We start from the raw sequence: 60,948 nt of genomic DNA, 5'->3' as shown, positions 1-60,948 counted from the left end.
AGGAGGAAACATGGAAACGTGAAGTAGAATCGATCAGGTGTGAACATTATAGACAGCAGAGGGCAGTCATTTACTGCGCAGATACTGTGGAGATCAAATCCACCATCGTTTACAACAAAAAAACAGTCAAAATACATGAGGTTAAGCGTCATATTTTCCATGGAGCATCCCAGTGAGGCTGGCACGCTGCTGTTTTTCTCCATGACAAATGTTGTTTAATTGCTCATGTGAGTCCCAGACTGGAAAGGTTTAAGAAGCCCAACATATTGTGTTGTGTGTGCTCGTGGCTCACAACTAATCTCTCACAGCAAAACAATCATCCAGCTGATGAAAAAGGCTAATGAGAATAACACGCTCAGCTGAGGGTGAGGCATGAATAATGTGATTCATCTGCATTAACAAGACCAGTACAGCCAAAGAACATTAAGAGCACTGAAGGAAATAAATGGATGCTTTCACAGTAACATCCCCTGATATTGTTCAGCTTACTGGAGTAGTTCATCATCATTAACAACACTAACGAGTGTTATGAACATTGCTCTGGAGAAATTGTGTGTTAAACTTCATCTGTTCGCAAACAAATGACAATGACAAGTAATATATTCCAGCGGTGTGTCGCTGAAGCTGATCTTTGGAAAGATGAATGTTGGGCTATCCTGGCCTGCAACCCTGATTCTCGAACAGCTGGGACGCAGTGTAAAACATAAATACAACAGAATGTGATCATTTGCAAATCCTTTTTGACATATGTTCAATTACAAAGAATATATTTGATGTTTGACCACATCAACTTCATTGATTTTTGTAAATATATACTTATTCTGAATTTGGTGACATGATTATATAAAAGATAAAGGAAGACTTAGAAAAGCTGTTGTCATTAAACAGTTCATTTGCACATGATTACGTTCTGTTTTTATTCCTGTTTTACACAGCATCCCAACTTTTTGGGAATCAGACTTGCAACTATCCAAAGCCACATTATCCAAATATAATAAACATCTGGACAATTATTGGATGGATTATGAAGAAATGTTGTAGAAAATATTCACGTCTGCCTCAAAATGAGCTCTATTCGCTTTGACGATCCCTTGAAGAGTTACGTAACACCAGACTGATAATCAGTGATTTTCTGCCCAAGTCTGTTCCACCTCTCACCTCACCTAACATCACTGATGGGTGAGTCAGAATTGTGCTCTGTTGCATCTGTAATCTCACCCAACAGTGACGTCAAGGTGTCCCTGGAGTCCACTTGTGGGCCAACATAACCCCTGGGAGGCTGGGGTGTTGAGTCACTCTGGACTTTTCCTTTAGTAGCATAGTTAAGTCAAACCTACCTGCCTTATTGAAAGTGTAGAGTTGATCATTTGGCCTGCAAAATCAGTTTTGGATAACATGACCAAACCCAAATACATACACATTCTTTAAAAAAAATCTTCGAATGTAGATTTTTCTTTTCATGCAGGCATTTAGTGTTTGGGTTATAATGATTTTTTCTTTTTAATTCAATACGACACAGATATTATTAGACCTGTTCTTATCCTAAACTGCCTTCAGAGGCGCTAATTGAGCATAGATGAAATATTGGAATACCTCTGATTTGAGTCCACGCGGATAATATGATAGCAATCTACTGCGTCACTGTTGCTCTCCTATTGTTGCTCTTCCTCTTCCAACATCAAAGACTGTGGTGATGCAATGACTGTAAAGCGATACTGAGAGGAGAGCAGAGGGCCCAGAGGCAGATCACAAATAACACTGTCCAAATAAATTCCAGCAGCGTGGGAGTCCCGTTTGGGTGGTGTGTGTTTGTGTGTGTAGAAGGTTGTGTTGAACAGAGAAATATATAGAAGGGGAGAAAGACACGCTGGGATGGTGGAATTCAGATCTCACGCTGTCCTGCATCAAATTATAGCTTCACAGAAATCCCCTCAAGGCAAACTGAACATTTTGTTGCTGCTGTAACTCTAATTTTAGTGATACTTGTACTTGTACTTGCAATAAAAGTTCACAGGGGGCCTTTCCATGTACCCTGATTATGTAACATATTACAAATGTGCTCTGGGATGGAGCAGGGCCGCTCTTTAAACACCCCATTTACGGAAAAACTCATTAATGGATGATTTTGCTTGCATAATCAGTGTATTTAATGCAACAATTATGCATTTCTGATATTTTGCACACTGAACTGACTTGTGATAGGGACTAATCATGCCTCTGTTTCAGTGATTTTATACATTTATATGGTTTCTGCTCTTTTTTCAAAACAGTATGCTAACACAGTTCATGACTTACCTCCAGAGAAAAAGAAGAAACCAGTCAAACCAGTAGACTAACTCCAAACTAGTCAAATCTGTCCCTGATGAAGTTGGAGCTTTCCTCATGTCCTAATCCAAACATCCTTGGTCAGCGTCTGACCAAGTGATGCTGGATCTTCTCCAAGTAAGGATGCTTCAGCTTTCAGTGATCCGGGCAGCCTCGCATCATCTCTGAACATCCACTTACATCAGTTGTTGGAGCGGTTCAGCGTTTCAGGGAGAATTGTGTTTCTCTTGTCAGTGTGTCAGTTGTGTGTCTCCTTTCAGATTCTCAAGTCATGCCAGTTGGCTGTAGTAATCAACACACTTCTTCAGATCTGTGCATCAAGAGGCTCCCCTGTCACTTCTGTCACTTTGTCAGCCTGTTTGCTGTTACTCAGTGTATTGTTCTCTTTCTAGATTTCTCAAACATCCTCAGATCTTTCTGCTTCCTTCGGCTGTTGTACGTCTCACTCCTTTCAATTCAATCCTTCTTATTCTCTCCTTCTTTTACTCTCCCTGTTAGCATCATTTTTCCTCTCTCTCTCTCTCTCTCTCTCTCTCTCTCTCTCTCTCTCTCTCTCTCTGCAATGACTCTTTCTTTCTACTTCCCTCCCTCTCACTCTAAATCTTCCCTCAGTTTGGTTTTCAGACAGGAAGTCTTCGTATCTGTTTACATTCTACTGGGACACACACATGCATGCCCATGGCCAGTACTGTATGCACACACACATACACACCAGTGTTAGAACACACGCACAAATGTGTGTACACACCAGACATCCTCAGGCAAGTAGCATCACAAGCATAATTCATACATTAAATATGTGACATACTATGTAGGTCCATTAAGTCCAAACCATTAAATATTATCATGTATTAGACCGAGCCTAAAAGGATTACTGTAAAACACAAATGATAGATGTGCTGCATGTTCCCTCACATAAAATAAAGACAAGAAGAAATAAGTCTGATTTATAGTGTAGCAATTTTTCATTGATATTCTACAAAAACACAACTCCCCCCAAAAACTTGAATGGAAAAAAACAAGTTTAAGTCCAAGAAGTCTTAAGTTTGATTTTACTCTCTCACAGGGCAAGAGGGCACATTCAGATGTGTGCTCCCTGACAGAACAGAGCGCACAGACCTATCAGAGTCTGGTAAAGGCTTCAGCTCCCGCTCATGGAGCTGGAGTTATATTATCTAATCACTGTGAAATACTGAATGTGCTGTACGTTTCATTCCAAGAGACATGAGAGGGAAAATGATCTGAAACATTGGGAAGCGAGCGGAAAGACAGACGCTTTGGGTCAAGTCAAACAAAGAAGCTAGTTAATCTTAATTTAACGTTAATGTGAAAACAGAAACAGAAATTGAATTACAGCCATTTAAAAGGAAAACCCATCATCATCAGTGTATTGCTTATGCATAGTATTTTAATTTTAAAGGCCTTCGGCCCTTAAAACGATGACATTTGCGTCAAATGAAAACACTTTTATTGCAAAAAACATTTTAAAAAGGTATCTTTGAGTAAGAACTCTAAAAGTGGGTGAAGAAAATATGGATCTTTTAATCATTTGGAAAAATCGACTGCGTGTGTCGTTGCCGCTCCCATAAATCTCCTTTTTTTTATTTAGAATAACACACGAGTAAATTAGGTGTCTTCTATCAGAGAGGAGGGATTGGGTCAACTGCAGTCTTATGATAAATGTGAATATGAATGAGGAGTGATATATGGGATGGAACAGGAAGACAAAGACAGACAGCCCTCCGATTCGTGCTAGATTGAAAAAAAACAAAACATTAGCCACAAAAAGATGCGTAAATGCGTCCTGGAACACCTCGTGTTTCTACAAACACGATCGTAAACCTGTAATAAAGTGATAAAATGATTGTGATGCAACACTGGTGCTTTGCTATGACTACTTTCACAATGATATATTAAAAATAAACTCAAAACACAAAATCTTGAACCTGAACAGGCCTTTTCATCTCACTCTGCTGAGCTCCAACAGCTAAACAAATCATAATTAACAAGCGATTTGATGTTCTTTTCATCCTGACACAAAGAGCGACGGAAAGAAAACTGAAGCAGACAACATCATCTTAATGGAGGTAATCACTTCTCTAAAGACAATTAAACTTCTTTCATCCAATTGTATTAAGCATCCACTGGCTGCACTGCACTTCATACTTACACAGGAAGAATGTAAGATCAGGATATTGGGAAATAAAATAAAAATTCTGTTACAATCGGGCTCATTTGCACTGTGGATGTAATCTTAGGAAGGAACAGACGGTTTGACAGGAAACATCAAGATATTCCATCTTAACTTGACAAACCAAACATGAGGGTGAAAATCATTAAATGCTATTTAGGACATACAGGCTATAATTGTTTTGTGTATCACCTAAATATCTGAATCTAAATACACACGCCTGACTAAAAGTTAGATTTCAATGTGAGGCCCAGTCTGTGTCTTTATGGCATGTCTCTGGACCTACGCTCCATCCATCTTGCAGAATGAGACAGGTTTGTGTCTCCTGGTTTCCTGTCTGGGGGATCATCATCGCTCACAGCTTGTCAGCGTTCTTTGGAAAGATCCGGAATAACGGATGTCAGGAGGAGAGCCATGGATCAACCTGTTACTGGCGACGAGCGCAAAGAGACGGCGCAGGATGGGGATGGAGAGGAAAGAAGAGAGGCGGGGGGGGGGAGGTGTGACAAAATTAGATAAAGCAAAGAGAGGAAGACGTAGGAGTACAGTATGTTTGTCTGGATGTACGCATGTAGAAGTGACAGATTATGTGACACGTGTTTGTGTGTGCATATGAAAAGGTGCATAAATGCGTGACTCAGTCCAGCCGAGGGAGCTGGATATCTTTGTTTATGTCAGAAACTGTCCGAATATTGATGATATTCTGCTGTCCTCTCATGGTTTATTTGTCAGGAATTAGGGAAGGGATGATGGAGGATTACCGCTGTCCTGCAGCAAAAGCTCTCTTTTTGATGCTGGTGGTGGTTTTCTTCAATTACCCACCACTTCAAAGTATAGATATCCAAAAAAAAAAGAGACTTTAATGACCCCTGGAGAAATGCGATTTTTACACTGTGATGCTGAGAATGCGGTCTCCAGCTTTTTTTGTCACTTCCTCAATCCTTGACAGTAAACTGTGTTTGTTTCAAGCGGCTCCCTACGTGAGTGCTAACATGCTTCAAGATGGGTCCCGGACAAATCCCGTTTTTGGAATGAATTGATCTCAATTCTTGGAATTAAAAAAACAAAGAAAACACTGATGGGTAAAATAAGGTAGTGCGTTTTTGCTGTGAGCTGATTCTCTATATTGCATCATGTATCCTGCAAAGCCCCGTGTCCTGTCACATCTACACTCTAATCCCCACTGATGATTGTTTAATCAAATGTCACAGTCGAAAGAGCACGAACACACATGCCTACAGAAACTTTGAGATTTTCCTCAGACTTGCTGTTTAATTCACTGTCAGCCTGACAAAATGCAGGTTCACAGTCCTGTCCACACATTTCTGGATGACAAATCCACACACACACAGACTCACACACAACTGCCAAGCTTTTCTGCCCTGGGCTAAGATGCCCAGTAGCAAAGTGGTAAAATGATGTTCATCACTGTCTTAACTTTCAGATTAGGGCCTGTAGGTAGCCTAATCATGATGCATATCACTGACTAAAGATCGCTTTCAGTAATTTAACTTGTGGCGTGTTAAAGGTCTGTGCCTGAAAGTAACAAAAGAGAATTAAAACTGACTGTATGGACACAGAGGCATCGTTAATGTCAAAGCTAATGTGATCTCAGACCACGACATTCTGTAGAAGAAGCATATGAGTAATATTTCTGAACTGTGTTTCACCGTGTGTTGCAGGATGAGAGTAATTTCGTTGTTTTGACTGGAGCACAAGAGTCACTCCATCACTAGAAAAGGAGCAGTGAGAAGATCTGGCAGAGCGTCGATCCGGTTTAGAGGCAAACGCAGCCGAGACACAACATCAGCGCAGGTTTGTAGAGCTGAATCGTGGCCTGGAGGCACCAAAGTATGGATCCCTTCAGAGCCTCCAGCAACAAGTTCTTTCATTTGAACAGCAGTTAGTTAAAAATTAGTGTACATACAGCAGTACACTGGATCACTGTTGAGGGCTGAAAGGAGTGTTTTCAAAGCAGCGAGGAAGAAACTGCAGTGATTGCATCTTGTACTTGAAAATGACTCTGCAGTGAGGTACAGATCTGATTCACTGGATGGTGAAGAGTGCAAAACCACAACACTGTGCATGAAAAGCAGGCCCATTTTGACCGCTGTGTTTCTGTCGTCTCATTAAGGTTTTTCACAATCGGACAAGGCCATTGCAGCATCTTGAGATGTGCATTCTGTTTGATACGGTGGCAGCTGCTCTAGTGAGAAGCTCGTTGTCTTATTTTTACAGGCCTTTGTGAAAGCAGTCAAGAATGAAAATTCAGAAAGGAAATGGAGTAAATAACGACATACCTGAATGGATTACTTTTAAACACATAACAGGAGAATAAGACTAAGTAATCACAGTAACTAACAGTTCCTCTACATCTTTTTAATGTGGTGTACAAGTACTGCTGTTTTCAATCTCATGTATGGGTCTTGATAGCTACATTGATAAAAAATGACAAAATCAAATATTTCAGAATGGATTTTGTCTTCAATTACAAATCACTTCCATACAACAATCATGGCCACAAACCTTCCCTTGTCAGCTGCTGTATAACTAATTTATGGAAGCTATGAAAATGTTTCTCTTTCTCTCTGAGGCTTGTGTCTGTTTCAGGTTGGTGTGGTCATCCGCTTTGAATTTTCCATTACTTTATGACTTTTCTAATCAGAAATGTCCTGTTTATTCACATGAAAGTAATCAAATGTCTGAGTAACATCCACACAGAAAAGCACACCCTTAAGAACAATAACTCTTCGAATGTTTATTTTCAGAAACACAGTGTATTTCTTACGTCATTACTTGGCAGCAGTCCAATGAAATAGAAAAGAAAAACACACGAATTCAGAGATTTTGCACACAATCTATTAACAAAAAGAGAGTGTTTGGATACGTGTTGTATTATTGTAACAAACAGACATACAATAATGCCGCCAAAGTAAGACATGACACAAAAAATACATATTGTACTTCAATAAAATCCTACCTACCAGCATACATTCATTTTTGCTAGTGTTTCATCTCACAGTAAAACCGGACAGATTCAGGCCTTTCTGCTCCAAACAAAGGCAAAGAGGAAACACGGTGGATCATAACTCTCTCATAACTTATAAAGGCACTTTAGTAAGGTGTCAACTTGACAATTGATAAAAATCAGCCACAGTCATTATACTGTCCGTGCAAACAGCTGAGGAAGAACAAAACCTCTGAGGTAAAACAAAGGAAGAGTTCTTGCAGTACCACATACAGTAATTCATCCATTCACCACACACTTCAGCCCAAACTGGCTGTCAGAGGCTTACAAAGACAATGAAAGAAAAATCTCCTGAGTGAGAGGCTGCATGACAATTTCACCTGATACGTAAGTGAAACTTTCCTCCTTAAAGGTGGGGTGAGTCATTCTGGACACCCCTCCCTTCAGTGTTCCTCCAGCAGCTACGCCCTCAAACTCATGGACACCGTAACATGCAGAGAGGGCGGTGCACAAACACTGGAGATGCATGTGTGCTTGACAGTGAGTGTATTAAATTAGAATGGCTGACCCCACCTTTAAACGCATAATATGTCACATTTCCACATTAAAATATCAAAAAACAACCTATGTTTTATGATTTGTTGAGTACTTAAAATTATAACAAATGTTTCCAACGATGTTCAAACCCAGAGAAAACTGTCAACGGTGAGATGGGAAACACGAGATGATACTTAAGAAGGTCAGGGAGGAAGTGACTTAATAAAACATGACTGAAACAACTACAGCTGCATCACGATATCATTAAAGTACATCTTTTGTTTCCATTGTTTTGATTGAGAGAACCCTAGCAGCAGCAATTACATACTGTACATTTACGTTAAAGCAGTACTTCAAAAAAAAAAAAAAAAAAAAATTCAACATTTTTCTCCAGAAATGTTTTTGTTTTTTTCCCAGCAGGAAGATACAATGACCAAGTTGTCTAATGTAAACAAGCTATAATCAGGATGTGATCAGTTCATCCTGACGTGAAGAACGATATCTGGACGTTAGTGATACTTATGTGTATGTTTGTGTACAAGAGGGATAGAAAGAGGGAGATTTAGATGATGGTATGCATATATACTGTGTGTGTGTGTGTGTGTGTGTGTGTGTGTGTGTGTGTGTCAGACATCCTCCTGTCTGTGGTGAAGGACATAATAGTCATGGACGTACATCAGGACGGCGAATGGCTGACCAATGATGAGTGAGATCCACACTGCAGCGTTGCCGTAGTTACCGCGCAGGAAGTGACCAACAAACCAAGCTAATGGAAGCTGGTAAGATGAAAAAAAATGTTTTTAGTTAACATAGTGGATGATTGTTTTTAATGACACTTCCTGTATGTGCATTGTTTTCTGCTCTCTGTTGATGGTGTTGACTCAGCACACGATAATGAATGACAAACTAACAAAGTCAACAAACACCTTATACAACCTGCTGTCCTGCTATAATCTCTGTGATACATCAAACATGCCCTGTCATGCTGATGAGGTTATTAATTAAGTTAATGATCCTGGAGCCAAGGCCAAACACTCAGAGCACCTTTTAAAATGTCCCATAGGAGTCAAAAGGCACAATGTCCACTTAATCTTTATTTTGACTTTCAGTATAATGTAAATATACTATTTCCTAAATGCCGTGCTACCTCTGCCCTACATACACCCATTTTCTATAACCTTTTCACACATTAAGAGGGAATGATTTACAGAAATCATGCACCCAGATCACACTGCATATGATACAGTCTGAACTGAAAACAGACACATATTTAAATTTCAGTGCAGTACAGGTTGTTGCAGAGCACAGCTGTAAGTTTACCATCAGCTATATGTGTTGGGTCTTACCTGCGCCATCATGCCCATGAAGGCCCAGAGCCTGAACATCCTGAGGGGAACGCTCACTAAGTACTGAAACAGGGGAACAAAAATCAAGTCAATCAGTTGGTGATCTGCACAAGAGGATGAGGAGTTTTGAGGACATACTTCTATACACAAAACCAGCGGAGCCAGATACACTGTACAGTGCTGGTGGTTGGACAACTGAGTGGCTCACTGCCAAGCCAGCTGAGCCAGTCACTGTGGTTGAACCTAAGCAGATACAATCTCGATATAAGTCCGGTCATGCTGCCAACTATCTGCTCTTTGCTTAGGTGGAGATAGGCTTCAAGGGTCACTGAAAGGTACTTTAGGTCAGGGAAAACTTTCCTGATAAAGAGAACACTTTATATTAAGGTACACATATTCACCATTAAAGTGTTGCTGCATGAATATTAGTAGCATCTTGGCTCTTTATTAGTCATTATGCACGTTGTTATTCATTTTGCATGACCAGATTCTACACATACCAGGCCATTAACTCAGAGTTTCCCCTAAATAACGTCCTAATTACTGCTTATTGACAGTAAGTAAGGATCATGCATTACGATCTTAATATCCTAACCCTTACCCTTAATGACCCTAACCACCAATAAGGGCTTCATAATTACTAAGAAAGTCCAAATGCTATTAATACACACGCTGATAAGCAACTAGTGAACCTTACTATACAGAGTCACCCTCGTAACTATTTGTAAGACTAGTGAAACAAGATAAGCAGGGATGACAGCAGGACGAATGAGCAGGCTTTCAGATTAATCTGCCAGGGCCAGCCACAAGAGTTTCACCTAAGCATAAAGAATGAAGACACAAGGCCAGGTCAAGATGACGAGTATCTGCTCTTTGCTCGGGTGAGTGTAGGATTTAAAAGGCGGCTTGAAAGTAAGTCATATTGTGGCTACTGCAGAATGGTGTCGCCTGTCATTGGGCCCATCAGATTTATGGCTGCACAGCCTGATAGCGACTGCAGGGTCTGATGATAGGTCAAAACATCATTTTGGCATAAATACCATTCAACTTTTAGCACATTTTACTGTGCACTGAGAATCATCCACAGTGTCGACATAAGCAGAGACAGTAGTCTCGATCTCAACTCTTACCTCATGAAAGAAAGCTGACAAGAAAAAGACGGCTGATTGGCTGACAATTTTACTAAATCCTCTCCGAAGCAGCGGCTTGTAAAAGTGGCTGCAAGACAGACAGAACAGATGTAGAACTGGGTGGATGAGAATATACTGTAAATGAGGAAGTCAAACGCACTGATAGAGATTGTAGAAATGGCTTGAGGACAAACATTTTACTTATTTGTTTGGTCAGTCACTTAGTATCAGTTTCCCATTGTGTAATTCTGTATATTGAAATGTCTTAATTCTCTTATGTGCTGTAATTCTCCCTTCCTGACAGGAACTAAATAGACTTTGCACAGCATTTAATTTACTTTGTCTTGTTTAATATAACCTCGCTACATTTGCTCCTGCTCCTATGTTAGTGTATGTGGAACTGGCTGCAGGCGCTGTATTTATTACTACCACTTACTCTCTCACCACCAGATGAATCACTTTGCCAAATACATCGGTGTGCCTTGTTAAGCCTTGTGCCTTGTTCAGTTCTATAAATTTCACTGCCCCTTCTCAGTGTGTTAGTGTGCAAATAACTCACCGCAGACACCACTTGTGTACGGGGATGTTCCAGTTCTGCCAGAAATATGTCACCGACTCGGAGTTCCTGAAAGAGGAGTCAGAAAAATAGAGTACTGAATAATTGCAGGGTCTAAAAAATGGATCTAAGGCAGGCTGATCAATACTGATGAACATGTCACAAAGTCTAAAATCTTTATTGTTATGCTGGAAAAGAGGAAATGATAGTAAGTGTTGGATGACTGTACACTGAATGATGAAACCAATTTACTAAATTCAGCAAAGGTACAATACATACAGTGATGAAACATTTACTCCTTTGAGTCTACAAAAAGCCCACATGGTAAACACAATATAACCAGAGTCTCCAAACTCATGTTGAACTAAAGATCCAGTCAGTCCTTCAGCACCGTCCACCACGCCTCACAGAATCAACAAACACACAGAAACTTACCACCAGTCCTTGTAGAACTGTCTGTCTCCGAAGCGCAGCAGCTCAGCGGTGAAGTTCATAGACGAGTGGAAGAACCAGTAGAAAAACATCAGCCACAGCAAGTGATTAGGAACCTGCAGGAGAGTTAAGAGAAATGTGTTATTTCAAGTGCTGGACACAAACAGCAAGCATGAAGACAGACAACATGAGCAAATACATGCTGTGTTTAAAAATGCTGTGTTTGTAACTCACAGCTAATCTTAGAAGTCTCTCAGTCATCCTGGACAGATCCATGTCCTACAGAGGAGAGAGCCATAGATTAACAAACATGACGCCATGTTGTTTTGTGAAGTAGCAGTAAGCAGTAGTAGTAAGCTTCACAGCAGTCTTCCTCACCTCTAGTGGTTTCATGGAACTTTGAATGATGGGGATCATCCACTGACAGAAAGAAAGTAAAAAGCAGCGTTAAACCTTTTTCACACACGCACTGTAAACTGTGAATTTTCCACATCATCTTAATATAATAAACATTTTTGCATCACTTGTGGATAACACTATTAGACCGTACCTGTTGAGTGAGAGCAACTAACAGCTGGGTGAAGAACAGCTGGGGATAAAGACACAATCAACAGAGTGACTGCCATGGTTTCACAGAAATAATTTACACAGACAGTTCTATAGTATCACTGGAAACATTCTTCTAGACTGTGTAGAACAGAGATGGTTTACATGTCTTGATGGTCTGTCTGCTCATCTTCCTTGCCTTGTTGGATTTTTTTGTACCATGGCCCTTGATCCTAGCATTTAACTTCATGTGTAAAATATTATCATAACTGCTAATAGCAATGACCAAAATACAAGACCCAAAATAAGCAAACATAAAGCTCTTAACAGCTGTGCAGGTGCACATGCACTTAAGTACTTTCTTTGGGAGACACTTGTAAAAATGTGAGAGCATGCACAAAAAAAAATAAATAAAAAACCATACAGTTATGAGATATTTCCTCACCATCTCAAACAGTCTCCTTAGCAAGAAACTCGTGCGAATCTTGGGTGAGCGAGGGAAGTTGAGTTCGTAGCACAGAGTTGGAGCAAAGACGAAGTAGTACATGTCTACAGAGAGGGACGAGAGCTCAGTGTGTGTCAGTCAAATATGTGACACAAGAAAATACAGAAAATGAGGCACCAGTGCATTATCAGTTAAGTTTCATACAAACACTAGTAAGATGGATTTTAGTACCTCTGATGGTGAGGTTGCCAGGGTAACACACCTTATAGTCGCTTCCCCTGAGGTGCTGCTCTGAGGGACCTGTGGGCAAAAATAATGCACAAACACACAAGGTGTGTGTGAGGTAACATTGTATTCTGTGGGTCCTTACATACAAATACAGAGACAAATAATAATACTCAAGTGCAGATGTTGATTTGCAACACCTTCTGTTACATAATAGATATTTCCTCAGTACTGTGACAGTTCCTGTGTGCTAAATTGCCAAATTTCAATTTTACCCAAGAGATGCAGTATCCAGTATCTGCCATTAGATGTCACTGTAACAGCATGAGCAAGGGCTACAAAGCAATTTCAAACATATAGAGAAACTGACCTTAAAATTAGCAAAGAATCCAATCTCAACGAGATATAGCTTGAATATAGCATTCAAACCCTCTTTTGTTTATGTATGTGCGAGTGTGTTTGTGACTTACAAGACAGCGACCTGGCCAGTTTCTTGGCCTTGACGGTGCTCAGCTCTCTGCACCACATGTTGACGTCCTTATAGGAGTACAGCTTTAGGAAGAGGATGGTGTAAGTGCCAAGAGTGAATGCACCACCGACTAACAGAGAGAGAGAGAGAGAGAGAGAGAGAGAGAGAGAGAGAGAGAGAGAGAGAGAGAGAGAGAGAGAGAGAGAGAGAATCATGATAGTTAACACTGTGATGCAGATAAAGCTGCAGTCTGAGAACATGTAACCAACTAATATCCTGCCTTGAAATATGGGAAGATGAGGAGCAGAGAAGAAGAACTGAACAGGGTAGAGAAGAGAGCGGGAGAAAGAAAGAGGGGAAAATGGAGGAGAATGTGAGCAAAAAGTGTGAGCATTTCGAGTGTGAAAAAGGAATGAAAAGAGAGAAAGAGAGGTCATGAATCGATCTTGAACAAACAACCAAACAAGGCCAGTAAAATAGATCATCTCAACACAAAGTATGAGAGCAGTTTAACTCTGCCAAGGACATGATCATACAGTAGAGTCACCACGTTTACCAGTGTGTGTGTGTGTGTGTGTGTGTGTGTGTGTGTGTGATTGTGTGAACTTATAAATCTGCGTCTGCATTCCTCTTTGTTAGCCAACCTAACAACACACACACAGTCTTGTTTCCATCATTGTTGGCGACATTACATGGACTTACACTCATTTCCTGGAGACTTATGGGGACCAATGTGACTGTGCAAACAGATTTATGTCCCCACAACGTGAGGAATACATGGCCACACAAACACACAGATGCACACACACAGGCCTACTGAGCATTTTGCCTACCAGGGCTTTATCAATACATACCATATGCTTGATCATGCTGAATAGACAGGAAGAGCCACCAACAAGCATTTAAGCCACACACTCATGCATAGTGCACAAACACACACAGATACACAACAAATTTGCCTGGCTGTTGTGCCAACAGGGTGAGGTGTAGGTCAGCACACCTGGTATCAAACCACAGCAGATCTTATGCATTAACCATATGGCTCTATGTGGCTTCTCGACAGCGAGATTGGCTCTGAGACAGTTACTGTAGATATCATTATAAAAACACACAGAGTGGAAAAACATACCAGAGGAGCCAATCATCACCCACTCATGATTTCCCACCAAAAATCAGGAATTTGTCTGTGAACTTCCAAACATACTAAATACTCAAAAAACACCTCAGCTGGTTTGATTTTTCAGTTTCACTTGTTTTTTTTCTCTCAGCAGGCCCTAGGATGTCAAAGACTGCAATGAGTCACAGATTAACACGTTTTTTTCCAGTAAGGAGTGTCTCTCCTCTTTGGGAGTACTCTGATCGGGGGAAAAAGGTCAAACTCGTTCCACCACTAGAAACGCCAGACTCAGCTCAATCAGACCACATGATAACCTAATGTATGTAAGCCAACGTGACACACCTTGCTTTCAAGGCTAATTATCTCAGTTTGGATCTGAGACGTGAGCTGTGAGGACATTGTGTTTCACCAGAGGGTTTTATTGGAGCTATTTGAGTATGTTTATTAGCCTTACTATGTATGTCTTAGTTTATTACTGTAAACATATAATTGGTGCACCACAGGTCCTTAGTTGGTTATCTAATGAGATGTGTCAGGAAACAAATCCACATACACACAACTCGTCTATTTTTCATTCTGAACCCAGAAATTCGTGCAGCAGACTGGGACACATTAAAGGACATCAAAAGCAGTGGAAATAATGAAATAATGACAGCAGACAGGAGAAAGCAGTCTCCCCTCATCGCTACAGTATTCCTTAAAAGCAGTTTGAAATTAAGCTTGATATCAGATCCTCGTGTTCTGCTTCATGCACACTGGCTGAATACTGGTGGAGTAAGTCGTGTCCAGTAAATGCAATAGCTCCATTCACACACTCACACACACACAGACACACACACATATCTGTACATACGCGCACACACACACGCGCACACACACCTGCCCTCTGTCAGTGCCCTTCCTGTGTGAACAGCAGCGCAGAGAGGAGAACAGACAGACAGATGGACTGACTCCTTTACTCCTTCACCTCCCAGTGAGAGAACAGATGAGAGAAGAGGAGGAGAGGAGAGGAGAGGAGAGGAGAGGAGAGGAGAGGAGAGGAGAGGAGAGGAGAGGAGCATTAATCAAAATGGGAGAGGAGCAAAGAATTAAAAGACTGATTTTCTAGGACCAAATTATTATTGAAATGTGCACCAAATTACACCACAAGCTCACTCTCTGTCCGCCTCACAAGCAAGATAAAGTAAAGGTAAAGGTATCGCTGACATGGCAGTCAAATGTCCTGTTGAATGCAACCGAGTGACTATAATCAGACATTTACTTATTAAACAAACAGCAACATTTTAGTAGATGCCATCCTCTATGACTTTTAAATATAACCAATGCACATCTGACAACTTGACTGGATGTATAATGTCTTGAATATGAATGAGTGAATACAGTGTGCTGGTGTTTCGTGTCTTTATAGGACTGTGAATGTATCAGCATTTGTGGAGGGCGGCCATGGTTTCTGTCAGGCAGCCTGATGAAGACAGAAGAAGGTGACCCTTGGATGACCCTGTTCTGCAAGCCATGCCTACTTTGGCATCTCCCCTTCTCTCCTGTTTTTTCCTTCCCTCTGCTCTCCTCACCTCCCCCTGTCCTCTCTTCTCCTCACCTCCTCCTGTCTTCTCAGAGCCAGCTGGAAATAATCCAGTCATGACCAACTGGTCCATTACCACTAACCGACTCCAATTATGACTCTGTATAAGAGACGTCATTTACTGCACTATCACACTGGTCGACCGTTTGTCTGAAGGGTAAGGATATGAATGTCCTCTTAATCTTTATTACAATTACACTCTGTTTTATACACATGCCGACACTGTAAACTACCAAAGAATGAATAATGGTTTGGCTGCGTAATGGATGCTACTGTTTTAGTCAACTGTTTGTCTCTGTGATGTACAGTACGAATTAGCAAGGCTGCACAGATGGTATTTTCATAACAGTAAAAAAAAAAGCATTTTACCTGGGGTCACGGAGGGGACCAACAGGACCACTGCAGCAGGGAATGTTAGCATGATTGCCATGTTAATGCAATGGACCAGAAATCCCACAAGTTCACTGAATGAACCCTGGGCAGAAAGAGAGAGAGGAGAGGGACAGCAGGAGTTTTTACATTAAATCTTAAAAACGGCAAGATGCCCTATTTTAAAACACCGTCACCCGATTAACTTGCATTTATTTGGAGATTTCTAACTTGGTGAGAATTTCAAGCGATTATTAGCTCAGCTTTTGAACGGAGCCACATTTTGAGTTATGGTGCCGTATTGAAGTTTTTTAGAAACTCATGATGTTCCATATTCATGCCGAACAGACAGAGCATAACTGAATATGCCCGAAATGCAGATGGTGAAACTAATTTCCCATTTTACCATTTAATATTTGCAGAAGCAATTGGGGAGGGTCGGCCGGTCGGTCGGTTTCAGAGAGCAGTTTTAGAAAAATAATCCCCCCTGGGAGTTGTGAAAGTGCTCCGAATTCAACAGTTCAGTTAAAACTCCACAGTGCTCGGATGTCTAAGTGCAAGCAGGGTTTCTCCACTCACCTTCGACAGCTGCCTCTCTGTGTAGAGAGCCACCACAACGAACACGTTGGACACTGTCAAAACACAATGACACATTCATGTCAGTTCCTCTAAAACACCTCATAGTACATTTTTCATCCTGTAGGCAGCCTGAATATGAATCTCACAAAAAGAAAACATGTCCTCATAAGCCTTCATAAGTCTACGTGTAGCTGATAATATTGCACATAAGTGTAAGATGGTCACTCCCTAATCAATTAGGAATTAAAGGAAAACACAAATAGGTTAAACTGCTGGTATGAAATGTGAGAGCTGACATCGGGCAAGTATTGAGACAAATCATTTCAAGAGCCTATTAACAAGGTCCTGAGGCGACTGTATTTATAATATGTTGTACATTGTTGCTACTTGGTGAAGACCTTATTTCTCTAAACTGCCAATGTTTTCTCTTCATTTCAAGCAGATTATTTTGTCAATATCCATTTAGTTCTGGAAGGCTTCATTAGCCTAAGACTTAAAGCAAACCGATAAAGGAACGCATCATCATCAAAGTGGAGTGAAAACACACAAAGTGGATGAACAAGCTTTCCACACAAATATAGAGTCAGGCTGAATTTCTGCTGAGCGAATCAGGAAAAAAGAAATCTTGCATATATCATAAGCCTGGGACTCAACAGGATTCTAATTTTTAGTAATGAAGTCATGAACTTAAATAAGAAAGAGCCTTTCAGCTGCCTTTTTAGTAAGAGCCTGCTCTGTCACTTATAAAACAAGCTGTCAGGCACACACACACAGTCATCGCCTCTCACATGATTACACAGCAACACCTGATGAAAGAAATGAGGCAGCACTAACAGAGCATATGTGTTTCACAGCACACACCAACTGCTAGAAAGCTGAATGACAAGGCAAGTGGGTGGGTGGGTGTGCATGCTCGTGCACACACGCACATGCACACATGCACGCACACATTTTCTATCTATGCTCATGGAGATACTTCCATTTACATGCACAAACATTGTTTTTTGTATCAAACTGCTACAATATCCACATTTTAGCCAAAACTAGTTTTAGTGCCATTTTTTTCTTGCACTCTTTATTATGCATCAATTGTTGCCACTAAGCCTGATTTTGTGTGGGGCAAATTAGGCTAAAATACATGTAGATTTTTCCTTCTTATCTTGTACTAGAGTCAGTTTAAACTGCAGGGTAACTCACTGCTGAATGAACTTAAGGAAACCACTGGTATGCAGATTGCTCATTACCCTGACTAGACTAGGCTAAGACACACTGATGGCACATAATTGCCGCAATTGTTCCATTTTAAGACCCTAATCAGTGCATTAGCATGTCAATCCATCTAATCTAGAGCGAACAGATGTGTCAGCTGTCAGACATTTTGATTACTGGGTCTTATCATCCTGTCATCAATGCAACTATGCATCAGCATTGCCATTCCAAATCAGTTTGTTTAAAGGCTCAGTCACATGGTTGCATGTGACTTCGCGGTAACCTTCCTACTATGAGGAGACAAGAGGGTTCTAAGAAGGAACAAATGCCTTACATGCAAAACTCTCTAAGCAGATCCATCCATAAGGCAAGCTAATCATGAACAAGTGCAAACTATTTTATTCAGCCTGTCATAGTTTGCAGTTAATTAGATAAAGTGTGTATAGTACTTCACCAGGTTTCTGCAAAGATGCTCATTATACTTACATGAGATTCTGTATTTACGCGAATGTCACCTTTTATCTTAGCCCTTAAAGCACCGCTACAAAGTAAACAAAAATCACATACAGTCAGGAGACCGACCATCTGTAATTTCCACTCAGCAATTCTTTTAACCAGGTGACTTTTAACATTTTCAGAGAATATGCTAATTACAGTATCAGAAGACATTCTGATTTGCTAAAAATTCATTCATTCCAACATCATTTACTCCACTGAAAAAAGGTCCAAATGTTGAGAGAAAACACTCCTTTTCTTCAACAGGCTTGTATACAACATTTTATCAAAATAAGATTCTGATAGTATGTTTAATTAATCTCTGTTCTTCATCACACGTCGAGACTCTATCCTATTCTGGGAGCAGAGACCTCAGGAAACGCATAACATGCTAGTTTATCTCTTTGGGAGACAGGCCTGTTGAGTATCTTTGACATCCAGCAGCTATTGAGCCCATATGTGCATCAAACTGGAACAAACAGCACCATTTAGCACCTGTTAGACACACGTAAACCTTCCATCAAGTATCTACAGAGCAGCTTTTGGATATTTTAGAAGTCACAAACGCTGGTGTAGAATTCATTTTATTTTGGTCACTCGGGGGCCACTTACCTAAATGTAAAACTTTCAATGCCGGTTTTCCAAACTTTGCACATTTTGCTGGTGGGCTGCTATAAATTGGAGACTTCTCATTTACTCTGTGTTGGGGTATTTGTGTGTGGGAGCGTGTGTGTGAGTTGCTGCAGTGATTCTAGAAGTATTGAATGCCCTCTGGGAATGAGCTGCTTTACTGTCCATGCTACTGTAAACAGACTCCCATTCTCACCTGTCTCTTAACCATCAGTGCAGTCATTTACCTCACCTCATCCATCTCTTCCTCCTCCCTCCCTCTTCCCTGGCTCTGAGTCAATGCAGCACTTTACATCATCTTCCTTCCTCACTCCTTTATTATTGTATTTTACTCTCCCTCTTTTCCAAGTTGCCTCTTTTTTCCATTCCTGCGTTCTTTCCCTCCTCAAAACCCCCTCTCTCTATATATGCCATCATTTCCTTTACTCTGGCATTTAATTCTTCCCTCCCCACTCATCTCTCTCTCTCTTCTATCTTACTGCCAATTTCACTAACTCTGGTCCTCTTTCTGCAGCACAGCACCACTGCACAGTATATAGGGCAGGTGATTGTCCCTCTAGAGACACCGTGAGCTGCACCACTGCAGACTTTCACTGCGATATACCATAAAAATAAATATTTGGAAAACTTTAAATATAGCATGAGCCCATGTGTCTTCAAAGAAGGCATGGGTTGAAATAAAGCAGATCACACCAGCTATTTAAGGAAAAAAAAACTTCTAACATGTTATACAATTATCAAAATGTTAGAATTTTTTTTCAGAAAAAAAATCAATTTCATTCTCACTCAAATGTCAAATGTTTCTTCATGTTTTTCGAGTGTGACTGTCTGTACACCCCTTGAACTGGCTCAGTGCTATAATTTAGGGGCATGCACATGAAGCTGAATCTGACCCTCAGGCATCCCATATCATTTTTTAGGCACTGGTGGTTCGAAGCGATTCTGGTTTGGCTCAACATCTATCCATGTTCTTCATCCCCTTTTTCAAAAAAATTGGGTCTTTTCAAGCTCATTTTAACAAAAGTGTCATTTTAATTTGATTTTCTACCCTTGCTAAAATTCTAAATTAAGCCGTTTATCAGAATCAAAGGAATTATGCTGTTTAATTATGTGACTGTCTGTGATTGTGTTGTTGCTTTTCTACTGTGGCTTAGGAGGCAGAGCGGTCTTCCACTTATCAGAAGGTCAGTGGCTTGATCCCTGGCCCCGGTCTACATGTCGAGGTATCCTTGGGGAAGATACTGAACCCCCTAATTGCTTCTGATGCTGTGCCATCAGTGTGTGAATGGTTAAAGCTTGTAGTGAGTAGGTGGCCTCGCCACCACTGTATGAATGTGAGTGGGTGAATGCTACAGAAATACAGTCCATTTACCATTTACCAGGTGACTTATTGCACAGATGAAAAGTGTACCTACCAATCACAAGGCATGCTGCTGGCCAGCTGTAGGGGTCATTCAGAAACAAGGAAATCACCTGAATAGGGTCCACAAGAACACCGTACCTGACAAATAAAAAAACAAAACAAAAAAAGGGAGGAAATCACAAATTAAAAAAAGAGAACTCAGAATATTTGAAGCCATTTAATTGAGTCAAGTTTCTTCAAAATTGAAATAGAGAACTGCACATATTTACTATAAAAAAAAAAGCTATGGATGATTTCCATTGAACCCCCTGCACTGTCTGATTTTTAAGTTTTATATATAGACTTCACAGCAGACACGTTGGTGTTAATAACATTAATTATTGTTGTGTTCATTATACCTGTGCTTTTCCTATGAGAAAATGTGCGCACTGAAAAAGATCTATTTGAAGAATAGAAGGAAGGAAGTTTGTGAAATGTTTTGAGAACCGGGTACTTCTGTTTGGTATCTTTCATCATTAACACCAATGCTACCTCTGTTTAAGAATTACATACATTGAAATAACAATGCTTTATTGCAGCTGTGAAAAATACAGGAATAATAAAACAGCCAAAAATGACTTACCTTAACAGGTTTTCTAAGAAGAGGCGAGCGTTACTCAGCACCTGTAACACAAGGCAAAAAGTGAAGCTCCGACTGTCTCATGTATGTATTTCCGTTTTTTTTCTTCATGTCTCTGTATGTTTCTTTCCTTTGTTCATATCTTCATGTCTCCTTCTGTTGCTCCCCTCTTCCCTTCCTCTCATCTCTCTCCTCTCTTCAAACTATTTCTCCTCATCTTCATCCCCCTCCTCCCCACATTCTTATTTTTTATCTCTCCTCCTCGCTCTTCCTCGTTCTAAATGGATTGTAATATCTCATTACCCAGCACAAAGGTTTTGCGCCTGGAGATGGGACAGAAGTTCAGTGCGAATGAAGGAAAACCTCCTGCGATGAACACAACGATCTGTGTTCAAAGCATGGATCAACAGAAGGCTTTGCAAGCCTCGTTTTCTCTCCTATTCTCTCATTTTCTGTCGCTGCTCCCCAGCACAGAGGAGGAAGAGCCGCAGAAAGCGTTGAGCTCGGCAAAAACTTGATAATTATATTGAATTATTTTGCTGCACTTGCACATAATTTTAATAATTTGAGAAAATTCCCATTCAAAAGGGGTTTTGATGTCATTCCTCAAAATAAGCAAAGTTGGATAACTCAAGATCTTTTTGTCTTTATAGAACAATTTGGACATTATTTTTTAAAATTTCATGTAATTTTGATTTGCTTGATTGTATCAATCCATGCCAGTGGATTATGACACAAAACAGCACCAGGACACAGAAGAAGCTGGCAGTATTTGCTGGACATTTCAGGGCAGTATCTGAATTTGGATAAAACAGATGGATTTGAAAATGATCATAACTTGTCAAACAATCTACGCCTACTCGAGCCTTTTTATTCAAATCATTTTGAAATTAGCTAAACACTCAAGAGCTATAATTAATCATGGAGAGAAACACAAAAATCTGTTTTTCTCTTCAATTAGTTGGTCAGCAAGGGGTGCGTTTATCATCTGATAAAGGAGGCACTCTCAACAAGTGGCCTGATACTTAACTTTGCTTAAACAAGATAAATCTTTGTTCTGCCACTGTCTCTCTCTGTGATCACTTGTGTTTAAATGCTCCCAGTTTAACAAGGCTATCTGCAATGTGTGCACTGCTGCATGAGTGAAATCGCTCTTCCATATTCCTGCGGTTGTTTGACAACACATACAAATATGCCGGTGACAAAACGTGTACTGTACTGTACTGTGCGCGTCATCCAAGTTTCTAGAAGATTCGTCACCATCCAACATACAAAACATCTGCATTTTTTAAAATTCGACCAATTCATGCTTTCAAAAAGCAGTGGTCACAAATGTTTGTTAAGAGCCTGCTTTTAAAAAGATGTGTTTTCAGATGTATTGCCTTGGCGTTGTGTGTGTATATGTATGCACGTTAAGTTTCTTTGTGTGTGCGTGTGTGTGAACTTTTTTCTTACCAGCATGACCACACACCAGTTGAGGACTCCTCTGTAGTTACTGTAACCACTGGCTGAACTCAGCAGGGACTGCTGGCTCTTATGACAGCTAAAGAAATAAATGACATGAATAAATGGGTCGAACAGTCAAGATGATCATGATCATGAGCATTATATCGACTGCACAACAAATAATGAATGCAGGGAAAAACAATCTTGTATTAACATACACACTGCTTTTCTGGAAGTTTTAGTGACAAAAAAAGAAAAAGAGAGGGTGACACTAGCAAAAACAACAGACTGCATTCAGAAATGTGGCTGCAGCTCAGAAAACTTGGTGAAATTGGTGACATGTCCCAAAGGTGTGGTTATTCATTGATTTTGCTTCACAACAGCAAAATATAGTCGACTACTTTATAACACACTGGTGTAAATACCAAATAGCGCTTAATCAGTTTATATTTTGGTATTATATAAGTGGCCTACGGAGGTTAAGGTAGCCCACAAGCCACTCGTGTTAACGGGGCCCCTGATCGATACGCCCCTGATCGATGACACGGCCCACATGGTGGATTTTAGCTGTTAAACACACACTCTCTCGGGTCTGGTCATGCAGGGTAAGTGTTTGTTACTCTGCCAGACAACACTGAAAAAGTGTGAATCAGGGTATGAATGAATGGACGACGACAGACACAAAACCAGTAGGACCAGTTCAGGACTGACCGGCCGTTAACCCTCTGTGTCTGCTACACAGTCAAGCTAGCTAACGATACTAACTAGCTCTAACTAGCTAAATAATGGAAGTAACTGTATCTTACGGAAAATGTAAGTTTAGCCGCCGGCCTTTTTGAAGCCTAACGCCACAGATTTAACCCCAAAACAAACTCGAGAACTTTCCCCTATAGAAACGGCAGCTTGGTCGCCTCCGTGCGGTAACTCACCTGAGTCTGTCACTAATGTCAGTCCTGCCTTTCTGCTTGACGCTCTTCGTTTTGGACCGGGCTGTCTCCAGAGAGCGGTCACGCTTTCCGTGGCCATTCTCTCTGCTCCCGTCAGCGGTCACTGAGCCCTGACACCCCGCTGCAGACCTCCCGTTCACCGGCAGCAGCGTCGCAGGTCTCCCCGCCGCGAAAGTCGCCCTTCTCCTGCGACTTAAGGTCCCGGCCACGTCCGAGTCACCCATAATGACAGAGAAAAACACTACAAACCCACCCGAAGTTCACTTCTACAGTTCAGTTCCGGTTGTAGCATGTCTGGTGCTCCTAGCGTAGTAGCCCTCGGGAGGGAAGTGCATGGGTGGCTCAACAATCCGCCCAAAGCTCAGATTTCCGTACAGCTGACATGGTGGCTGGAGAATATGTGACGCAACATGCAGGCAACTGTAGCATGTTTGACTACTACAGAGTCTACTGTAACCGACAGGTGAGACACACCCTGAAAGTTTATTCAAATATGAAGGACTATTATTGAGTCTTCAGGCAAGCCCGGGCCCCTCCCAGAGGTGTCGTGTTGGCCCCTGCCGGTCTCATCAGGTGCTGTGCATCTTGTAGAATAAAATAGTTGACAGAACAATATCACCTCAAGGTCCTTTTACTAGCTGCTCTGGAGCTTTGCTCAGCTGTCAGACATGTCTTCAAAGAGAAAAAAGCTGAAGAAAAATCCACAAGTCAAACCATTTCCTTCAGATGCAAGAGATGTTTAGTAATGATGTTAAACGTGGTCAGCCATCTGTAGGCCTGCCTCTGGGACACCTGCAAGCGAAGGGAAGTGGGTCTAATGGACACAGAGGAAGATGACCAGGTAGAAGTCTCCAGGGTTTTACCAAGGATGGCTGTGATAGCTACTGGTTCAGCATCATTCAGCACACCTGCTTTTGGCTTAATCATTAACAGTTTTTACATGATGTAGACACTGTGATGTGTGTCGGACGAGTACTGCAATAACCTTGTAAAGACCTTTTTAATTAGCGAGTACAGTCTTTAATGACGCGCTTTTAGTCTGTCAGGGCCATTGGTCTTTTAAGTAAGTGGTAAGTAAGTGGGTATCACAACTCTGGGTCCCATAAAAACCTCTCAAAAGCACCATAAGTACAGCTGGGGCTGACGAAGAGCAACTGAAGCCGATGGATGTTGAGCTAATTACATCTGAGACTTAGTCTGATGATGAAGAGCTGAGCCTGACAAGCTTGGTTTGGTGTCACTCAGTGGCCACAGTGATAAGTAAATCCCGTTCTCATTCACCTTTCTTCTTCTCCATCCTCTGAACCCGCCAAACTTTACATGATTCATTCCATTCGTGACACAGATCTAACCTTAACGGTTCCATTTTTTGATTTATCTTCCCAGAGACTGTGACAATAGTGGTCATTACATCACATCCTGTGCGTTACTCCTTGTGCGTAGCAGCCAAAAGACTGTTTGAAAGCTTTCATTTAATGAGAATGCCCTTTCTGTCTATTCTAGCTCTGTGTGCTTATCCATACCGTGGTGTGAACTGATCAGTGGCATTGATCCAGCTTTATCAGTCCTTACTGTCTATAAGGTTGTCTTTTAGAGTAATGAGCCTGTCTGCAGTTGTTGGGATAAAAGACCTTGGGGAGGGATCAATAGGAAACTTATCACTAATTGTTTTAACGCTTAAACTCCTTGCTGAACTACATTTCCTTATGTTTCCCCCAAACCATTAAAATATATTAAGCTCAATCTCAAGTTGCCCTTTTGGTTGCCATCTTGCTTTTTTTGTCTTTTGTTCGGGGTCAATGCAAAATGATTAAAAGCGGCTCCGTTGTTTGATTATGAGGGACTAAATCTGGATAGTTCTTCCAGATTCAGACTTCCAGCATTTGGCTGGCATCTTTTCTAACAACACGTAATAATCTTCCACAGGGAGGCTGAGCAGCATGAATCAAGTGAAGAGACGCCCCATCCACCATGATGCAACAAAGCCTACAGCCTCCTCTCCAAGAGCCAGTAGAGGGAGTCCAAGACTTGAGTCCTGTTGCTGCCTTTTGGTGAGTCAAGTCATTGTGTTGTGTCTCATTTGAGTCATTTTTTTTTGTGAAAACATCACAAAAGCACCATGGTGATAAGTCAGTACATTTATGCTTATTAGAAAATGTATTCATAAATAATTATGAGTTCATAACTTTCATATTTTGATGAGCAGTTAAGATGGTTTTGCTGAACTTCTGCAAATTCAGAAAGTTTGAAACATGAAACTAAGCTGAACTTGGGCCCAATTTTAACATTTTCCTATAGTATACTCTCGAAGCCACTCTGTTGCGTGCCAGTCTGCTAATGCTCCACAGATCAAGTTATTTTTGATAACAGCTAGCCATTTAAAATTTAGAGAATAAGAGGTTTTACCTATGCATTATTCATGCTTTCTGTAGGGCCTCAAAAAACTGAAGCTTTCTACAAGCTCTCTGAGCTGCAAGAGGCAGGTAGGAACACGACAAATTTCTCTTTTCATATGTCTCTCTGTCTCTGTCTTTCTTCCGTTCTCCCGCTATAGAAACATGACCTTTAAATTACCTTTTCCCTATTCAGTTCCCTTTTTTTAAACTGCATTTATCTATCTATCTGTCTGTTTACACTATGTGGCTGAAGGTATGTCATCACCTGAATATTACACTTCCATGTGACATTTTGAACGTCTTATATGAAAACCACAGGCATTAATCTGCCGCTATAACAGCCTCCACTCTTCAGGGCTCTTCAGGCCACTCAAGTTCTTATTCAACATGAAAGTCATTTCTTTATGGACCTCCTTTTGTGCATAAGGACACTGTCATGATGAAACGGGGAAAGATGTTCACTCTGGCATGCTCTTTTATTATGATATGTTGTTGCATTAAGATTTCCTTTAACTGGATCTAAGTGGCTTTACCCAAATCCTTAAAAGATACTCCAAACACACAGTATCAGGACTGATCTGTCCACAGACTTTTGGCCATATTTGTCCTTGTATCTACCCACTCTGTTGCATTCACATTGTTGCTTCTGTCAGTGGGTTAAAATGTTGAAATCAGGCTGCTTAACCACGCTGGCGCTTGCTCAAGGCTTGGTGGGAGAGGAAGAGTGAAAGCCTGTGTGACTGAAAACACAGATGTAAGGCAATAGATATAGAGACAGATGATAAATATAGAGACGAGGGAGCAAGAGAGAAAGAGCAAGATGGGAGGGATACAAAGAGAAAGAGAGGATGGAGGGAGATCTCACTTTCTATCTACTGTATATCTCCATCTCGCTCTCCCTCCATCTGGAGAGGCAGAGCGAGCGAGAGATAGTGTTTGCCCTTGCAGGTTGTAATGAAGCTGTGGAAGGATGGATGACTCACTTTAACACAGGCAGAAGAGAAATACACACTCCAACATCGCTCAGCTGACCTGAGTGTGTTTGTGCGTGTGGGTGCATTTGTGTGACAGCCTTTGTGTATATGTATGTTTGTGATGGAGATCGTAGGAGTGTGTGTGACAATTGAGACTGATGCTGATAATATAGGAGACTGGATGGAGTGATAAAGGTGCCACTAGATAGACAGACAGTGATAAAGAGGTATTCTGTTGGTAACACCCATGTGTGTTTGTGTATGCACAAGTGCCTGTTCATTTACATTAATGTGCCAGCGCGTACATCTGTGTGCAGGCATAATGCATGCCAGTGTGCACTTTTCTGAGTGTGTGTTCAGCCTCACATTATTAAGTGAGCGTGCATGTTTTTTTTTTTAGCAAGCACCTATCTCTGCATGCACCTGTGAGTGTGTATATGCGTGTGAGAGAGAGAGAGAGAGGGAGCGAGAGAGCATCATGGAGAGACAGATAGAGGCGTCATTACGCTGTTAGAGGGCTTGGCGCCACGTCAGCACTTCCTGCAGTTCAGCCAAGGACTCCTGCACACACTGTCCATCCATCTCCACGAGTCTGAGGGAGGGAAAGGGTGAGAGGGAGAGAGAGAAATGGACTTCCTGCTAGATGACTGGAATCAGGAAGAGTGAGAAAATGTTGGTTGGAGGGATAAATGATTCCAAACTCGTGGAATAGATCTGCTGAATGTAGCTGCTTGTATCAAACTGAAAACTCAACCAAGCTGCCAGCAGAGCTATACCCTCATACATCCAGATGCAGCCTGCTGTGTTACCGAACTCTTAGCTCACTCTTCCCTACAGGGAAATTGCCTCCACTCATCCACGGGGCCTTTACCTATCTTGGTTTTCTAATAGTGGAATAACCTTGCAAGGAAAGTGCAGAGTGACTTCCTGTTTTCTGATATATCTGAAAGCCCATTCTTTAAAGAAAACGACAGGTTCCCTTTCATGCTGAATCGCAGCACCCTGCAAATTCCTCTGTCATGTCCAAAACACTGACCTTTTCTCCTTAGCTTATGTTCCCGTGCACAGACATATGTATTTTTAAGTCACAATCATTGTAGGAACATGAGGATCTACAAGAAGAGCACCCTGACTCTGGGGACTTTCAGTTGGAGTATTGGTAATTGGATGGATCAGAGTGTTAATTAATAATGTCTGATTCGTCTGTCCAGAGAGTATAACCATAGTTGTTTTTTCTCACAGAGTCATAGTTTAGACATGATTGAAAGTACTGTATTTTCTTAGTTTGGAGAGGTGTGATATTGGGAGATTTTTCGTGCCTGAGGACTGATCATTTGTGTTTTATCCGATTATTCAGAGCCACTCCCTTGCTGGCATCGGTTCCTCACAGCCACTCAATAGACTTTCTGCTTTCTAGTCGGCTTCAGCAGTTTTAGTGTTTATTGAATTTGGACAAAGGTATTGCAAAAATACCTTTAACAGCACTAAATGAAAACCAGCTCTTGGAGCTCTTGCTGTCATTCGTGGTGCCCTGATGTCAGATGCTCGCATCTCATTGGCTGTAAACTTCATATTGACAAAGTTGTCAGTTTGAGTACGAATCACAGCCTGTCAGCCCCTCACTCTCTACCCTCTGTCATTCAGGGTTGTATTTTATGAAAAAAAGACAGAAATATTGAACTTGAACTCAAGGATAATTATATCATGTAGAAGGTTACAATCAGAGCCGCTTACCGCTGTTGTGATATGCAGTGGACACACGCGAGCAGCAGGCAGAGTTCAATGCCACCTAAAATAGTTTGACTTGCCTCAGAATTTTAAAGGGCACAAGTGGGAGTTGGACAGAGAGAGAAAGAGCTGAGAGGGATGAAACAGTTGCATGCATTGTATCTGTGCGTGTGTGTGCATGTGAAGCAGACCATGTTTAACAGCTGGCCTGGGGAAATGTCATTCACCACTCGCTATATGAGCGTGATGTAAAATGGAAGTGATTTTGTATGGGACAGAATGGAGAAGCATTTTATCTGTTTCATTTGTAGCCTCAGTGTTTTCCTTACCGTGAAATAGGTGAGTCTGGACTCCCCTGCTAAAAGAATTTCATTAGATCTGGTTTCAGTGGAGAGACCTCCGAACCTGCATGCTTTGTGAGCCATGCAGTAGAAATCGAAGGAGATTTGGTGAGGACTTGTTTTTTTTGGTGTAGTTTGATGTAGTCCAGCACAAGCGGAGAGAGCGAGCATGGGTTCGTGGCTGCTTCTTGGGGCGGCTTTTGGCAACAAAGAGACTGTTACTGATTCAGATCAGCCTTTACATTCACAGCTTGATATTAGGCAAAGTGAATCCTGCAGACTCTGATGCAGACTTTTAAGGGCTTCTATGATGTTTCCATCTGCATTAGCTGATTTTGTTTTCTTCCTAGCTTTGTCTGTCTTCTCTTTGATACTGATCAGGTAGCATGCAGTCAACTTTTGAGGTTTCCACTGAAAACAGCTGCGTCTGCACACTGTTGAGAACAGTGAGAGGCTGGAAAACCAAAACAATGGGCTGAAAGACATGAGAAAGCTCTGTAGAGCTGGTGGCAACTGCAGTGATAATTATCTGGGGTCACTCCAAGTGACGACTTTCATATACAAGTTTTCATGTGATACATTATCAATATAAAAACATTGCTTTAAAGATATTCAATTACAGTATATTTGAAAGGGGAAAACTGCAGAGATATAAAAACCTAAATCATGAAAAATGAATTTGTTGCTTACACATTTATCTCCTCAGGCAATATTTATTTATCTTGTTTTTTAATTATTAGTATTTTCCTACTTGAATATACATTTACTGCTCTGTGCCAGCACTTATTTTATAACTTACGGTGTTGTGACGTGTGCATTAATCTCATTTGAATTTTATAGAATCAACGTACAGCACAGCTTGGCGCTGTGTGGCAGCATTAGTCATTCCACTATTGTGAATGAGTGAGTAATATTCCTCTCCCTCTTTCTCTCTCACGCACACACTCAACCTATAAATGTGGCATTATGCTGATCTGTTGGAGGTGATTTGCACTCGTTAATTCACACTCATGAATTTTCAGTGGGGCGTCACATTATGATGTCATAACATCTTGGAAACCAGACATGAAACTCCAAACAAAAAGCAACAGTTCTATTTTTTCCCCAGTCTTTTGCTGTTAATTGTGTCACGTGTGCATCACCCTGGAAAATGTTTTTTTTTTTTTTCATGTGTTCGCCCACAGCTGGGATTCACTCCCATTCAGTTCTATGGAAAATCCCATAAAAGATATTATCTCTGAAGAAAAATACAATAGTTATGTGCTTAAATATACTGCCCAGTGAGTTAATTGATAGCTTAATTTACATTTCTGATATGCAAACTTAAGTGTGCATATATTTTAGCTCATATCTGATATCTAACTTCAAGTGAACTTCAGCACAATTTAGTGACATTTAAACAAAGGAAACACATGAGAATAAGCAGTGTTCATTTATATGAACACACACACACACACACACACACACACACACACACACACACACACACACACACATATATATATATATATATAAAAAGCTTAATCTAAGTTTACAGACTATTTGTAGATAATTAAAGACGTTGACAGTGATGATGATGTGGCTCTGGGACAAATGTTCCAAACTACATGAGGGAACAAACAACACTCCAATCAACTCGTCAGCTCCATATAATTGTCACTGAGAAATCAGCACTCATTAACACCAAGCAATTCTACACAAGGGGCTAATTTGTTAATTTGTGACAGCAGTATAAAAACTCAGATTATCTGAGCCCCCTGTTTTCCTGAAATCTAACGGTTTTATCCTCCTTTTAAAAGCGATAGTTCCAAATGTGGGGCTACAGCGCTTTCTCTTCAACCTTTATACAAGTATAGATAATGTCTGCCGCTTTATCTCAACACACCCCGGTCCAGCCTTCTGTGACTTCAAAATAGGATGTGAGTACAACTGTTTTCTTACCGTAAAGGGTGCTCAAGGGTAAACTGTTGGAAATGGTAAAGGTGGGGGAAGATGGAGATTTGAAGGGTTATAAGAAAAAAGGCAAGGTGTCCTTTAGTCACGGGGTTATGAAGCATTTTATCACAGCTTTTCTCTGACTCTGCAGCTCCTCTGACATTATCAACCTCACACTTTGTGAAAGCAAAACTCTGTGAAAAAACTGCAAGACTGCAGTCTTCAAACAAACGCCTCAAACATTTGCACATTGCAAGCATTTTGTAGCCAAACGTCTTTGTATGCAGATCTGGGATCAATTCTGTTTTTGATGAAAGAAAATGTACAAGTTCAGTCTGGCGGTCTGCTGTTGTTTACATTGTGTTCTAGTTTTTAACAGCTTCATAATCAAAGGCTTTTCTCTCTCTGCACCGTGTTGAACTCTGAGCTGTAATGGAGGAATAAATTGAAGTACTGAGATTTCAGCATACAATTATGTTTTATCTTCTGCTCATTATCTAACACACACACACACACACACACACACACATACTGCTGTGCAGACATTGTGTAGGAATGTGGGACATGTACAGTATGTATCCGCATTTATACAACCGTATGTAGCCAGACACTCAGTTTTTAAAGCCTGTCTTGTCCTTAAAGGACTTCAAGGCGTTTTGCTCCAACAATTCTGATGTAATTCAACTCAATTCAATGATTTTGCCAATGTCAGCTCTTTTGTAATTACACACTTTTCCGTGCAGACTCAAATTAATTAAACTAGCTCTTCAGTTGTTGTCTGCCCTCTTGCCGGCTGCTGATAAATCACATCACCATCCAATGTTCTCCACTGATGCCGTCGAGGAGGTGGATATATTGTGACTCTCCCATTATCCATACAGTGACTTAGTGGACATGAAGTTAATAAATGGGCATAGGACTGCTTTATCTTCCAGCATGAGTCAGTAATGTTCAAGTACGAGTGCTATAAGTTCTTATACAGTACAACTGTGGAGCTGTGGGGGGTGGAGGATGATACTACAGATCTGTCTCCATTTGTTCATTCATTTGTTCATTGTAGTAACAAGTCATACCTTTTTTAAAGAAATGGCAGGGCTGCAGCTTATATTTAAGTATTATTTCAACAATTCATTTATTTTCATGATGAATTATTTGGTTAAAATATCAAAATAATGAAAAATACCTAGAATCCAAAAGGCTCTGATAAAGTCGGAAAAAGGAGAGAAAACGAGGAATCAAGAGGAACGACAGACAGACTTCTATTTATAACCAGTGTAGATTATGTCTATTGTTGGCAATAATCAAATGGGTCAATGGATGCTGAGAGTCTGTTGGATTATAAATCTGTCTGCTTCACCTGTATAGGTTGTTTGCCTATGATGACATGTCACTCTTTTGTTGTGGCGCGAACTGCAGATGGGGAGCCAGACGTGATTTTCTGCATAGGAAGCACTGTAACACACACTGAAAATCGATGTTTTGCGTCATTTGTGGTTGCTCAGATCAATCAAACCGAGAAATCACGACAAGTTTTTATCAAGTACCAAACGTTGTTCATAAGGGTACAAGAAATTGACCAAAAAAAGATGGAAAAAATGGCTTGTTAACTGTCTGCGGTCGCGTGAGCCAACTCAGATAATGGTAGAAATGGTGTAACATTAGCTGTTACTTTAAATCTATGGTGATAGATTTAAAGTAACAGCTACAAGCAACAGGACTAACAATTGTTAAATCAACATTAACAGTTTCACTTAAGACAGGTTAATGTAAATAAAGTACCCTGTCTTTTTTCGCGATGATCCATGTCTTTAGTGCCGTTTCAGCGAACCTTTGTGAGTGATTAACCTAGCAAACATCTGTAATGTAAATATGAACATACGTTATACCTTACACCTGCATGTTAGCATAGTCAGTGTGAGCATGTTAGCATGCTGGCCTTAGCATTTGAATCAAAACACTGCCGGAAAAGTGCAAACTCACAGACTCTAGATCTTGCTGGCTGAAAAATTACTTTCATTGATTAATTGACCATTGAAATCGTTGCAAACTAATTTTCTGCTGATCAGCTAATCAGTTAATTGGCTGATGGTTTCAACTTTAAACTAGCTCCTACATTAAGTCACTACGATTAGGGGCTTAGAATCAGTTAAACGTGAACTGCTCTTTACGTCACTGTGTTACATAGATGAAAACACGAAAGGGCAAATAAATTCAGCGTTCTTTATGTAATAGTTGAAGGATATATACACATCGCTTACACATTATGGTTCAGTTGTGATTTTGAGAGAGGCTACTGGGAAGTGTGGCGATTGGACGGAGAGAGTGATTACAAAAATGGACAGGAGAGATAGCATAAATACAGTCATTGGTGGAGCATGTTTCTGAGCCTCTTGGGCTCACTTATGCTTGGCAAATTTGTCATACTGGTTCACATCAATTTTCCCTCTGTGTGATGCACAAAAATCTGTGTGGCATATTTTACAAAAAGCATGACTTTGACCAATGTTGCACCTCATTAAGTGCGGGTACGCCAGCTCCCATTGGATGGGATACTTGTAAATACTTTTAACCCCTTTGTTGCAGGCACTTCATCTTCTCACATTCGTTCATCTGTATGAACCCACTAGCCACAGATTACCAAAAGGTAATACAATGTTATGGCAAACATGCTAATACGTCATATTATATAGGGCTGATTTTTGACATTATTAACAGAATATAACGAATTTCCACACTTATTCATGTCAGCGTCAACAAATACATCCAGTTTAAGCGTGTGTTGACGCTGCTGTGTTTGTGTTAATGAAGGCAGAAGATGGTGTTTATTTGGAGCTGCTTAATTAGCAGCAACAGTAATGAAGCCACATGGGACTCAGTGTTGGTATCTGGACAGCCAGGATAGGATGATTATTTAGACTGGATTTGTCCAAGAAGCTGGTCTTTTTACTCACAACACAAACATGGACGCAATGCACACACACACACACACACACACACACACACACGCACGCACACACACGCACAAGCTTTCTTCTCTTGATCTGCTGCCAGAAGAGGTGTGTGCATGAAAACTTCTGTTTGTGTTTTATGCATGTTTGTTTTTCTCTTTGTATTCAAATGTCTATCTCTGATTGCATGTGTATGTATTTGAGATTCTGTGGCTGTGTGTGTGTGTGTGTGTGTGTGTGTGTGTGGCGTGTGTGTCCACGTTTGCATGTGTGTGCGCACGGTAGTTATTTGAAGCAGATCTACCAGGGACATGGCAGGGATTATTTGTAGTCTCTTTATGAAGCAATAGTTGATTGTAAGCATGTTATTTTATTTGTAACTGCTTCAAATCATTTCTAGCTAACTTTCATTCACTTAAGAGTCCCATTAAATATGAACCAACTGGGATTTACATAATCTGTATTACGGCAAGATATAAACGGAGCAAAGATAAATCGTAGAAATGTGCTAAACTCAGTGTAATATCTCAGTCATATGAACTGATCCTCAGAGAGGCTGGAAGTTAATTCATGGACAGAATCTGACTGTGTGTCTATGGATGTTCAGAATGATGAAGATTATTATATTCAGACAGGTCTGCTTATTTACTGCAGATTACTCAGTTTTATCTTCAGTTGGCTGTCTAACTTTGGCAGTTGCCACCTTTTCAAAGCTGTTCAAACCTACCAGGGCAGAATCAACAGCCCTTGAATGAACGCTGGAGTTGAGCTCCTCAGTCAGCAGCGTTTTCAGGCTTTGCAGAAGTGTACCCCTGCAGAGGGAAACATGGAGGGAGGAGTTGCTAGGGGGTGGTGGGGGACATGTGTCTTTTTGCATGTATGTGACTACCTGCACGTGTGTGTGTGTTTGTGTGTGTCTGCAAGCACGCACATGTGTTTGTAAGTGTGTGTGTTTGTTCCAGGGAGGCAAAAAAAGCCAATTTCAACGTTTCAACTGACACAAGCTGACAGTGAAGGAGCAGAAACTGCAATGAGACCGACAACACACACTCTCTCTCTCTCTCTCTCTCTCTCTCTCTCTCTCTCTCTCTCTCTCTCTCTCTCTCTCTCTCTCTCTCTCTCTCTCTCTCTCTCACACACACACACACACGCCCCTCACCATGAGCTATCATCCCCTCCCTCCTCACATCCTCTCCCCTCCCCTGTCCTTCCTCCTTTTCCCTACACGACTCTCCTCTTCTGCTCCATTCTCTTCTTGACACGTCTTCCTCCTCCTTCTGTCCCTTCCCATTATTGTCTCTCCTTTCTCCCCTCTTTCTAACCCCTCCCATCTTTCTCTCTTGCCTCCCCCTTTTGCTCCCCTTCTCCTCCTCCTCCCTGTCATCCTATCTTTATAACTGTCTCTCTCCCTCTGACATGATATTGATGGACACCATAAACAAGTCAGGGTTAATGCTAGCACAGTAAAACTAAAGATGCAGGATTCTGGGTTTACGTGGACGACACCAGTGTGTTCCAAAGCAAGTGAAAGGCTTTTTGCATGCTGTAGTTCTCTTTGCCGCATTCTGAAGTCAGGTTTCATACTTTTTTAAACATACTTTTCTGTCACTGAGGCAACATGGCCGTCAAATTCTTTAATTTCTGTATCAAGTACAGTTTTTTCGAGCAAACACCTGGGTTCAGATAGGTGTGTCTGTTCTTGATTGAAATTCTAGGCAGCCTGTTACCTGTCTGTCCTTTTGGTAGGTGATAAAAAGAACAAAAAAACAGTATATATAAAATTATATTATAGATTTCTGTGACTTTCTACTATATACCCTCCAAGTGACCCTCGTTAAGAATCCTGTTTAAGGTCCTATGGCTTGTAGTGGACCATGGGGAGCTGAACTAAGGGGATCGTTCTGCACCGCTTCCCTTCTTCTGCTTTCATTTTAAATATGGGTTGTTTGTTGTTGTGTTTTGTCTGAGTGTAATTACTTTCATTAATATTATTCTTGCACATGCGGAGAGTCACAGATAATTCATTGTCTCAACAGCTAGAGACTCCATTGAGACGTGGCTAATTTCACAAATGTTGAGTTTTGTTTTTCTAGTCCCTGTAAGCTCTTTGCACAACGTCTGTCTATCCGTCTATCCGTCTGACCTTCTATCTCAGACACTTTGCAAAAAAACAACTACTTGTTCAATCTGTGCAGCAGGAAGATTACAGCCCTGCTTCAGCTGTAGATTGAAAATAATAGCTTGAATAAAAAGGTTTTTAAGTTCCCTTCAAAGTCTTCAGGTGAAACAACAGAGACTCATGAAAGCAGCATCATTATGCTATACGTCTCTGTCTGCATAGGAACGATGATTCTGTGCCAAGGTTTATGAGGACGATATCTTAAAATGATTTACAGCCCTCTACAGCACTGCTGTAAAAATCCATGAATCATCAAGGTTTGATTTTATTACAGTCAAGCAGGGAGAGAAAAATTCCCCTCATCACCTGAGGGTGGAGGTATTGAGCTCTGCATTGTTTCTGCTCTGTCTCGGTGTCTTTCCAACCTGAGGAAACCGCGCTACAAGGTTAACATCTGTAGGAGTCAGGAAGAGAGGGATGAAAGGGGAGGAAAAAACAGCATGAGGAGAGGAGGGGTAAGGATAGAATGGGTGAGAAGTGGAGGAACTGAGCAAGGAGAGGAAAAGAAATGAGAGAAAAATCTGATTAGATGGGGTTCCATGAGGGGTTAGAGAAGATATTAAATATATAGAGATAGAGCATGGCATAGAAAAAAAATGTAATGAAACATTGTGGTGATGGAATGGTGGAGGAGAGCGTGAAGAGAGGGATGAAAGACAGGAGCAGAAAGAGTGATGAGAGAGGTGGAAAAAGAGAGAGCTGCTGAAACAAGAGATCAATACTTTACTGCTGGATGCTGAAATGGTGGTGGCAACTGTCTCCCCGAGTTTCCTCCTTAGCTAGACACACACACAAACGCGCACACACACAAACACGCACACTTAAAGCCTGAGAGGCAGAGTGTCCGTAGCTGTGAAAATGACACAATAAAAAGACACCTGCTGAATTGTGAAGAGTAAACAGGTTATTTCCTGTTTCGCTTGATAATGTGAATCAAACATCAGTGAGGGGACCTTTGCTATTTCCAAGATCAGTGTTGAAACGTTAAGCTATGAAACAATATGAAAGCAGAACAGACCAGCCATAAAAATCACAGATGGAAATAAAGTATAGAAAAATGTACATAAGATATACATCATTGTGCAGTTTACTCTCAGTTTAGTGAGACATTGCACTCCTCTGCCTCACTTCTACCCTTCCCTGTATATGTTTCCTTTGAACGTTCCCTGTGATTGAGAATTCACCCCTCATCCTCATCACTTGTCTCCTGTATCACTCTCTCTGCCATGAGGTGTGCTAGTGGTGATGCCCTGGGCAAAAGCATGTTTGTGAAATCCTTCAAAATGCACCGTTCTCTACATATTATCTTTTTATCAATGCACAGAAAAAAATCGATCCAGGCTGAAACTCACATTACAGTATGTCCTATCTACTAGAGATGGTATTACCATCCCCAGTCTGTCAGCTGGTTACGAAGAGTGTGCAAACATCACATGAAAACATGGGCTGACATTCGTTTTTCACAAACAAAATGTCAAGAAAAATCAGTTTTTGAGGATTTCTAAAATTCCAACAAAGATATGCACAGTATGCACACATGCATACTTGAACTGTGTCTGCTGCCCAGCAGTCCTTGCAAGTCTTTATCAGGATCAATAAAGATTGAATAATATCATTATTGCTTCTAAAATCTACGTGAAAAAGTACATTCCTGCTCTTGAGTACTGAAGAGAAGAACATGCTGATGAGAACAGACGCACAGAGCTGATCACCTCATCCACATCTGCTGTCAGCGCGAAGACAGTCTAACCCCATTAGTCAGTCCGTCCTGTCAGTTCTTTGCATCACTGTACTGTAGCTATGGTTGCATTATTGATCTTAGGCCAGTTTAGAGTTATCAGAGAACACTGCAGCCTCTGAGTCCTTATTGTGCGTCTGAGTTTACAGTATTTCTTTCTCGTTTGTGCTTCGGAGAGGACTTGAAAGAGAAACACCAACCCATCCCGTCAGAGCTCATGAGCTGGAAAGATGAAGGTCAAAAGCACACACCATCCTCATCGGGCTGTGGTGTGGAAAAAATGCCCACCTGTGGAGAGAGCACTTTGGCAAGAGTGTCACAGACAATTTATTTCATAACAGTGTGGTCCGACACAACGTCGACAGTCTTTCCTTTAAGTGAGGGGTGTACGAGGTACAGTAATTGTGCCTCATTCTTAGCAGGAAAATGTTCTGAAGCTGCCTCACAGTTTTGCCAGGTGCCAAAAACCAAAATCAAACAGACTCCAGAATTATTGTATTTCAAGCCAAACTATTGTACTACAACTCAGCCTGAATTGAGTCTGCAACTTATATAAAGGCTCTGCTGAGGTATACAAGATATACAAGAGTTTACCAAGTCGACTGCAATGGGCTGTAAGTACAAGCTGGTGGTTTTGTTCTGCAAGCTACTACAAGATACACTGTGCACCCTAGTGTGTGAAAGAAGTTGCGGGCATTTTTGTACCATAAACCAAATAAAACTTAATTACGACAATGCAAAATGAGAGTTTTGATGCTAAAGGAAATGAAATCTGGAAAACAGAGTCACAAGGACTTTAAGAGGTTGTGAGTGGTGACAGCGGCTGTTACAGAGATCTCAGCAGAGATGTGATTGGATCATTTGAGGCAGATCCAGGTTCAGTTTGTTGTGATACATAACACAGGGTGAATAATCAGGACATACCATTTCAGTATTACTGAAAAAATGAAATGATGGCCAGTTAAAATCATCGCATATAGTGGTTTTGAAGATTATTTATTATACATTGTGGATAAATCGCGGTGCAAGTATGGTGATTATTGTACACCTGGTAATGCTGCTGCTTCCTGAAATCCCTGTTCATCAATTGGAATGGTTCAGATGTAGTCCTGCATAGCCACAAAGGTGGTTTCACTTATTATACTGATTAGATCTCATTGAAGGTGGAAGGGCGTGCAGTAGGAATGACTGTCCATGAGGTCAGTAGACTCCATGTATCAATCAGAATGGTAAAGGTGTAATTTGTCCCACCTTAGCAGGTTCAAAACAGCTAATAAAGAGAGTGGGGGAGATGTCAATCAAGCACTGTTTTATACACCCAAACAGGGCTGAGAAAGGATTAATTAGAGTAATTAATAGTTAGACCATGGGTTTGCAGGGCCTTTAACATTCCTAAATAATACTGTTACGATGGATATATTAAACATATCATGACTCATTGTATTGTTTTCAGACAATATGAACAGCAACATCAGGTTTGGAGTGAACCATCCAATTGGTCTACATGTCATATTAAACCCCCTTCAGAAACAGCAGCAAACACCAATAACAGGTATTGGTGTATTATTGGGGATTCCACTGTAGTTACAGTTACCCAAACCACACCCAGCCCATACACAAACCTTATCATTATAATTATACACCTTTTTTTTTTTAAACCTTATCTATAATCCCAACCTACTGGCTCGACAAGCCAGTTAGAGCATCTCTGTGGGATGCCCAACTGTGCGACAGTGGTATGTGCTCACTAAAAACAGGCTGCAGCTCGTACTGTAAGTGCTGTGATAATTGCATTTGATAAAGACACCTAGGGAAACGCCAGATTGCAAGAAGGCGTTAACGATTGCCAGTATTTAATTAAAGGCAATTAAAAGCACATACTGTATGTACAAAAGTTGAGGGAAATGAGCCGAAGGGATAACAGGAAGACTTGATCTGCAACATCTTTAAAGCTTTGGATTTGATCATTTCACAATCACCAACACCAACACGGCCACTTCAAGTGTAGTTTCAACAGATGGAGGGGAGCTTAACTTCTGTCTGGGTGAATATTACAAATGCATTGGCATCATATGCAAGAGACTGATCCCTTCTTGCTCATGGACATTGATTTTGCGAGGTGGACTGTTCATCTTCACACTTGCCGTGAAGCTGTTACTGCGACTTAATGATTGTCCCTCATTGATTACATGCAGGTGTAGTTAAAGTTGCCTTCATTCTGTGTGCTGCACCTCTTCAACACAATGGACATCATGACTTGTTAAACACAGGTGTCATACTGGGACACTTAAATAGAATTGAGATATCGTTAATAGTCATTGTTATTAGTCACACCTGTTTTCTTCTATAATATGCTAAGTGTGACAAAAGTCTATTTGTCCAATCAGCTGCTGCAGAGACTGGTAGTAATAGTCATTTTTCTCATCTGTTCACATTATGCTTCCTGTGTGCTTGTGTCTGCTGTTTTTTGCTGCTAAATGAATTTTACATTTAAAGTTACCTCATGGAGTTTTTGGCCACCGGTGGTGCTGTAGAGCAAGTTGATGAAAGGTTGTCCGTGCAGAGGGCGGTGATGCATGCTGATGCTCTTTTACTAATATTGTGTTTTGATCATAGAAGGAAAAGCAAAGGTTTTACTAAGAACATTAACAATGACTCAATTGGCCCATGACAATGAGCCAGCATGTGCGATACTGGGACCCTCAAACTGAAGCAGCAAAATTGAATACAGCTAAGTGTATTATTTACTCCTGTGTTTCCTAACGTGAGATGTCGAAATGTCTTCAGTGATGATGTGAGCTTCACAGGGCATTTAAGTCGTTCGTCATGTATAGATTGTGTTTCCTTTCTGTGGTCCTTCTTTAAGAGCATCATGGCTTCAGTGAAGGATCTTGCATGAGAGTAATGATATATGCTTGAAGTTACATAACACCATTGATTTACTGTTTTTTAGTGTGAATGAGCGTTGTCGTGGGGCTCTTTGAAAGGGCTGTATCGCTGCTGACGAGCAGGTGGCCGCCTTGCATGGCAGCCTCTGCCATCAGTATATGAATGTTGACATGTGGGACAGCACTTTGTGTGGTCGTAGACTAGAAAAACGGTCTATAAGTGCAGTCCATTTACCACTTACCATTTGATAACTTGTGAGACCAGTCAGTTCCCTCGTGTTGAAGGGAGGCCTTGACAATTCTTCCAGTGACTGGCTCATGCAGGTCTCGTAGCTAAACTACACAAAAGTCATAAAATACAGCATCAAAGATGTTAGGCTGTCAGAGATAACTTAGACTGATGCATGGGCCCTGTCTATGGGCTCAGATCCAATATGTCTTGCAGGCTTGTAAATTATTTTGCCTCTGAGGAGCAAGTGAAGCAGTCAGTGTGAATGCTGAAGAAGCTGTTACAGGAATCATAACACAAAGTCTGAGACAATTAGAGCATTTAGAAAACTATCCTTGAAATATTTTATGTTTTGGAAAGTGGCAAATGGAGGAGTGACAGAAAATGTACATTTTGAAGTGAATCTTTAGCACAAAACCAGTCAATTTTTTGTTATGGACTTGTTTTGTGCTCATAAAACTGTCCCTCTGTGCTCACGAAGCTTGACTGACACACTGATTGCATCTTTCTGTGCTCACTCAATAGCTTTGCAATTAATAAACTTCTGTATTATCTGTCACTCTGATTTATGAATAAATGAGAGGACAATGACTACCTGTATCCTGTCGCTTACCACAAACACAGCGTACACACACGTGATCCATCTCTTTCTGTTAATCTAGATAAAGCATAGACAGACAACAAGTAAAGCAAATTTTAGAAATGCACGTCTCACCTACAGAATCACAGTCAGTCAAGTTTTTGATGAAAGAGCCGCTGCTTCTCAGGGGGAAATGTTTAGACATTACTCTTCTGTGTGTGTGTGTGTGTGTGTGTGTGTGTGTGTGTGTGTGTGTGTGTGTGTGTGTGTGTGTGTGTGTGTGTGTGTGTGTGTGTGTGTGTGTGTGTGTGCGTTTGTGCTGATTTGTCTCTTGACAGTGAGTCGTCAGTCCCTGCTGTGCCTTCTGGCTTGATGAGAACATCAAGAGGACTTTCTGACTCATGGCTGTGTGTGTGTGTGTGTGTGTGTGTGTGTGTGTGTGTGTGTGTCTGTGTGTGTGTGTGTCTGTGTGTCTGTGTGTCTGTGTGTCTGTGTGTGTGTGTGTGTGTGTGTGTGTGTTGGTCTGTCTGTCTGTCTGTCTCTGTGGCTGTCAGTCTCTTCTAAGTGGATGATGATTCATACAAATTCCAGATGCTTTTATATAAATCAGTCCTCCTTGTTATTCAGGAAGAGCCTCTTTGTAAGTGATAATATAGCCATGAGTGATATTTTGAATCATTTTGAGTTATGCGAACCATTTATTTCATCTATATTCTTTGATTATCTAAAATAATCACTGCTTGCCGATAGTGTGTTTGATTTTGTTTTTTCACATTGTTATTTTCCTGTCCTGACCATTAAACTCATTGTTTTCATCCATAATGCTGATATATAACGACTGCATGAAGCAGTTATCTTTCAGCACACTCTGAGTATTAATGGAAGCTATAGAACATTCTTATAATACTGCACACCTATATATGACTGAGCATTGGTACAGTATATAGTTAGTTTCCTCATGTGGAATAAGTAGAGAAAAACTCCAAAGCCACCTCACAATTTTGAGCTGCTAGTGTATCAAAATTGTATAAAGAAGCAAATGATAGCCTGCTTACAAATCTGGCAGAAACGGGGCAACTTGGGCCTCCGATAAGAGCCGTCTTTTTGTCCGCCTGTTGAATATAACTCTACGAGTCAGTATAGTGTTTATTCCCACCGGCTTTTTGCACCATCTGAATCTAAGTTACAGTTGAAAGTCAACACTGATTGCTGTGCTGTAAGTAATTAGTTTCACACTACACTCACAGTCACAGCGTCATTTTATGTGTCATGAAAGACAGTACTGACCATTTCACAGACGTGCACTCACTGACTGTGTAGTTGGTTCACTTTCTTGCCTGAGATAAGTAACGGCATCACCGTTCAAATGCACTTCAGTCCGTCAGCAAGCGAACACCTCGCCTATCAAATGCTCTTCAGTTTGTATACCAGTAATTGAATGCGTCACCGTTTAGGATTCTGTCGTCAGTTTAGTAGTAAGTTCACGTTCATTTCAGTACAAAACTAGCCCATACAAGCACAGCATATAAGGTTAATAGCTCAGCAGCCTATTATTTACAACAGAGTTATCAGATTATAACTGTTTCTGAGGCTGTCGCTATCTTTTAATAGGCTTTTAATGTGGAGCTAACATATGGCTGAGCTAACAATGGCGCTCTCAGTCACCAGTGAGGTGAGCTTCACCATTAAAGCTACTGAATGGGACAGTGACAACGGTGATTCATTATGGTCTGTTCAATTTAAAGATTTATTGAGAAAGATTAGTTTCTACATGTGCTGAACATCTCGAGTTACAGGCGTGTGGCGCTGGCAGCAGTTTCCATCTCAAGTGACCATATGTGTCCTTATCTGTTTTAAATTACAGTAACAATACAGAGCATTCATGCAGGTGTTGTCATAAACGCAGAGGAACGTAATCTGTCGCCGGCGATGTGATAAAACAAAATAAACTCATGGCTCTTCAAACATTAGGTTATATCTTTGTAACTGTTGCGTCATAACAACAGTGCTTTACATGTGCTTTGCCAATGTGTGAATTTTAGGTTTCACTTTGCTTACTTACATATAACTAATGCAACAGCCTTCGGGTTGACAACCTTTTCCAGCCGCTTCTATTTAGTGTACAAACGGCTTGTTTGCAGAGAGCGTCAGTCTTTGATTTTTTGTAAACCACCATCCTTTGGAATGAGCTGAAAAAGTAGCTGAAAGTAGGCTGTTGATTCAGGGAGTCATCTGATTCAGTGTTAATGTAAAAAATATTGCTTAATGCAGCTTTAATGATGTTGGCTGCTGCAATAAGAGACTCCATTTTTCACTTGTGTCCTAAGCTGAACAAGCTGTTGCACCAGCACATTAGTTAAGAGCAAATGTTTCTCCCTTGTTGTCCCTCTGTTTTTCTTCCACTTTCCTCCCTCCTTTTCTCCTTAAACATAACAACCCTTGAGAAAGGCTCGCTACTCACCGTAAGACACTAAATTTTCCTCTGCAACCTTATTAATTAAAAAAAGAAAAATAACGTACACCACCCGCAGTTATTTGCTGTTCTGTAATTCCACGCCATTTATCAATACAAGCCTCTTGCAGAGTGAATTTACATAAACCTGTAACAGCACTGCTTTATCATTTAATTGGTCCCCAGTGAGAGAGACACCTTAACATGCAAATAATACAGAAACTCTGAATTAAAAGCAGAATACACAGGCAGAAAAACTATTGAATTCAGAAGTGGTTGTCTGACAACTGTGGTGCTCTTGCTTAAAGAGTTTTCAATTTCCTTCAGGTTAACAGAAAGTCCAGTATGTGAGGAGATACGCACTTTTTTTTTCTTGGTGTTGATGATTCTGAGGTTATTATTGCTTGTGTGCCTGGGACAATACCCAACTGCAAGGCAACAAAGAACACACAACCACAAAGAAAACAAGCAACAGGCAAAAGCTAATGCTTATTGCTTATATAAAGATTTTTGGTTTTGATTTACAGTATGAAGGGACTTCTGATCATTAAATGTATTTACTGTGATCATACCATAGGTGCAAACTTACTAAATGTGATTAAAATCGTACAGCAGTATTAGAAAAGCCCCTTTAATGTATCATACTTCCGAAAAACACACACTTGATAAAGGCTCTTCGTACTTTGTGAGACAGCAGAGAGGGAGTAGTAGAGGTAGGCACGGTCTAACAGCTTGAGCTCTAATTCCTACAAAATACTGCTGCTCCACACAAGATAAACTTCAATACTCTGCTTAGTGCCCAAAGATGATCAACTAGACAACATTTAAAGGGGCTTTGTTCCTCCATGAACTCTGCCGGTCAGAAGCAGGCCTCAGGTCATCGTAACCTTCTGGCATGACATGATCACGTTTTCATTGCAAGGTGTCAGAATGTCTAATAACTGTATTCCTGCTACATGTAACCTGTGACTCTGTTTCCCTGCAAGTGACAGTGACTGGTAGGGTTGAGGTTGGATGACTTTGTTGTTTACTCTCCAGGGAGAAGTCCATTCATCATACCCAGATAGGAGGTGTGAGTGGGAGTAGTCTGATGACATGGGCTGCTGCACCACAGTATGTGGCATGTGTATATACTGTAGGTAGGATGTGCAAAAGACGTGCTTGTTACTGAGTCATATTGGTAATAATTATATTAAGACAAACAATGTTACTGTACAATCAAGACAGATAAGAGACAGATTAATAAAATGTGGACTTCCCTAAGGCTGCTGCACATTTAGAATCCTCCCTTCATCTTTGACATTAGGTATCAAGAATTTTAGTTGCACAAAGTTCAGACTCAGGTCAAATTGGACTAATTTCCTGAAGGCCTGCTTAACATGTAAATTGACCAAAAAAGTAATCATTGCCTGTGATTGATCCCACTAATCCTTTCTACAATACAGCTGTTGCCAGCGGCGTTACTGTCCCGAGAGGAACTGTTTAGATTTTTTTTCACTTGCATAGACATTTGCTTTTTGGAAATGTAAGATTGCAGTGGAAGTGAAATTGTTTCGGCTGTCACAGCGGTACACAGGTGTCACTTGATAGTCATGGATAAACTTCTAGGATTTTTAGATTTTGTCCCACTGCAGGCATCAAATCAAGATAGTAGAGAACTCTCTGCTGCATCTTTCCCGGATATGTCACTTTCAGACAGCATTAAAAACCTGCTTGTAGCCGTTAGCTTGACAGGCATAATACATCATAGTAAAAGAGGGGAAAAGTTGCAAAAAATAAATGTTATGTCGAAATAACTTTTTTTAACTTGGATTTTTTTTTTTTTTTTTTGCATTTTTCAGTCTGTGTAATGTTTTAATGTAGCTCTTAGTCCTGAGTGAACCACAAATTACAAAATGCATTTGAAATGGGCTATTCTTGACTTTATGCTGAGATCATGTAATATGGGATGGAATATAGCGATTACTGGGTGAGCAATCATTCACATCATCTGACGGCTCAAGAGGTTGTATGATTGCAGAGTTGTTTGTCTGAGGGTTAAAAACTGTGTGTATGCTCATGTAGCACGACTTCCAATAAATCTGCATTATTAGATTAATTTTTGGCCACAAGAGGCAACACAAAAAGCTGTAAACACAGCAGTGACATTACCTTAAATATTGGTATGGCAAAGTGGCATTCATTGCTTTTAGCTCTATTTCAGTGTCCACCAACTCCTTATGGTACTGTTTAGCTGCTAAATGCTCCACCATGTTCACCATCTACAGTAGATGCTAACTTTGTCTGTCGGTTGTTTGCTGCACAGCATATAGTGAGCAGTGTGTTTATCAGGGCTGTTGTTGATTAAAGAAAAAAAATCCCGTTGTGGCTGGAAATTAGTGCTGTCAATCGATTAAAATATTTAATCGTGATTAATCTCATTGAATGTCATAGTTAACTTGCGATTAATCACAAATTAATCGCACATTTTTATCTGTTCTAAATGTCCCATTAATTATCATTTTAATACTCTTATCAACATGGAAAAGTGGATAGGCTTGCTTTGTGCAAATGTTTTTTATTGAAAACAACTACGTGTAGTGTTTTATTTCACACTAACATTCTCACTTTGAGCAGTCATTCACATTTGAAAGAATCAAATCTCACACAATTTAACACTGTCAATAAACAGATGACAAAAAATAAATACTTACAAAAAAGCCCCTTCAACAACCCTTTCTAAGGGATTAAAACAGGGTGATACAAAATAAAGTTACAAAGTGCACATGATTGTAAACTAGGACTCAGGCTATAGTGCAGTTAAACCATGGCTTAAACTTTCCTTTCTTAACTTTCCTTTGAACATACAAGCAGTCAGACTATGATGCTCTTCTATTTATTCACCAGAGGCTTATCAACCCAGCCTCTTATTTCTCTCCAGAAAGAATGAACATTACTTGGCTATGGCTGCAGTAAGCTTGTTCTTAGTTGCAGTATCCATATGCCTCTGTTGAAAGCCATCCATTGTTGCCTGGTTTTGATACAGAGGCGGCGGAGAATTCGCATTCGCCGTGTGTTTGGCCATCAAGTGGGATGTCAGCGCTACAGTGATAACTCAGTTCACACCGACAATACACACAGATAACTTTGGTCTTGTCAGTCAACCCATCTGGCAACTTTTTGAAACTAAACTTTCCATTCAGAATCTTGTTCGCATCCATTTCGGCATTCGCGCTTGACATCCACACAAACCGGTAGCCTACTTAGCCTTTACAGCTAGCGAGCAGACAAGACCAAACACGTGCGGGAGCGTGCCAATTGTTTTGTTTCCGGTTTATATCGGTTTTCCTAACGTTACTAGCAGTGGCCACAGCTTATAAAAAACTACAAGTTCACTAGGTCACAAAGACCGTTCATCGCGCGATAAAAATTAAAAACTGACAAAAAAATTGATTTGTGTTAATGCGTTAATAATGCGATATTTTTGACAGCACTAACGGAAATACAATTGATGAGAAAGCTGAGAGTGCTGCTAATGTTAGCTGGAACTAATGGTTATCAATTATGCAGGATTTGAGCTTCCCACCCTAAATATGACGTCTGAGTAAATGACCGCCTTTTGAATATGCACTATTATCTGTATATTTGTCACTGCAAGCCTCTTTGACATTAAATGTAATCATGTGGCCTATTGTCTGGAAATATTGATGAGAGCAGCTTTAAATCCGTATTTAATTACCTTGACAGGACTTGACATTGTCCAACATATGTTCATTGGCTTTTTCAGGCAGTTTTTTTATTATTTAGCACCAATATATCAGTTTCTAAGTTGTAATTAAAACGTAAATGTTGACATGAAAGGGCAGGAAACTGGTTTATGTAGTAACTTTCACATGAACACAGTCCCCCCCAAGGGTTGAGGTCAAAGGGATAACAGAGTACAATAACTCGGCTCGCAGTTAGCTGCTGTCGTGTGAAAAGGGGCTAAGCTACCTCAAGGCAGCCTCTTCTGTGAGTGCTGCAGCGTGGAAAACCCTGGTTTAAGAGCATGTGAAAAGCGATTCACAGTGGTAGAGGTTTAACAGTGTCTTTGATTACCTGTGTGGACAAGGACATGCTGACTTAGTTCTTCTGTGCACTGACTGATTGGCCCCCATGGACAGATGGACTCACTGATTGGCTCTCAGCATACAGAGGGCAGCAAGCTGGAAATCCTCATAAAGAGAGAGGGATGCTCAATCTTCCAGCTCCCCAGACAACCACAACTTGCCTTCCACTGAGCCTTATCTATTTCTTGGGGTGTGTTTCTTCCTGGATCTGTCTCTCTTTGTTGCTGTTTGTCTCACAGTTTAAGCTTGCCCTTCTGTCTTTTCCGTCCTCTACCCCACTCCTTCCCTCCAGTTGTGTTTGTATGCCTCTGTCTCTAAAAGTTTCATCTCGGGCTGCACACTCCCTCACATTCACCTCTTCCTTTTCTTAATTCCTCCTCACTTTCTGTCGGCACCATTGTCCTTCCCTCTTCCTCTCTCCTCTCTTTTCCCTACAGCAGCTTTTAGAAAATTGTCTTCTGTGTGAAATGAGACAGAGGAGATTGGCGAGCGGTATTAGAGTGAGCGAGTGACTCTGTAAGGAGGTTGTAAAAATGACTCCTCCATGGGGAAATACCACAGCTGTATTAAGATCTCCTCATCTCCTTGTCTTTTAAACGACTCCCATTCTCCAGCTAATTGTTTTGAAGCCTGGCCTGTAAATCCCCAGCGAGATCTGGCACTACTCATTGAATTAGCCTGGAGTTACAGAAATATCCTTCTTTTATCAATCTTTGAGAGAGAGAAATATGTCTTTTCACCCTCCCCCTTTCTCCCTCAATCTGTTACATTCCTCTCCTTCCATTTTCTGCCTCATAAAAAGCATCCCTGCTTCATTCATTTCACCGAGCAACAGGAAAAAGAACAATGTGACAAAGACTGTGAGGATTCAGATCATGTCACAAGACTTAATCCACTGAGCCATTCCTCCTAATACTGCGGTATCAAAACATGCTTACTCAGAACTTATTATTTCTAGAGGTGAAGATCCCAAATGGCAGATACCTTATTTGTCATCTCCACCTCAGAATTTATGAAAGCAGAGTATAGCTTACCAGTGAGGCTGGGGTTTGTAGCAGACTTTGATTGAAGTTAAAGCCCAAGCACACTGAAAGCAATTTACTGAAATGCGTCATTTGTAGCTGCTAATCTGAGGCGTGTATGACACACTGCAGGTGGCAGATTTGAAGTGTCAGCAGCAGTGCTGCTGTTTTATTTCACAACAATAACAGACACTGTTCCTGAACACTTTTGTGAGACAGCTATTCACAGATCCATGTTGTTCTGGCTTTGAAATTGTGCACATTTTTCATAAATGTTAAAAAAAATGTACATATGATTTGCTGTTGGTTTTTTTTAAACATTGGAAAATATTTTTTATAGCAGGCATCAAGGCTGAACGCCCTACTTTTGCTTCATTTGAAATGTGACCTGTTTGGCGTACCTGACTTTTGCCCAGACCATTATTTATTTTTTTTATTTATTTCTTTATTTATTATTATTATTATTATTATTATTATTATTATTATTATTATTATTATTATTTTTATTTATTTATTTATTTATTTATTTATTTATTTATTTATTTATTTATTTATTTATTTATCATTTTGTGATATTTGTGTTTGTGTGTGTGTATTTTTGCAGGAACATAGAGCCAGAGAATGTAAAACAGAGGAAGTTATCATAGCCACTTAAGTGTTTTGGCACCATGTTCTTTTAAATACATCTTGTCAATGAATTGTGTAGAACACTTGTCTAGTTAGCAACCAAGCTAGCTAGCTTTCAATTAACAGGCCAACTATTTTGACCCTTTAGCACAAGCATGTTCCGGGCTTGTTAGGGTTTTGGTAGTTTGCAAGTAACTATATGAATTTCACAAGGATGACAGATGATACTAGCAGTTTCACCAGGCCATCATTATCTTGTAGCCTAATATTTTTAAAGGGACATTTACAATATTTTTTCAAACTATAGCTGTTTTGGGGCACATGTACCCTCAATATTTAGCACCTACCTATGCACAGGTGATAACCATGGAGGAGTCAGAGAGGGGAGAAAGGAGGAGGTCTGATGTTTTTTCTCAAAAAAAAAAAAAAAAAAATCTCAAAACCAAGTCAGTTGTTAGATGTAATGGCAGCCAAAGACCTATTAAGTGATGTTTTTCAAGTTTGCTTTTCCCTGCTCACTAGTCTTAAGGCAGCTCCTTTTCAAAGCACAAGAATAAAACAGTTTTGCTCGATATGGGAGCTGTAAGAGTAATCCTTCATGTCACAGATGTGACTTCTTGTGATTTGGACTGTTGATTTATACTTTGGAGCCAAAGGCTTTTGTTTTCCAAATGCTTTAAAAAAGGTGTCATTCTCTAATAGATCGAGATTTTAATCAGTTTTGACCAACGTGTTGATTTCAGTCAGCTTCAGTATCACAGTTGACATAACACAGATATGTGAGACATGTTTTGAATGAGCACAAGTTATGAACATGAGCAGAAATCTTGAATACATGTGAGCTGTGAGTTGATAAATTAATTCAAATGGTTTCATTTGTCATTGCTGTGAATAGGTGCCACATGCAAATTTAAAGAGGTTACTTCCCTGAGCAAAAGACACAAAAGAGGATTGAGGAGTAAATCATGCCTACATGTGTGGTGACTCAGCAGGTTGGTCGACAGGAGAATAAATATATTGAAAGCAGTACAGAGTGCCGGAAAGCCTGCTTTCGTCACCTGCTGCCTGAATTTTTGGTTTTCCTTTAAAGACAAAGCGGATGCCCTAGCAGCATTTATCATCACTGGGTTGATACACAAGTGTACTTTTAACAAAATACTCACAAACTGGTTCATAAAAGTATTAATACTGCAATCGAATGATTAGATTTTGTGCCTCAGGGATTCTAAACACATGTAAAAGTAAAACGTCTAATATCTTGTCCCAAATGGGTATATTTTAAGAAAACCAGAGCCCAGGGACAAGATACTAATACTAACAGTTCCATTCAACTTTGCTATTATGTTAAAGTTGGAGACCTTGCTGGAGGAACTTTTTAAAGCAGCTTCAAAACACTTAGTCGACAACTTTGAGTGGCGGTAGTGTACAGAGGAGTCAAACCAAGGTAAAGTGACTTTACATCAGGAGGTGGAGATAATGCCAAGAAAACAACACAAAAAATGAAGTAAATTGTTGCTTCCTGTACATGAGTCAGTTCCAACAACCTTGACAAGTTCGTATATTTAGACGCATAAGTCAAAGTCAGTGTTTACAATGTGACTATAAGCCAAGGGGACTTTGGAGTAAAGTGTTGCCATCCGTTTGTATGTAAGTCAAATTAAGCCAAGTTAGTCTGACTGATATGGATATTACTGGGCTGGATATTACCATAGAAGCAGTTTTTTTCCATATTCATGCTTATTATTTTGGTCTCTTCACACAAAGCAGGATAAAATACTGCCTGCTGAACAGTTAGAAACCAGTCACCAGCTTTGATGTGAAGCCTTGGCAGACAGCAAGGGTGAGAGAAGTGAGAGGGGAGGGAAGAGAACGAGTGTTTGTGGGAAAAGAAGAGCAGAGAGAGAAAAAAGCGGCACACAGATGAAGGGAACGAGAGAGAAAGTCGGAGGAAAGTGTGTGCATACTTGAGAAGGACCCAGTCACAGAGTGAGATGGGGAGTTAAAAGAGCGTCCGTTCTGGTCAAGATGAGATGGTTGATTGTGTATGGACGGCATCCAGGAAGTATCTGGAGTGAATTGGAAGAGCTTCCCGTCCTTTGAGAGCATCTCTTTTAATCATGGCTGTTGGGGCTGTGGGAATCAGACTCACCAACGAGAGGACACTGTTAATTAGACGGCATGTTACTGCACATCCCTGTAGAGTCAACACCCTGCACGGCAATGATTGCACTCCGTTTCTGTCTCTCACACACAAACACAGATAAATCTTAAAGTTATGCTCGCTCTCTTCCAGATTTGTACACGTTTTTGTGTTTGCATTCAAGGGATGAACAATTTCTCTTAACCTGTGACCACAACCAATGCAACCACTGTTTGTCTTCACTAAGAGCATTTTTGGCATATATCATCTGGATTTTGGGGCTTTTCATCTTGCAACATTACACGATTATCCCATCTATGTGACTGACACACCAGCATTTCAGGCAGCCTCATGTGGCCGTTGAAAAAAAGCTTTTAAATGTCTATTAAAGCTCATACATACTGCTAATTGGTATTCAACTTAATGAGTCATCTGTGAGCAGATGCCTTTGTACTTGAGATTCACAGTGTTTGCTGTGTGAGTTGCAGGTGCATCAAAATTAATGTGGTAAACTCTCAAAAGCATAATAAACAAATACATGAAGACTGCAAAATGGACCAGGGATCACAGGTTGAAGATAAACCACATGGCCAGAAGTATGCGGACACACGATCATCACAGTCATGTCCCCTCCTCTGTCAGAACGTCTCATTCCTAAACCACAGCTTTCAAAATTATGCTCTGACAGCCTCCACTCTACCAGAAATTTGTTCCTCTTCAGCCACACAAGCGTCAGCAAGGTTGGCCCCTGATGATGAACCCTCCACTCATCCTACAGGTGTTGGATGGGGTCAGAGCTCTGCAGGTCAGTCAAGTTCCTCCACTCTGATTCAGGAAAACCATTTCATTATAAACCTCTTTTTATACTAATGGGCCCTCCCTAAAAATACCATTGCATGCTGGAACATTTAGATTTTGCTTAATTGTAACTTCCACACATACAGACTCAAAGGAGCAGGCTCTCTGCGGCCTCTCATGAGAATAAAGCCTGCAGGTGTAGAAGTTTATCTCTGACTGTAGTGTTTTCTCCGGTTGCTGCTGTACTGGCACACAAAAAAATCGTTCATTTCCCAAACAATATGTTTCCACGCATAATGTTTCTTATTTAACTCACGATAGCTTGTTGAAGTTATAGTGAATGGAGTTTGAAGTGGCTCAGTAGGGAGGTGTCCTTTGGCAAGACATTGAAAGTCAGACTGATGCAATGGTTAGGTCTGTGGGTCAGCTGATATGTTTTTTCAAAGTCAATATGAATGACCAATTATCAGAAATCAAGAGGACTGATAACAGATATCCAACATAAAGCTTCATTTAAATGCCTTTAAGCATGTTTGATTAAAATGCTGAGAACTTTCCTACATTATCTTTAAAAAAGAAAACTGCAGAGATCCCCCAGCAGCATTTCTTACAAAGCTAACTTAAATTTACAAAAATAAACAAAATTTATCCCCAAGCTTTAATAAAGTAAAATTAAATAAAACTACTAAAACCTAAATTCTTAATGAAATTGGAGTCTCTTCTCTCAAAGTCCCCGTCCTCAATTAGTCTCAGTTCAGCGGCACCAGATTGTGGTGCAGAGAGCAGAGTAGCTCAGCATGCTCTCCAGTGAGACGCTTCTGTTCTTCTCCTAAACTGCAGAGACGTCACTGATGACGTGCTCACTTGGAGGAGGGGGGCGGTCAGCAAAGAAACTTTGGAGGATTGGGATGTTCATTGTAACTTACATTAGGAACATGGCTCTGCTCAGTCACCAGAGCAGCTCGGGTCTGCAAATGTGCTCCCATTTTGCCCATCTGTGGCAGAGTAGCCCTCAGTGCTGATAGACCATTACTCTGTAACCAATCAAATGCAGTGCAGTGGGTGGGACATTGAGTAAACTACAGACAGAGAGAGGTGGCTGCATCAGAGTCAAAGTAGCTCATTTTTAAATTAATTTATTTCTATCAGCCGTTGGATAAAGTAAATAAAGTTTCTGATCATTATGAAAATGCTGAATATCAGAGTCGATTATTAGTAGCTCGCTGTATTACAAACTATAGGCGTCAAAAATGTTCAGAAACTTTGATTAACATCTTTCACAGCTGGGACAAAATGCAAACATTATAAACTTTGGCAAATTAATACCAACTGCAAGACTGTTATAATGATAATAAAAATGATACTACTACTACTACTACTATGACTAATAATAATAACAATTAATAATCTTCATTTGTTTAGCATATTTCTTACAAGAATTGCAGTTCAAAGTCCTTGACAACAAAGAAATCACATGCAGTGCTTCACATGAAAAACACAGAATGAATATAAAAAGAGAATATGAACCTGAAAATTGTAGTAAAAATAAAGTATAAATAATGATAAAAATTGAATGCATAGAGAAGAGAATGCATAACTTACGATGGAAAATAAAATAGTAATAGTAATAAAATGGTTAACAATAGAGTACATAGATTGCATAAAATCAAGTTTTAAAGGAAGGAATACAACATTTTAAAGGAAGTGCAGCAGTGCAATAGTTTCAGGCCTTTATCGGGAAGATAAAGGCTAAAGTGAATAGATTCAGTTTTAGCTTTAGCTTCAAAAATATTTATTGAGCTGGATTCCCTGATGTCGGTTGGCAGCGTGTTCCAGAGATTTGGGGCCTAACTGACAAAGGCTGCATGCCTGATTTTCTGTCGGCTGTTGCTGCCTCAAATAAACCAGCAGCAGATGATTGCAGTGTTCTTCAAGGCAAATGATAAACGAGGGCGATGTAGCTTGGTCCTAGCCCATGAAGGGTTTTGTATATGAAGAGGAGGACCTTAAAATCAATTATATATATTCATCATATTATTGCTCATCCATTTATTTATTTATTGCCAACAGTTCTAAGTGGAGTCGTTTGGTTCAGCAGTGATGGACAGTTGTGTGTCATCCACATATGGAAACACACATTGTGCTCTCTAATGATACGAGGCAGCATGTATGTGAGAACAGTAATGGACCAAGGCTTCTCCCTTGTGCAATCCCAATAACGTTGCTCTCACAATGAGATAAAAATACACAAACGTCCTCGCTTCTTCTCTTTTTCTGCAAGTTGCTCTGTTCCTCGCTATGCATCTGTTTTTTTTCTGTCACCTCCATCTCCTTGTGAGGCGCACACAGATCCTTCTGTCTCTCATGCATACACACCCCACCTTCTCTCAGCTGCTCTGATGAAGCCATCACTGTCTGTCAGCATCCCAAGTCAGCTGTCTGAACACTGCTCAGGCAAGACTTAGAGAATTACATTCATCTACTGTGGTAATTCACACCCTCACTCTTTCCCAGTCTGTCAGTCGATCTCTGCATCTCACCATCTTTCTCTGTGTTTCTCCTTGTGTGTTCCCTTCCATTCCTCTCCCTCTAAACGACTTTTGCAGCAGAACAGTTTATTTATAGGGCCAATTAAATCTGGAGGAGACTCTGTGGGCTTTGGTGGAAAATACGTCTAAAAAAGCAGAATAGTTTTACATTTTTTAATCTTGAAGGCCTGCAAGAGCTGTTAACTGCTTGTCATGTCGAGTCGATAGATTGTGTTTGATCTTAGGGAAACAGGAAGGGAAGGAGAGAGAACGACACGAGTGTGGAGTAGTGAATCTTTTCTTAATTTTGTAAAAGTCTTCTGGAGTTCCTGGAGAGTCGACAGCAGGTAGATGACATTTGCTGCAGGAGAGGAGAGAGAGGAAAGATAAGAGTAACCACAGCAAAGAAAAGGGAGAGGATGGGAATTAAGAACATGCTAATTACACGATGCAGATCTTTGGAGTGGAGTTTAGGTACTCAGCTAATATTGTGCTTAGAAGTTTAAGAAGAAGCTGTTTCTTGGCTCTGAATCTGATGAGTTCGACACACCAATTGTGTGATGCACAGGTCAAGGCAATGAACCTGTGTGATTCAACACTGTGTTAAAAGACCACAAACGACTCAAAGTATTGTACAAGTCAGACACTGAGATGAAGCTCAGCCTTTTCAGTGAGATATCGCTGTCTGCGTCTTTATGAACCTGAAGCAGCTGTTCATGCTGTGCATTACCATACTGGCACATCAGCAAAAAGTTCTCAAGTGAGAGAGCTCAACTAAACACTTGAGCATCAAATGTAGAAATATCTCAAATATTAAACTACCATGATTGATGTAGCATGAGTTAGGAACATTTTCAGTGGTGGAAGGTAATAAGCTTTTTGTTAAGCAGTATGTAAAGAATAAGATTCCCTCCTCGTGGAAAGTGTGCTGCACCTCTTGGATGTGGTTACAAGTTTGCTTTCTTACACCTGTAACATCACCCAGCAGTGATGTCATGGTGTACTGACACACCCTGGTGTTCACTTCAATGTCATTGCAGCAAAGTTAAACCACTAGAGATCAGCAAAAACACATTTTCATCGTATAGCATCCTTTGCTAAATGATAGAAAAAATAAACTTTATTGTTATATCATCCACCCATCAATCAATCTTCAGTTTTTAGCAGCACAGAGCTAAGATTCATTACTTATCTGTCTAGCAGCAGTATGGTACACTGGTGTGTCTTTGGGTGTTCACCACCTCAAACCTTAAGTGTACATCCGCCTGCTCTGGCAATGGGGGTAATGAAGGTGTTGGTGGAGGCAAGTAGTCCTCTGCGATTGAATGGAGGCTAGCATTCAGCTCTGAATTACTGTAAGATACATGTGTGCTTCCTGCCCACATTTTGCCCTCAAAGTAAGGCTTCCAACCATAGTCATAATAGGACAAATAATCATCCAGCCTGAACACAACACCTGTTAAATGAATTAACATGAAAAACAACAAATTCCTTGAGAATACCAGACCATACCAAAGGATCTTTACTCAGCCGCTGTTAAGTTGCTCTTAAAATGTCTTGAATTTGACATAATTTGTCACAATTAAACAGAATATATGAAGTGCAACATGTAAGAGATTTTTCACAGATTTTTAAATTAAATCTACTTGGAACAATTTCGATCAGAGTAAAAGCCCCCACTGATTGAAATAGTCTTCAGGTTTTGCTTGCAAAGCCTAAAAATCTGCTCCAAAACCATGTGACAATGCCAACACTGCTAAATGCCATCAGTGCATCGAGGCTGTTTAGGGACAGACTTGAAGAGAAACTCGTGGCAGAACTTGCCCTCAAAGCCAACAGCAGCCCCAGAGCCAGGCCCTGACAACATGACTGATGCTAGCTGGCAGCTGGCTACACACTCCTACTGTTAGAGAGGCAGAAAGATAGAGAGAGACAGCGGGGAGAGATGAATGATTCGGGTCAGTGTCAGAACAGGATTGATTTGGATCAGAACCAAAACCACTGATGGCTTATTGAGACAAAGATGGATGGAGAGATGGAGAAAGAATGACTAATAGATTTTAGATACAGGATGTCAAGCTGCCAGTTGGCTTCTGCTGGATGGAGGAGGTCATTGGGGGGGGGTGTACCATGATGGCTAGATGGTTAAACACCACACACACACATGCTCACACATCTCACAACCTTGGTTGCCAGTCAGATTTGGACCTGATGCTTTTTAAGCACTGCAACACGCTGCATAATTAATTAGGTGTTGCTACATGCCATGATTAGAACATTACATCTTGTACACAATACAGAATGGCAGAAAGGTTTGGAGAGACGGTACATGAGAACAGATTGTGATGTGCACTCAAACTCCTGCTGCTGTAAGTACATGCTAGGTGCCTCATCCCAGTGCACCGCTGAGTATCCCATCTATTGTCCAACTATTGTCTGTTCTGCATTGTCCTCTATAGCGGCCAAATGCCCAGGGCCACTGAATACAACAGTGGACACAATGGACGGACACAGAGAGGACCCGGGTCTTGGCAGAAAGGACTTGCACACACTGGCATACACACAATAAACATGTACACGCGTACGGTATGCAAACGCACATATGGCACACACATCAACACATGGACGAATTATACACATTCATGGGCATAAACACACACAGCTGCTCAAAGGCACAAAGCTGGCATAACAATGGCAGACAGAGAGGGCCAGACTCATGTACAAGCCCCTATGGGGTTGGAGGGGATTCACACACTATATTCGCACAAATCTCACACAAAGACACTCACACATACACGCACGCACGCACACACACACACACACACACACACACCAAAAAAACAAGGGCCTACATCCCAAAGGCAGAGAGTAGAGAAACAGAGATCGTCCACAGTCAGAGGATCACAATATAAAAGACAGACACAAGAGAGGGGATGACAAAAATGATGTTGATGTGGGGAAAAAAGGAAGAGGGAACAATATCAGTTCCATTGAGAGAGAGCTGCAGTGTCTGATGGGACAGTGTTCTTCCTGTATGTTTCTGTAGCTCAGACAGTGTCAGAAAGAAAACGCTGGTGTCAAGTGAATTATATCATGAAAGAAGGGAAAGTTGTACTCTCATGGGACGTGTCTGGCCGTCCTGTCTGATAGGAAGTTAAGGATAAGGCAAGTTGAGCAAAGACATTTCTTGGTCCTACCAGTTTCTGATGCTGGGGGCAGTGACAGAATAACTGCCTCCGTTTTGCAGCAAAATCATCAACAGTGGCAGCTATGAGGCACTGTGTGAGCGCTCACACGGCTATCGCAGACCTGAACGTCAAAGCGCATTTTAAACGAGAACAAACATCGGACTCCTTCGCGAAGAGAGGGGTCAGGCTGTTGACCGACATGGAACCATGTGAAAGGTTAATGCATGAGTAATATTGGCTCTCAGCATCAGAAGGTAATGTCGCTATGTATGACCACAGCTGGCATGCACCAGTACGTTTCACACTGGTTGGTTTTACTGTTTGGCATCATTCAATGTGGCCCCAACCCCTTTTAAGATTATTGTCACGGAGGAAATGTGCAGACTTGTATCATGCTGGGATCAACTTGTGCAGTCTTGTTTGTCCTGTGAGGTTTGGAAATTTGCTGATAATGGCATGCACAGTGCTGCAATGTGAATTTAAGTGACTCAGCACAAGCTTGATGAGTGAGAATACAAGATAAATCACTTAGTAAGCTTGTCTTTTTGGCAGTGCCTTTTGTCACGATACATGACCAAGCTGAGAAATTGTTTTTGAATAATTAAAGCGGAACATGTAAGATTGAACAGAGCTGCATGACTGACGTGTATTTGTATGGCATCCGCAACCAAAGCGTGAGACCGGGTGTTTGTGTGTGAGAGTGTGTTTGTCTGTGACAGAGGGAGTGTACACATGTGCACTCAGGTGTGTACTCATTAAGCAGAGTGGCAGTGCTAAAATACACGCTCACATAATGGAGGCGCTGACAGAGGAGCAGCGAAGGATGCGTTTTGGAACGCAAGAAACGTGAAACGTGTTGAAATGTCTCCAACTGCACTCTGTCATGTGGCTGAGAACATGTTTCCGTACAGCAAGGGCATAGAAGACACACTGAAACATGCAATCCCACCTGATGCCTCCACCTCTTCTTCTTGTGAAATATCTGAAAACAGCATCCCGACACATTTCTCGGAATAAGGCGTCATTAGCCTCCGTTCAGCCTTTTAATGTCTCACTGGAGGAAGGTTAATTGTGAAGCAACTTCAGGAAATGTCAAATTTGCTTTTATAGTAAATAGAAATTCTGTTACAGCTCTGAAAACAGATCATTGCAGCATCAAAAATCTATTTTTTTTAATGCCTCATTCAATGTTGTCTGCATGACTACTCATGCAAGTCACCAAAATGTCCACCCAGCTTGATTGAGGGCATGGACCATGCAGGACCACAGTGGTGAGTCAGTATGGTTAACCTGATACCAGAACAAATGCCATGAAGTCTGGTCAGTTTTTTTGATTTTCCTGCAGCAAAGGTTCCCATATAGAGAAGTCACAGGAAAACTGAAACACTATTCAGTTTGTTTTTGTGATATTTGTTGATATGAAAGTTTATTTTGTGACATTAGAGCCAGACGATCATCAGACCACCAGTCTGCCCTGTGCGCTTGTGAACATTTCATGCTTCCTGTTCATCAGCTGTATATCTGCTTGGAGAATTGGAGACACTTTTCCCCACAGATAAAACAAACAAATTGCAAGACAACAAGCTTGAGGCCAGGGCTTCAAAAGATACTGTCAGGCTAGATATGCGTCTGTGTGGGAGTGTGTGCGCATGTTTTTGTGTTTATGTGTATATAGACGATACCATCAGCCATCACACACACAGGAGGATACAAAGACAGACTCTCTCAATCACTTACAAGAACGCATTACCAGCTTACTGTTAGTTACCATGATGGTATCCAGGAAATGTGTGTGTGTGCGTGTGTGTGTTTAGTGTTATCTTTGTGAGGATCAATCCCAGCTTTTGTTTGTGTGTACTGTAAATTCTCTTTAATGGTCGTCTGTTATCATGTTTCCAGATCTTGTGTTCTTCCCATGTACTCTTTAAAACATGGGCGTAGTCTCTGTGACGTCACTCATTGTTTCTGAAGAGCCATTGTGCGGCTCAGTGACGTGGCGCCGGCTTTCGCCATCTTTGCAGTGCCTGCAAACTTCTGGATACTCCGACAGTGAGCAGAGAGGTGGAGCATGGGTGGAGCTGAGGCAGGTCGAATGAAGCCTGGTTGCTGAAACTTAGCGGCTAGCTGTCACTCAAAGCAACCGTGCCTGTAATTATGTAATTATGCAAAAGTTTAATATGATTCAAAGAGAGACTCAGTTCAGTTTTGAAGTAACTGCAGAGTCCAAAGCAGTTTTTTGTACCAGGCTGTGAACATGTTGACTTCTGCTGTAAAGTTGGCCATTTTCATATGGGGGTCTGTCAGGATTAACTTGCTTTTGGAGCCAGCCTCGAGTGGCCATTGGAGGAAGTGCAGTTTTTGGCACTCCCGCGCTGGCTGCTTGGTTCTTCCATCTTACCATCAATACATGCATCACTTGTTTTCATCGTCGTGGTACATCGTTAGTGACCCTGGAAACAGTTTGAAATACATTTTTCAAATGCTTTGTTATTGTTTTCTACCCAACAGATATTATAATAAGGAGTTTTCCATATGAAACACACACTTGTCTGCATTTTAGCAAAGGGGTCAGAGTGAAGGTCTGCAGGATCGCCTTCTGTCTGCTTCTTTTTCTACCTGTCTGTTTATCAGCTTACCAGTCTC

At 40.8% G+C, this 60,948-nt stretch overlaps 1 protein-coding gene across 1 annotated transcript; it reads right to left on the bottom strand.

The window, feature by feature from the left end:
* Positions 1–7,260: 7,260 nt before the first annotated feature.
* dgat1b (diacylglycerol O-acyltransferase 1b) lies at positions 7,261–23,867 on the bottom strand. The gene is made up of 17 exons (XM_070966274.1): positions 23,509–23,867; positions 22,589–22,676; positions 21,137–21,177; positions 20,567–20,652; positions 16,818–16,870; positions 16,239–16,344; positions 13,172–13,300; positions 12,708–12,776; positions 12,477–12,580; positions 12,036–12,074; positions 11,864–11,905; positions 11,720–11,764; positions 11,489–11,601; positions 11,057–11,122; positions 10,498–10,585; positions 9,368–9,430; positions 7,261–8,797 (listed from the first exon to the last, which is right to left on the bottom strand). The coding sequence occupies exons 1-17, from the start codon at positions 23,748–23,750 to the stop codon at positions 8,648–8,650; spliced, it is 1,524 nt and encodes a 507-aa protein (XP_070822375.1). The 5' UTR covers positions 23,751–23,867; the 3' UTR covers positions 7,261–8,647.
* Between the last annotated feature and the right edge of the window lie 37,081 nt (positions 23,868–60,948).

Source organism: Chaetodon trifascialis, chromosome 7 (assembly GCF_039877785.1).
Source record: "Chaetodon trifascialis isolate fChaTrf1 chromosome 7, fChaTrf1.hap1, whole genome shotgun sequence".
NCBI lineage: Eukaryota > Metazoa > Chordata > Actinopteri > Chaetodontiformes > Chaetodontidae > Chaetodon > Chaetodon trifascialis.
This window is presented reverse-complemented; position numbering and strand designations above follow the sequence as displayed.

Excerpts from the sequence above, each read along its gene's own strand:
- dgat1b (XM_070966274.1), bottom strand. The coding sequence starts at position 23,750 with ATGGGTGACTCGGACGTGGCCGGGACCTTAAGTCGCAGGAGAAGGGCG. Across the intron at positions 11,765-11,863 it reads GTTCCATGAAACCACTAGAG|GACATGGATCTGTCCAGGAT; the intron begins GTGAGGAAGACT and ends TCTCCTCTGTAG. Across the intron at positions 8,798-9,367 it reads TCATGGGCATGATGGCGCAG|CTTCCATTAGCTTGGTTTGT; the intron begins GTAAGACCCAAC and ends TCATCTTACCAG.